Source organism: Centruroides sculpturatus, unplaced genomic scaffold (genome assembly GCF_000671375.1).
Source record: "Centruroides sculpturatus isolate CEXI.00-Female unplaced genomic scaffold, Cexi_2.0 scaffold273, whole genome shotgun sequence".
Lineage (NCBI taxonomy): Eukaryota > Metazoa > Arthropoda > Arachnida > Scorpiones > Buthidae > Centruroides > Centruroides sculpturatus.
Window position 1 is genome coordinate 680,050 of NW_019384700.1, and position 72,089 is coordinate 752,138.

General features: G+C 30.9%; 3 protein-coding genes across 4 annotated transcripts; 1 reads left to right on the top strand and 2 right to left on the bottom strand.

Annotated features, from left to right (window-relative positions):
* Positions 1–1,640: 1,640 nt before the first annotated feature.
* LOC111627533 (zinc finger protein ZIC 4-like) lies at positions 1,641–10,490 on the bottom strand. 2 transcript variants are annotated; one of them, XM_023371131.1, is made up of 3 exons: positions 10,355–10,490; positions 6,077–7,397; positions 1,641–2,531 (listed from the first exon to the last, which is right to left on the bottom strand). In XM_023371131.1, the coding sequence occupies exons 2-3, from the start codon at positions 7,131–7,133 to the stop codon at positions 2,026–2,028; spliced, it is 1,563 nt and encodes a 520-aa protein (XP_023226899.1). In that variant the 5' UTR covers positions 7,134–7,397; positions 10,355–10,490; the 3' UTR covers positions 1,641–2,025. The 2 variants fall into 2 exon arrangements, with proteins under 2 accessions (XP_023226899.1, XP_023226898.1); XM_023371130.1 differs by lacking the exon at positions 10,355–10,490 and adding an exon at positions 7,518–7,652.
* A 14,944-nt stretch (positions 10,491–25,434) lies between these two features.
* Positions 25,435–37,669, top strand: LOC111627522 (NADH dehydrogenase [ubiquinone] 1 alpha subcomplex subunit 2-like). Its single transcript, XM_023371112.1, has 4 exons — positions 25,435–25,569; positions 31,747–31,874; positions 32,011–32,117; positions 37,486–37,669. Exons 2-4 carry the CDS (start codon positions 31,780–31,782, stop codon positions 37,569–37,571), a joined length of 288 nt encoding a protein of 95 aa, XP_023226880.1. The 5' UTR covers positions 25,435–25,569; positions 31,747–31,779; the 3' UTR covers positions 37,572–37,669.
* A 1,016-nt stretch (positions 37,670–38,685) lies between these two features.
* On the bottom strand, positions 38,686–47,732 carry LOC111627534 (aprataxin-like). Its single transcript, XM_023371132.1, has 6 exons — positions 47,512–47,732; positions 42,944–43,062; positions 41,184–41,237; positions 40,512–40,615; positions 40,298–40,382; positions 38,686–38,826 (listed from the first exon to the last, which is right to left on the bottom strand). The coding sequence occupies exons 1-6, from the start codon at positions 47,635–47,637 to the stop codon at positions 38,745–38,747; spliced, it is 570 nt and encodes a 189-aa protein (XP_023226900.1). The 5' UTR covers positions 47,638–47,732; the 3' UTR covers positions 38,686–38,744.
* Between the last annotated feature and the right edge of the window lie 24,357 nt (positions 47,733–72,089).

Sequence of the window (72,089 nt, forward strand, 5' to 3'; positions counted from 1 at the left end):
AAACGAGCTATAACTCACGTATGGAAGTCATACATGGATGGTCGATCATGCGGCAATATTTAATTACTATGACCTACTGACAGGCTAAAATATATTGCGAATTGTCTCAAGAAAAACAAACTCAATAACAAAGCACTATATATATATATATACACACACTCATTTAAAGAAACTATTAATTATGAGAATTAAAATGTATGGTAGAATAGCCCGAGAAACTAATTTTAAAAAGGGACAAAAGTAACTAAAAATTAATGGAATAAACTTTGGAAAAATATATATTGTATTTCTAATAATTTGAAATTATTATCGAGTGAAAGTTTATAGGAAAAAAAACACATTGCTTTATTAACTGCGATAGAAAAAACAGGATTCAGTCGGGGTCATACAACGTAAACTAATTAATATGGCGGAATTAAATGGCAAGAACGCATAGGAAGGTGTAATTTTATGGAAGAAATCATTCAAGCAAAGCCATGACGTCACAGGAAGAAAGAACTATTGTGGATGCAGAGGAAGTGAGTGGCATTAATCATTGTCGGTCTGGGTTTAGTACAAGGCTGTGGACAAACATTCATCGTTTAACAGTCCTGTAAAGAATCGACTAGCATGAATATTACAGATTTTTCTCTTAAACAATACAGATTGTATCTATTATTCCATATTCCAAATAAGGATTTCTAGAGAATTATTTTTCGTATTAGCACACAGATGATGATTTTAAAAATCCAGTTGACAATACAACTAATCATCCCAAACCAGTTTTACTCTGGAGGAGAAGCATCAGCTAGACAGATCAATTGAAAAGATAATTAGTTGAATAATTGATGTCATTTGTTCAGTAATTGAATCTTAATCTTCTGAAGTATATCTTATCTCTTATGCCATTTTTGTATCTATCATTAGAAAGATGTGTGAGGTCTAGATAAATTCGAATACCTGATGTATGAAGTTTGTTACTATTGATTAGAATATATTCAGCATAAACGCCATTACTATATGAAAACTATGTTAAAAAAAAATAATAAGATTACTGGAAAGGTTGTAATACCGAATGGTAAAAAGAGATAGGATTAGAATGCATGGTTATTCGAGTCCTCCCTTGTTCTGTTTCGTACTGTTATGGTATCAATTTCGGAAAATGTTGTAACTTTCGAAACTGCAAAGTGACTAATGGACTGTCATTGCATAATGAGAAAAGGAAAGGAGTTGCGATAAGAAACTTGACGCCTTCGATTCGCGAAAAAAGGACGATTCATTCTGTAATTCGAACAGATCAAAGTGAAGAACTGAAACAAGGGATGGGCGGGGGTGGAAGATTTGCAATCCAGACGGACAACACCGATTGTAGAGTGCGACTGTCATGAATACTTAACATCAGTCTGTGTTTAATTACCGTTACAATTAATTGCTTCTACATTTGGTTTTTACTCTCTTCCGTTACTCTCCTCTCCTTTCTATCCTCAGACAATTTCAATAGCAAGTGAGAACTATTTACAAAAACACGCATAATCGTTTAAGATCAATATCAATTTAATTCTATCTAATGTTAAATTTGCTTAGAAAAATCGTAGATGGAAGTTTTGATAACATTGTAAAAAGGTAATGTAGTGGAATAAATAAAATAAAAACACAAAATATTCTGTTTAATGTCAACAACAACACACAATATTGTACGTATTTTATTTAATGAAGGTCGTTCAGACCCAGTCGGGATTTACCTACAATTAATTTAAAAACTTTTACAGGTTCTGGAAAGCCCCAGATATGTTACAATAATATCGACGCAATGGGTTCGCATCATTTATTGTTTGTACAGAGTGACCCGCACGGGTGCGGGAATGTCCCTCCCGTCTTTCGGGATCAATACAGGACGGACTATAGCAGCTCCGGGATGCAGTCTGCCGCGCTTCGGGTAACGCCCCTCTGGTCCCTTATCAACACACTACTCTCTCTCTCTCCGACCAGAACGCTTCTCGGGGCATTTACCCAGTCTCCACGTTGCTCGATTATGTACACACTTTCCTAATAAGCGGTGGTAACAGAATGTAGCGGATGGGGTATAAGTCCTCCTACGGGCGAGTGTTCGTTGCTGGGTGGAGTGGGCATCCCTGCCGACGACTGACATACGTACCACTCGCTCAGGTTTGTGGGGTGGTGTCCGGCTCCCGCCAAAGCAGGATGGTGGCCGGTTAAAGTTAGTGCTACAGAGGCCGGCCCGACCGCCGGGTTGACCTGTTGAACTCTTCCAATGTTCGAACCCGTACCGCCGTCACTCTCGTAACCCGAACCCGTGCTACTGGCGCTACTTCCTACGGGTCCGGGAGTCGAGCCCGGCGGCGGAGGAGATTTTCCGTGAACCTTCATATGCTTCCGTAGAGAACTGGGATGAGTGTAACTTTTGTCACAACCACGAATTTTACAGTTATAAGGTTTGTCACTTGTGTGGACGTGTGAATGTTTCTTCCTGTCTGAGCTATTAGCAAACCTCCTGTCGCAACCTTCGAACTCGCATTTAAAGGGCTTCTCTCCTGAAACAGAAAGAGTTATTCTTAATTTTTATTCTATTTATTCTCAATATTATTTTTATAATTTTCTTGTTAATTTGTTTGCAATAGAAAAACAATTCATATTTTCAATCAGTTTTCCTACAGGTTCTTAGGCTATTCACGAAAATTATATACTAACCCGAATGCAAGATATTTTAAAAAATTTCGGATATATTTTCTTGAATGGTCTTTAACCTTTATTTTAACTCGCTAAATGGCACGAGAGCTATGCAGTGGCTTTACTTCTCCTGGAGGAAAAGCGGGTATCCATGCATTTGGGGAGATTTTATTGCTCGGCTAAACGGAGAGCGTAGCGATGATGGTACCTGAGGAGTGGAGGAGCAGGGCATTTAATATTAGCGAGAATGCGTGCGGATTCCCACAGTCAGAAACAAAATAGTTGGTTGTGCACAGAAGCTCCCATTATTCTACATTACACGGTCTGTTGTAGAAAGCAGATGTTGGATGGACTTACGCCCATCCCTCGTAGTTTACCTAAGCTTCTCGGGGCGGGGCGTTCGAGAGTAGAGGGCTTGGTTCTTCCCCTTGTAGGATTGGGGTTGTGCAGCTGTCAAAACCCTGGATTTTCCTCCTCCTCCCCCGCTTCGTGGGAAGTGCACTTCTTTTCTTTCATGTCTCTTTCAGGAGTATAAGTTCAATCTAATTATATTCTCATCTATTGAATGTAAGGCAAATCCATTTCCTGTATTCTATGAATTATTGATAGATAAGATTAGTCTTGTGACCCAACCACAAAAGCACAAAAGATAAACCTCTTATAACCGAATTAAAACGCGATGAGTTATCATCGAATCCGATTTAAACCCTTTTTATTTGCACCTGTTTAGTTTAAGAAACAAAACTTCTAATGTTAAGAATAATTTAGTATCTAGAAAAAGAAAAAAGAAGAAATTTGAAGCTAAGAATTTTAAAAAATCTCGTTCAGATCTGTAAATATTCAAAAATAGAAATAAATCAATTATAATGTCTCGTGGGCGTAGAAATGCAAACAAAATCTTTTTAGCACGAAAAGTCATTGTTCTTTTGCTTCTCGACAGAAGAATTAAGAATCATTAAGCAGTATTGGGAGGTTTCCAACTAAAGAGGAGAATGAAAAATTCTAAACCAACGTTTGTGTTGCTCTATCTCGCAATCATTTGTCTTCATTAGTACTTTGAAAGAATTTTAAGCAGTTTACGTTTCAGACCTAAGATTTTATTATTATTTGTAACTTAATGGCTTAAGACAAATTCAACACATCCGAAGAAAAGATTCATTTCAAATATCGAAAGACAGCATTAGTATTTCTTTGATTTAAAATAATGTATTTGTAATAACTTCTGTGTTGCAATTTATGATTTCAATTATTTTTCTTCCTTTAAACAATTACATGAAATGTTAATCAAAAGAAAATAAATGGAATGGTAAATTATTTAAATTTATACAATATATATATATATTTATATATTTGCTTTATAATATTTTCTTACTTTAGAAATTACTTTAGAACTTATTAATGTAATTTCAAAAACAAAAATTTATACTTAAAATTTAATAAATAGCTTGGTAAACTGAAGAAATTAGCCTGGAGATGAAATGTCATTCTACGTATCAATGCACGATGCTATTATATACACAGAGTGATAAATCACCTTCAGGCTAATTTCTACTAAAACTATCAAACTAAAAGAGTCTCATCTATAAAGTTTTAAGTAAAACAGTTTGTTTTTTAATATTATGTTTAATGGAGTGAAGTACTTGCAGCTCTTAAATGATTTTTCCTAATCCTTCGTCAGCAAGTACCAAAATTCAATATAGAATTCTTCTGAGAGATAATAGCCTACTTAGTAAGGAACTCAAATGATTTGACGAATAAGATTTACTTTGAGAGATAAAACTGAGAAAAGATAAGCTAAGTGATAACTCTTTTAATAAATTCCGGAAGCGCGTGAATCCTTTAAATGTTTCTTTTGAAAAAAAGGATGCCGATATGAGAACAATTAAGGGATAAGCAATCCCGCGGAGCCAATGTGTCCCCCAGTGACATCGACTACAATTTGACATCGAAGTAAACACCTTCACTACAAGAAAATATCTCTTATGACAAGAAAAGAAACTTCAGAAAATAACAAAAAAAAGAAAGACATTACGAATTTAACGAAAGAAATTCTTGAATTAAAAATTGTCAGTTGTAAACAGTTTGAGAAAAGCGTGTTCGATATTCTATTTAATAGTTATCACTTTTCATATTTCTTTTATCTCTTTTTTTTAACAGGAGAAAAATNCTTATGGTGCTATTTAATAATTAAAAAAAGGTATAAGATTTTAAGAGGACTTTTCTTAAATTGATTATAAACATTTATCATTTTGTATAGTTGTATTTTGCAATTAAATATGATTTCAAATGGATCAAGTTGTGTACTTGAAATCAATTTAACTGTTCAATTTTTTGAGATTATTATTGATCTTATCAGTTTAGTAGACAAGCGATACATTGATACACTTTGTAAACATTATATTATCGTCATTAAAACCAGCAATTATCCATTTTCGATGTTTACAAACTGTATCCAGGTATCACTGATCTATACAGTGAGATTATATCAGACTGATAAGATCAGCAACTCATAGGAAATTGCAGTAGAACCTCCCATTAATGCCGTTTTCAATTACAGTGTAAGCATAACTTTTTTAAAAATAAATACAGATTTCAAACTGTTCTTTAAATAAAATTAGTAGTTTTTTAAATTTAATTAATACAAGTATATATGTACTGTACAGTATAGTATATCATGTTCTTAAATGTTACATACTTGATTTTTAAAGTCTGCCATTTTAATGGATAGTAATAAGAGGAATTCTAAGTTATCAGAAAGTGTGATAGTATCATTGAAAAACTTTAATCTGTACTAAATTAGTTTATTATACTTGTTCAGAGAATAAAACAAATTTTGTATTACTGAAGTTCATCTCTAACAAGACACCATCGAACCAGATAGGTCAGTTTCTTGACCCTTGGAAGAAGGGGCGAAAAGTCACCACACCTGACCCATGTATCAAGTGACAAACTGCTCTCGATCCCTCGGGACTCGTCTAATAACAACCATCATTGGGTGGCCCTATCTACCTGACAGCTCCCTAGAGGCCGTAATCTGCTTTTAATGGGTTCCTAGGCCACAAACAGGGTTTGTTCTACAAGTCCGATTGCGTTGTTAAACCACACAATCAGATAAATCATTCCCCACACCACCTGCACTGCTTTACAACATTCTACCGTTTTACTAAATATGACATTGGAATTAATTTCTAAGACCCAAATTTTCGTTTTCTCTTGCTGTAATACGTGTCTTGGGATTATTATGCTACGATAAAGTTGGATTACACATATTAAATAGTTTTTGAACTCCTGTTATATATTAGTTTAGTATGCAATAAAAATTTTAGTTGGAATGATTAGCATGATAATCTTTATTAGCTACTTGTGTGTATTAAAAGCAAAATTAGTACATAACTTGTATACATCTTACCTGTGTGAGTCCTTTTGTGAATTTTAAGATTTTCGCTTCTCGCAAATACTTTTCCGCAGCCTGGGAAAGGGCACGGAAACGGCTTTTCTCCGGTGTGAACTCTGATATGATTTACCAGTTTGTATTTCGCTTTGAAAGGCCTACCATTCCTAATACAATCCTGCCAAAAACAAGCATGATTAGTACACTCGGGTCCACCGACGTGTTCGACGGTAATGTGAGTCACAATTTCGTGCATGGAATTAAACGTTTTACTACACGGTTTCTTAGGACTTGGTTGATCTTGGTCCACCCACAAACATGTCATTTCCTGCTTAATAGGTTGCCTCATGTAACGAAAGAAGGCTCCCGAACCATGATGATGTGGGACATGTCCTACGTTGACAGCTCCGTAAGTGCCCGTCAAGTGATGGTCGGAACGCGGAGCTCCCATTTGATTAAATGTATCAGGCCGGCCATACATATCGGTTCCGAGCGACAGTCGAACTTGACCATTGACATGTCCCGTGTGGTGGGGATGTTCGAGACCCGAAAAAATGTCTGCCGTGTGATGAGACGACGACACAAACATTCCATGATGAGCTGGACTATTTGTTGTCAAAGAATCGTGCGTTGCCAAGGTACTCGATAGCGAAGGCATATGATCCCGACGGATGAGAAAATCTCTAGTGGCGTAACCACCCACATGACTATGATGGCTCACGTGAGAATGAGGTACCCCGTACCCGTTGGGTGGTTGTCCCCCGAATTGGTGGTTAGTCTGAGAATGGGCCGCCGCAGCTGCCACGGCGGCAGCTTCACCAGCCATAGCGTGCGAAGGACTTAACTTGATGGCACCCATGTGGGCACTGGTGTCCATGAAGGGGTTCAACATGTCTGACGACTGATGGTGTTCTTGACCCCCGCGGTGGTGGACTGCCGGCGTGTTGAAGGGGAACCCCTGGCTGGGCCCTAGAGCCGGGTGACCATGGCCTCCTGGTAGCTCGACCAGACGTAGGGCTTGACTACGTTTACCGAACCCATGTTCCATAATCGCACTACTTAAAGTCTGCGTCATGCCAGCGGAGCAAGGCGTACGGACGTCCTCACCGAATGCTCCCCATTCGTCTAGCTGAGAGTCGACTGGCCGGGCTCACCTGGTGTGCTATGCCGTCACTGGCTGAGTCAACTTCTCTCTTATTGGATGAATATGAAGAACGGACAGACGAACTGCTTTCTGCTCCAATCAGATGCTAGTATCGTAGTAGATGGCACGTGCGTGTAGGCGGGGTTCCTCAGCGGGGGTTCGCTGTCAATCATCGGAGGAGTGATGCATCCCAGGCTTGAAAAGTAAAAAGTAAATACTATAGGCTTTATACTATACCTGTAAATCTTGGATCGAAATACAACATGAACATTTCCAATTTGTGTACTAACTCACAATCTACGGAATATAGCTTACCTTTAAAATAATTATGCTAAATGATATTTAGTTTCCCTCATCTTCAACCAACGTCTTATATTCATACAAATACATACAATGACAGTTAGTGGCAAGTAATATATACTGCTTTTATTCAAACTGATTTTTCTATTCTTTCACAATACTAATAGTTAATGGAATTTAAAATTACTCGCATCTTTTTTTAATTCTGGAATTTTATTTTTCAGATATTCAATTAAAAATATCTGTTAATTGAATAAAGTAAGCCATGTACGGATAGAAAATCTAAACAGACTTTTTTTAAAAAATTATTAAAATAAATATTTCAAAATTTTAATACATAACACTTAAAATGTTTACTATAAAATAATCTAATTTCTAACTAAAATAACCAATAAAATATTAAAAATCACGTAAAATTTTAATCTACATTAAATACAGTTTGTACAGAAGAAATTTCAAATTCATGTTAACATTAATAATTTAAATAATACTAAATTTATTACGGATAAAATTAACAAGCGTAAAATAATACTAAATTAACGCCGTATCTCTAATTAATGCATCTCTTGTAATAAATCTAGCAAAGTTTTATAGATATGTAAATATATTTACTTTAATAATGGGCTTTTTTAAATTATATACAATACCCAATATTTAAATTGGGACTGGTCAATGCAATTAAAATATATAATAATATTCTATTATATAAAATTTATATTCAGATATATAGGTAAAAATTTATATATAAAAATCCATGCAAACGTTCACTAAATTTAAATACATTAAAACTTAAAATGAACTAAAAGAATAATTAGTTTATCTGGAAAAGGATTCTTATACCAAATAGGCTACTTAGTTTAGTAACAATGGGATTTAGATAATCCTCTATTCCCTGAATAAGGTGCGAAGAAATGCTATTAGTACTGTATAGAAAATCTATTTTTAGAATATAATTTCTAAATAGATTATTATACTTAATGCATCTGCAATATACAATATGCAAAGCAAAGAATTCTTAAGAATAAAACTTTTAAAACATTATAAAAGTACTCAATTATTGTAAGGTGTTCAAAGTTCATTAAGTGACTGACAAAGTAAAAGCAAGCAGTTCTTTTACATAGCTTATCTAATAAGTTATTATTTTTTTGATATTTAAGCTAGTATTTTATTCTCATTTTAATAATAAGTAAGTACGATTATACTCGTTATTTTTAAATGAAAAACTGTTATAGAAAACATAAATACATTGAATTCGTAGTTAAATTTAATGCCGTAACGAAGTTGGTATATGAAATAGTTTTGCTACTGTGATTACTTACTGGTCAGTTAGTATAAATATGATTTATTTCTATTTTATTCTCTATTAGAAATATGTTTTTCTTTCTATGGACATGTAAACTAAATAATACAATTTACGGCTAACTGGACACTTGTTTTAAGAAGTTCCTTCCTGTAACAATTTAGCCAGGGCCTTAATGACTAACACAAGGTTTTAACAGCTGGTTTTAAGAAGAAAGCTAAATAAATTCAGATGGTTCGTATTTACTCTTCTGTAAAACGGATTGAGACAATAAAATGGTCAGAAACATGATATATTCCAGATCAATAATTATTTAGATGCTTCAAACATCATCATTACTATTAGATATAATAAAATTCTTAATGTAAGTTACCATATTTAGAAATAGGAAACTTTCCTAAAACAGAAACCATTGAGCTAAATTTATGTATTTAGATGTAAAATTCATTTAAAATTCATTTCAAATTTTTATTGCAGTATAAAAATAGTAAATAGGCTTATATCACTTCCTTCTTTAACATAGAAAACAGATTAATTAATAAATATAATTCTACGTAATAAAATCTAACAGCAAAAATATCTGAATAAAATTCGCGTTAAAAATTTTTTTTTAAAATGTTATAAAAAGATTATGTATAAATAATTTTAATATATATTATATTAGCTTATATAAAACTTAATGATTTGTATACTTAAATGCCAAATTATATTTTAAAAATATGATGTTTAATATATAAATTCGCCACTTATATGAATGAAAAATTGGGATAAAATTGTTTAAATTTTTCAATATCAAATGGCAATATTTCTAAACGAAAAGAAAAAGAACAAAAATCGAAGATTTCTTTCGAAACATCATTAACACATTAGAGTATTGTGTTGCGTCACGCGTGACAACAATATAGGATCTCGATATGGCTCTTGTCCCTCGCGAGATCCGCCAATCGGATTAAAAGCATCATGGCGCCGTCCAGCTACATGGGGGTTTGTTGCGTGTATTGTGTAGTCTTTCATTACTTATTTCTTCAGCAGGGGATTGATAGACATATTGTACGTCCAATTCCATGAAAAATAAAAAAGATTTTATAAAAAGATAACTATTAAATTGGCTAACTCATTACAGAAAAAAATAAAAATAATTTTCTATTATAATGAGAATTTTCAAAATTCAATAATAATAATAATAGAAAAATCTTCTAGTATTATAAATGATTACATTTGTTTATTCGAAGTTCGTATAATTTAATTTTATAAAATATTACCTTTATCATTCATTAATCAAATATTAATTTATTAGATTAATGAATGATAAAGATAAATTTAATGTCATTGAAATTCAGCATTTTTAATACTAAATAATTAGTTTTATTATATAATTAATGAGTATAAATCAAGTAATATATTTTCCTAATCTAGTTAAAGGTCATGAAATCATTGCCTTATAATTAGATCAGTTCTACATAGGCTACTTATCTTTCTAATTCAGGTAATTTTTCTCTAGTAGATGTATTATATTTCCGTTTACATCTGTAAGTTACATACATAAACTTACTGTAATATAAAATGCAAATAAACAAATCATTTTGTATTGTATTGTATTTTGTAAAAAAAAGAGGCTGATGAATTTACAATTAAATAAAAATACGTAATAGAGACTAAAAATGTCTTCACTTGTCGCCAAGTCCAGTATCTTCCGCTGCAGAGACGACCTTTCTTTAGAGGCTATGCCTCTGCAAAAACATGCAAAACAGTCTAAAAGTCCACAGGTGACAATCCCATCACAATTAAAAATATAATATTTCTTTTGTAAAAAAGAGCTGACGAATTTAGAAGTCCTTTTTTTAAAAGTCCACACATTGTCACCTATGGACTTTTAGACTGTTTTGCATTTTTTTGCAGAGGCATAGCCTCTAAAGAAAGGTCGTCTATGCAGCGGAAGATACCGGACGTGGCGACAAGTTAAGACATTTTTAGTCTCTATTACGTATTTTTATTAAATCAATTTGATTTATTTATTCCATAAGTTTTTAGGATGATTATAACCATGAGCGAATCTAGGTTTTTCGGGGCCTAGGCCTTATTGAAGTCCAAAGGACTCCATTTTTTTTTTTTTTTTTTTTAGATTAAGAAATCAATTGATCACAATAATACTATAAATTATTATTATTATTATTANTATATATAAAAATATATAGATAATAAACATAGATTATACGTAAGCTCTTATACAATTCACGAATGTTGCAAGTTTAAGTTAGACGTAAAGAGATATTATTGGATAGCGATGAGACAGAGCAGTAATTAGCTCTTACTACACTACTTTTGCCACTTCACTCTGTAGGTTAAATAGGATATCGATGAACGAATGACCACGTCAATGAAGTGATCAGTAGAAGTAGTCTAAGTGAATTACACTACGGATAACTCATCAATTCGAATAATAACAGTGCAATTATCATGGCAGGAGATGCTAATTGATTGTTATTTAGCTTCATGTCACGCACAAAAGAAAGCTATCATCATTTTTGTTATGGCGTCGGATGTCATTTTCATATTTTTTCGGATATCTTATCAGGAGACGATATAAATTTTACAACCAAATGAATAATTCTTCGTATAATTAACCCCAATCTTTTTAATTAGTTTTATATGGATTAAAATAGTGTAGTAGATTAGGGAAATTATTTTAGCCTTACGTAATTCAGATAGAATAAGTGTAGATGTAAGTAAAGATTTGCTACGGACTTTTAATTATTTTCTGTCTAGATACAGAGTTACAAGACTAGGAGATGAAGTATGTGACCTTTGACTCAGGCCATACTGTAACGAACTACTACAAGTGAGAGTCGGCATATTTCAGTGTTTGGGGTCGATAGAAATATTGGGACACAGAATACGAGGACTGTCCCTACATTGACAGTTGGACAATGGGGCAAATTTAAACCCTGCGGCTCGCTAGAACAGACAACCTACGGTTTTCTCATTTTTCTTGCTTGCCCCCGAGCTTTTTTAGGGTCTGTAACACTTGTCCCAACCTTCCGTGACAGCCTCTGGAATGTAGTGCTGACAGGAAAATTTGGTTTAGTTTTGTTATCGATATCGACACCAACACCAATGCTATTACTGTAAAGGTAAAGCTTCGACGTGTAAAATCTAAATATTTATTTTCAAAAGGTAAAATTAAAAGAACGGTTCCCATGTTAACTCGAATATCGTTGCAAATTATAGAGTAAGAAAAGAAGTTTAAAATCTTAAAATGTAAATTAAAACAATCATTAGACTAGAAACAAAAATCAGCTATTGTTTAGGGGATTTTTGTTATTTCTAATTTAAAAAAAACTCACACATTAAGTTTTGTTGACATTTATACTGTAGAAAAATTCTTTCAAGTTTGTGAACTTATTTAAATTTATCTTCTGAATAGCTTAATTTGTATGTAGATATCTAGGTTTTTTTTTTATCAAAGAAATTTTTCAATCAGTCGCATAATAGATAGATAGTGTGTTGCAATCGAGATGGCGAAGGATCATTTGTTGGCTCGGACATACAGTTATCAATTAAATGAGATCATTAACTGTACGTGCAAACGACATCCTAGGGCGAGCAAGACTACGGACACGAAAAAATAAAAAGATGGATTTTTTAACGTTTTGATTGTATCCTAACCCGTAGATTGGTAGCAGCGGGACTACAGTCATCATTACAAGTGAAGTTCCTCTGAAAAAGAATAAGAAAAACTGTCAGCTGCAACCAACTTCATTGTGTCTCTTTGACTGAAATTCTTTCTTTGATCTCGTTGGACGCTATGGTTGACGTCAGACACCTCACTGTGTGAGAACATTTCCTAATCTATGTGCCGGATGTCTACCTAATCACTGTAAAGGTTATATAGATTTATAGGCTTTTATTTTCCTCGTATATTACTTTTATTGGTAAAAGTCGTGTGGAGAGGGATGGGTATGATCGGACTTGTAAACTTAAAAGGGTGTGGATTTGTATTCTACATATTGCTCTCGTTTCAAGGTTGCATTTACTATTATTATTATTTTAAAGATTCTAAAATCTTTTATATTATTACATGCATAGTATCCTATTATAAAAATTTGGTATAATCGAGCAGCATATAAATATAGGGTTTTAAATAACGTTAGTTAGCACCTGCCTTTAATTTTCAAATCAATTTAATAGCAGATAGAAAAAAAATTATAATTATGAAGCTTTTTGTTTTGACGTTAAAATTCAAACCTACGTAACAAAGTTAGATTTATATCTATATTTGAGTACGTGATAAAATTATTTAAGTTTAATATTAATCATTTCCATTTTATAAATTACATGATATTAAAGTATTATGTATAAATTATTCCTTTACACAGTGTTTAATTTTTTTTAATTTAAAAAAAAACAAACCCTATAATACAAGTAATTATTAGAAATACACTACTAGATGATTTCTATATTTAATGCAATCAAATACCATACTTTTAAATTAGGAAAAAACCCCTTAAAATCTGGCTTTAAAACTTTTATGATTAGTAAATCAAAAATGAAACTAATTATATATAATTAGTTTCATTCTCTATTACAATATACAGTATTTATAATGAGAAAGTGATGAAATTTCTAAATAAAATAAAAATTCATTTTTTTTAATTATTTAAATATTTGAGACTTAATTTGAATATTTTTATTACTTAGATTTTGTTGACATTATTATTATTATTATTATTATTTATTTATTAGTTATAATATAAACAGCTTAAATTTTACTCTAAACACCACCTGCACTGCTTTACAACNAGAATTACTATTTTCCTGCGAATTCTATTTCTATACAAGCATAACGACGACCGGTACTTAAAAGGTGAGAACAGGAAGATATTTTATTGTATTCTACACCTATTTATCTTTACAATTTTAATTATTTACGTATCTTTATATACTTTAGTCCTTTAATAATTTAGTCCTAAATAACAAGGACTATCATCTTCAAAAATTTATATAAAACTCAACTATATTATAATATAGGCGATGATTATGACATGAATGGAAGTTTGGCACACGAGCGGTGCGATTGGGCCAATTTTTACGAATGCCATAATCGCTAATTATCATACGGTATTTTGTGGTTAGACTAAACCTATAACACTATATTTATAGAACTCAAAATCATGTATAAACACAGTGTTTGTGGCACGGCTTTATGGCACAGCTACCACAAATACTGTGTTTAATCTAACTTTTAATTAAATTATAAGATTATTATCGTTTCAGTATTATCTACAATTAAGAGTTACAATTATTAATTAAGTAAATACTTAGAAAAATACGTGTTAATTTTCCTACAATCAGTAGGCCTACGTTGTAAATCAGCGAAACAATAAAGTACAGTGTTTTAGTAAATCGTACACCTTCATTTACTCGGAAGTTATTGCAAAAACATTTCATTTAAATTTTAAAAGTACTCAAATTATTATAAAATATATGTCGTTCCGACAATATTTTATTCCAGATAGTACATCTCGTTTATGGCGTTGTACATTAATATCTACTTACACGCCTATAATTCCGAGATAAGCATTCTCGTATTACTTATCTCTTCGTTTGCATGCAACACTACTTTCCTCCTTTACAAGTTATTCTATTTAACATGTTATCATTCCTTTACTTAACGCTGAAAAATTCTCTTTGGAAATGAGGTATTTTGCTAATTTACTTCGCTCTTAAATTTCACATAACAATAGCATTTTTAATTATACTAATCCATACCCTATAGAAATGTTTAAATATCGAAAAATATTGAAATTTTTAATTATTATTGTAAAAGGAAACTTCATTATTCATCAAAATTGCACAGGTTTTGGTCAAGAAATAAGGAGTAGAAAAGCTTTTAGAAATGAAATTTACTACTTTAATTTTGTGATTTAGAAAATAAAACTGATGTATTTGATGTTAATTCTCTAAAAGTGAATTTATTTTGTTAAAATACTGTATAATTTCACGTTATTCTTAATAGGAAAGTGTAAAATGATATCAATTTGTACACAATTTCTACAAGACGAATGCACTTTAATTTTGAATTTGTAGAAATTATTTTTAATTGTAATTTCTTTCACGTAATGTTAAATAGCGTATCGACTATAAATTCTCGTTAGTACGTCCCCGGAGATAGCGTATTATTTTATATAAAAAAAAAAGTTTTTAATGATCATTAGTACGCTTAAGAATTTACAAGAAGATTATTCACCCCGTATCCCGCTATTAGTATTATTCCTGGGGTGAATAATCTCGAGTTAGTTTCTCTGGACGAATTGCCTTTGGGTGAGTTTAGCTTCTTTAAAATTATGAACTTCATTTAAAGAATGACATTCGACAAGTATAATGAGTGAAATATAAACAACCAAAATAGGATCCTAAGAAAAATGATTAAGACCGGAAAAAATAATTAAAATTGACGTCATAAATAGAAGAAGAATAATAGTTTACTTAAAATTTCATGGGTTATACGATACAAAATGTGTCAATAAAGGAAAATAAATAGCGAACCGAACATTAAAACACATAGTTAATAGAATTAACTTTATTAAGAATTCAATTAAAATCATTTTAAATAAATATATTCCTTATAAATTGCTATTGAAGATTGTTAGAGGAGAAAAATATACATAATTATTAACAGAATAATTCATATTTATGAAATTGTGTGGATTTAATTACTAAAAGTGAATGAATTTATATATTAATGAATATAATTTCTACATAAATTATGAATTTAATAAATTAGAGAATGTCAATAAATACAAATCTACGGGTGTCATATATTTAATTTACACGATTATTATCAAATAATTTATTTAGAACTTATAGATACGAAGTGTACATTACGTTTCGAATACAAACAAAATTATATTTTCTTTATTAAATATTTGCTTTCTATACATTTTAAATATAATAATAATATCTAAAAAAAGCAGCGAAGTGCAGTGAAGCATACAATAAAACAGGAAAATGTATGTTAACATAGGAAACTTATTATTTTATGTTAATAAAACATATAAAATCTTTAAAAAGTGTTTTTAATTAATATATTTCAAACAGGTTAATACGCTTTCTAACATAGTAACTGCCAATTTCTAAATTTCTATTAATGTTATCGAATTTAAGATCATCATACTAATTGGATTATTCTAGTTTAGACCCTGATCTTTCGGATCTACACATCATTGATCATTTACGACACAAATATCACTATTAATCATACACAGATCAAAAGTTAAGATCTTGGATAATGAAGACAGTAAACCATCGTCTAGAAACATCATCCAAAGATTGCTTTCAAAGTAAGTTTACACAGGGAATAAAAGATTTAAAATGTTTTTTTATACTTTACCAATTTATACTAAAAATAATAATGGATCAAAGACGATAATCTAGTGTTTAGACAGAAGAAGAATAAAATTGTTATCTTCTATTTATATTGTATCTAAAGAATAGCAAACATGAAGAATCTTGTGAATTTTCCAGATGATCCTAATTGACCCAACTTCCATTTCTGGTTTTCTATCTCAACATCAGTTTATCTGTGGTGCACGTGTCTTAGCACCATCCTCACTGAGTTAACGGACACCAGTTAGTCTTCCCCCCGAGATGGCGAGGTGGTCTCGATTCCTCTTTGTCTTAAACAGATTCCTGAGCCTGTTTTGGGGGATGGGGAGAGAAATAGATAGACGTGCTAGATAATAGAAGCAACATACCCTGTCAAGCAACCATTCTGCAAAGACAATCTATATCCTAGTGGCAGGAGGACGTGTGTGTCGTGTGGCCGGCCATCCATCTACATTCTCCGTACCCAGTTCTTGACAGGACGATTGGTCAGAATGACAGAGTGATTCTACTCCGATCGTAATAACTTTATCGCACGGGAAATTTCCGGAATATTTTCTAGCTTGAGAAATTGCCGAATAACTACTTGCTGTCCTCTAACCGCGTGCAATAGTTTTTTTTTTTTCCTTTTTATTGCGCAACAGAAAAAAAAAGGTTTCAATCATTTTGTAATTGCTTTTGCTAGAAATCTAGGCTGCTTTGAGGCCCTCAACAAGATAAAATGGAGTTCACCTTTAGTCTAAATGACTTTAATATATTAAAAAATTAATAAACGATCTATAAATTTTCATTATTATACTTGAAAAATAAAAAGAAGTTTGCTACTAAAGTGAAAAATTGGAATAAAGTTGATATTGTAATAAATCAAATAGTGATTTATTTATTTAAAATTTATAAGGACTAAACATTAATATTAATATAGGCCTATATAATACTACTGCATATAATACATTACTAGAAAATCTTTTATTATTTAGAAATGTAAAGGTTCTTAAATAGAAATGAAAAAAAAAAACAATTTTTTATAGAAAACGTGGGCATTTTAGTATAAAAATTATCAATTTCTATACTAAAATACAGATTATATAAGCAAAAAAAGTACAGTACATAGACATGTATTTTGGAATTTTCTTTATAAAGGAAAGTAAAGGTCGAAACTGTAAAAATAAATTAATAATAAAATATATATTAATTTTATTCTTTGATTAACATTATTAAAAAAAAAAAAGTAAGTCCTTTAGACTAACCTGTTCAGTCATTGATTCATTTCTAGTCTTATTAAATTATCTTTATGTTAAAAATGAAAGTTAACTATTACAAATTTACAGATGTAATCATGCTACTTAATTAAACAAATTGGTTTATTTCTTAAAGAATAGAATATATTTTAAATCTATATTTAAAGATTTATTAATGCTTATGAATATAGATTTGATTTTAAGTAAGTTACAAGAGACTTTTGGTTATACGAGTCTGTTCCAATGACATACTTAATTACGAAAACCTTACTTAGGCCATGAAAAAGATATAAATTCTCGTGATTATATAAGATTATACAGTACTAGTAATCGATTTTTAACATATCGAAACTAAAAATAGTTTTATTTCTTTTATAAAATACATTTTCTATTATATAGAACATATCTAGAATGGCAAAATATTAGGATAAAATCTTAAGAAAAGGAAAACCAATTGTTACGTGAGAATCCGTTAATCTATCGGATTCGATTCTAGAACCTCTCAGACAACACCAACAAACAAGGATATTTCTATGGGAAGAAAAGAAACCGAAACATGTGAAGACCCTTTCATATTCAATACTTAATATTTAACCTTTCATACATACACACCTTCCTGAGAACTCTCCAACAAAGAGATATTTCTATAAGCATATAGAGGTAACACCTGAGGTTCGGACTCGAAGAAACATCCAGCAGTGAATGCCGGAACTCCGACAGTTCATTATTAGCCAGGCCTACTGCGGAGGAGAAGCAGATGGAGCAACATGCCATCCATAAGAACCACTGGAGCATGAGGTGGCGTGGGAACTCGAGCAAATTTAATTTACCTGACATCTTCTATATAAAGATAGATATCAAACTCATCGATCTTTTAATTTCAATATACATATAGATCCGTTTAAATTTCTATATAAGCTTTAACTAGTTACTATTGTTTATTGACAGTAGAACAATACTTTATTTCGTTCTACTGTCCAAACTCTTTTGAGGATTTATTTTTTTTTAATAGAAAATTAAATTTATTTTATTTGATTTCAGCATGTCGACAGAAATCAAGACTCTAATTCAGATAAAAGTTCTTTCTATCCGCTTCTCAGTTGTGTAATGTTAGAGACCACACACAGACTATACTCTTTTATTTTATTTATTTATTTATTTTTTTAGGCAAGGGGTGGGACCCTCAATTGGGGTGGGGCCGAGACAGTGGGCGGAGAGATGTGGGCGCTGCGAGTCGCCAAGTCCGCCCAACCATCAGGTCATGTGGGTGTGTTCTGATCCCTCGTGGTGAAACCATTGTTTTTTTTTTCCCCTCTCTCTTCACTGACTTCTAGCTTCAATTTTGCATTTAATTCAACTGCTATAAAACCTAATAATAACAGTAATAATTGACTACATAATTAAAATTTAAATAATATAACGAACGAAATCTGTTTAACTTTTTAATAGGATGAAATAAGCAAGAATTGATTGCATTGATAATGGAGAGAAAATTCCGAAAGAATTTTATCTCATAATTTAATTATTAAATAGATTCTCATTAAATTTCTCTTATAGGTTGAGTGATAGGAACAAAAATCTCTATTAACCTTATCTAATACTAGAGGATTTTATTTGAATTAATTGAATGCATAAAATGTAAATCTAAGCTAATAAAATTGTAACATTTATGTAAAAAAACAAGATTAGAATCTTAAAAAAAATATATTGCTAATAAGTAATTCTCTACGTCATTATTAATAATATACACAGAGTATTTAATATATTTAAAGTGTATAATTTTTAACGATATTTAATTAGTTTAATTGTTGAATAATTTTTAGTGTTATGAGAATCATTTAAGAGACTTAAAACTTTAAATAAGAGCGAGACAAAAGTCAGCAACAGATGGCACCACGTCGAATTACATTTAGATATGGTTTCAAATACTTAATATTTCGAAATTATTTAAATTTTTCTTTCATCTTTTTAAATGGAATTCGGGATAAAAAATAATAAAAAAAAATTACTTTTAAATTAAAAAAAAAAGTTTAGATTATTGCACGAACTAGGCTCAAATTTAACAGTGTTAAATAGTTAAGATTATACTTAAAATTCACCCATTTAAAGTAAATCTATTGTAAAAATTTAATATATTTCATAGTAAAAAAGGGGGGGCTTTGCTTCAATTATTCTTATATCACTTTCATCAGTTCAAGCTTAATTTAGTCATTAATCTATTAACGAGTCACATCGTAAATCAACGTCTAATATCTGGCTTTTTTTTTACTCTATGGGAGAATATATATATTCAATATTTGGACATCTCCGAGTTAGCTGTAATGTTATGAAAGGTTTGACCATCTCCGTTATATGATAAATCTATTTTACTTTCTCCCTCTCCACTTATTGGGGATATTAATTGGTAATTGGTTCATTCATCACTTGGTATAGATTTGAGTTGACATTTGAGTTTAATGATCCGAACTAATTTTTTTATTTTTTTTTATTTTGAATCTGTCTATAGATACTGTACATGCGAGCAATCGACGGTCCATACAACCCAACCGACTATACGATACTGCAGCTGGATGATACGACGACAGACCCGCAACGATTTTCAATGGAGTTGATGTATGATGTTCGGGCAAGACGTCAATAGCAAATGTCAAGCCAGTTTGCTGCACCTAACATGCAACGTGCTAAGCGAAGCGAATGATGGCGGAAAATCAAGCCGATTGTTAGCCAAATTTAGCGCAGTCAGTATCTACTGAATAGACTAAAAGGCGGGTAGATATAAGTACGGAAATTATAGACGAGAAAATAAAGTAACCGCATTTTGCTTCATGAATAACACTGATTAGCTATAGGCTTTGGTTTTTTGTTGCTGCTTCAACAGATATTTTGTTGATGTTCGTTAGTGAAGGCATTTAAAAGACGTTCCTTTCTCTTTTTCTTCGTAAAAAAAATAACAATTCGTATAACGTATAGTTAGTGTTATTGTTTGCTAATCGCCTGATGTTTGATAAAGATTAGAATATTGTTATCAGAAAGAAAAAAAAAAACGCTTTTTACTGCTTTAAAACTGTAGTTATAGTCTTATTAAACATACCAAAAATAAATAAATATAGCGAATGTAATATATTTTTATCCTGTTTAATTGTTTTGTTTATTCTTTTATATTTTTAATATTATAATTATCTCTGAAAACGATCGAAAATAGCTTTGTATATTGCGATAAAAAGTCCGTAATTGTTTTCTTTCGTTCTCTCATTGGACAGTTTTAAAGTCAGATTTTAAATTATTAAATATTAAATTATAATAATCTAATTTCATTTTTAAATTATAGATATAATTGTGTATATATGTAATAAATTGCGTGCCTTGTGACTAAAAGTTGGTAGTCCTTGACTCAAGCCCTATTATCCCTTTTATAAATCCGCTACTGAGTGTTTGGCATATCATGACTTGGCCAGCCAGTTCACACATTGGCCAAACAAATCGGCCAATGTCCGATGCACGTGCTAAACATTTGTCACTTCGAGATTTATCTGGCCAATTCGGAATTTAGTTGACGATGACTGAACAAAACGTGTCATGTTACAGACATATTAGGGCCAATTTGTTGCCATTCTGTTATTCACTCGTGACAGTATAAGCAGGAGTGTGTCATTTCAAGCTGTTCGTGTTCTAATACTATATTTATTATTTCAAACATCTTTTAATATAGAAAAAGATGTTTGAAAGTCGAGGCGAGAAGTCATACGGTATGAGGATATAAAGTTGTGAACGTGTAAAAATATTTAGAAAATACAGTATTTTGTATTTATTATACTTATGTATTTTCCAAAATAATACATTAACATTTGTTCCTTCTAAAGAATAAATATAAGGATCATAATCAATACATCCTGCTGAAATTTTGTTTGTCTTATTGTATATTTTTTACCAACTCTAATAATGTCAATCAATCAATCAATCAAACAAAGTTTTATTTGCATATAAGGCTATAGCCTGTTACAGGGAGTATTAGCTTTACAATTTCTTTTCTCTTCATTTCTATTATTTAATAATCATATTTTTAAAGGTTTTACTAACATTATTATACAGTAGTATCTATATATTTCGCTAATACTGGCTTTATCCAACTTTCTATACATTTCTTTTTCTCCCTTACAATTATTTTGTTCTTTATTAGTTTTTAGTTCATGTTCTTGTTCTTTGTTCTCCACACTTACATATAATAAATGTGATTTCGATAGTTTTTTCTTACATATTGGACAGTTGAATTGTTCATATTCTAAGTACTTATCGTTAATCATTCCTTTTTGGTTAAGTCTAAATTGTATAAAAATTTTTTTAACGTTAAATGCAATATTAGTTTTCATATAATTATTAATTGATGGGAAGTTTAAGATCTCAGAATAACAATTATTTTTTCTTTTTTGAATGTCTTCTGTATCTTGTATTATTGAGTGTTCTGTTACTCTATATATTAGTTGACTGATTCGTTGATCATTATTTTGGAGATATTCGAGCACTAATTCTATCGAGAACCCGTATATATATTAAAGATTTTCAATATTTGCATTATCCAATTGCACTTAATATCTTTAATTCTTAATTTTTTATATAATAAATGTACAAGTTTTGTCGTCAAATCTTTTGCATTGATCATTTTTTGTAGAAATTTTATATAGCGTTTAATCAGTATTATATTGTCTAACAATGTCTAACAATAGTTAAGAATAATAATGTCTAACAATGTGTTAAGAACTTTCACACTACTCTAAATTATAATAAATAATTTAGAACAGGCTTCTATTTATAATCTTTTAATAGTTAAAGCTTAAACAAACATTTATTTGTAAAGCACAAGGGTTGGAAATACGTTTTTATTTTGGTCGCCATTTCGGGCTTTGGCCTAAACATATATATAGCTTACTGGGCCAGAAATAAGTGAGTTGGAACGTAATCAATTACAAATACCCTGTCTTTTTATAAAAGACGAGAAACGTATAAACAAAATCAATAAAAGAAATTAAAAAATTATCACCTACTAAAAACAAAACCCTGTAATTTAGGGGCTACCCGTAAACTACATCCGCTATTTTTCTTGAAGTTTTTACTCCCTCTTCCCCATTGTCCCAGTTTGTCCAAGTTACCTTAACCCCCTCTCCTCTTCGAACGTCTAACAAAACTCAACCCTCCTCAAAATTTTTATCACTTTACGAATAATAAAATGTATAAACTATATATATAGAATTTAATGAAATAAAACGGACGTCCATTGAAGTTCCTTGTCTGATTTTATCCGTCTCATAACCTCCCCCTCCCTTCCAGTATGGAGGTCATTTATGGATTCTCTTATATTATTTTCGTATTATATTTTTACGTAAAACTCTAAATTTTATAACCTTTTCTGTGTCCGGTACGGATCTTAGTGACTTTCTTTATATATATAATATATAATACATTGTTATTATAATATAGGCTACTAACATTGTCATAATGCAATAATGCAATATATGTATTATGCACTTTCCAAGTTACGATGGATCCAGACTATAACTGCACACAATTAACATTAGTAAACAATTTAAATAAGTAATAAAACAACTAATTGTTTTATTACTTATTTAAGTTGTTTATTTGCAAGTAAAAGTAAAGTAAGTAAGTAGTGCTGCATTAACTAATTAGGAGTGCAGCACTAATTAGGCTAACTAAATTATTAGTTAAGTAGTTTCTCTTTCTATACCTTTTTGGTATTCTTAGAATTGAATCTTACCAATAATGGATTATTTGTAAGAAAAACTAAGGTATGAGTATATAGTTATATCTAAGAAATAGTTAATCGGGGTCTTCTACCCTTAATCTTTTATGTCTTTTATCGGCTTTCATCTTTATCTAACTCCGTTCTCAGATTAAGGAAGGACAGACAGTCAGACAGACGACAGTGAGAATTTATAGGCAAGTTGTAATACTAAAAAATCTTTGAAATTCGTGACCGAAATCGCTTCAAAACCAGAAAAAAATGAGTTAAATTTTGAAATTTTTTAGTAAATGACAGAATTATTGTTTAACGGATTAAAAAAAAACCATACAATTTAATGCTTTGTTAAAGGTCGAGAGGTGGGGAGATAATGGGGTCGTGTATATCTCCAGTTAGGGTCAGATTTAATGACGATTTTACACGTTATCACTTACAATTTTTCATAAAAACCATCAAAATTGAGCTTTTTGTCATTTTATAATCGTACAGTGAAACCTGTTAAGATGTTGCCTAATAATTATCGTCTGCACATCGGATTTAACAAAATATCACGTACCTTAGATTATAATATAATATAATAAGTATATAGGAATATATTATCATCCTATATACAAAAAGAACAAATTAAAATGGTTAAACTGTCGTTTTCTTCATTATTGGAACAAGAACAGTGTGCCCATTTATCACAACTGCTACATTTAGCCCAACTCTCTGTAGATGCAGAGTATAACCCTCCACATTCTGTGTCATTTGTCTTTTGTTTCTTGTTAGGCCTACCCTTGCTGATGCCTGTAACTTTTGATTTTACGGAATTTTTTTCGGTAAAGAAAGACCGCTTTCCTGAGGTGCCGAAACTGTTATTGATTGTTTTTGTTGTTTCATCGGCTGCTGTTTGTACGGTGAATCTGTTAGGATTGATACTTTCTCTCTCCTTCTTCTATTTTCAATTATTTTTCTTGGTTCCAACATGTGGAATTGGCATTATTTCTATGTGAGAAACACGAGTAAAAACTGAATGAGTAGGCCTACTTGTAGTGATAATCGGAGACAGTTTTTGCACCCACATTAGGCATATCTCCACCTTCATGGTTTTAGTTGTCCCAAAACGAACATCCCCTATTAGATTATAGCCGATCTTACCCGTTTTCACTAGGTGTAAGAATTAGGTCCCCCCTCTTCCGAGACTAATTAGAGAATTTTTATATGGGTCTAAAAGTATATTCGATTTTTCACAAAAGCGCAGAAAACCGCATCTAAAATAGTACAGTAGAAACGGAGTTCTTCACGATAATTTTTAACTTTCTCCCTCTTTCAACTCCTAACCGTTTGAACTCTGAGCTTACTATTATTATTAAATCATCTCGATTATATTATAAGATTGTGAATGCTAATAACGAATAAAATATTCATTAAGTCCGACCACACTGGAGATATGACACAGGACCCCTTCTATGTCTCTACCCTGTCGACCTTTTAATTAAGAACCAACATTTAATAGCATTAATGCCCATTGTTTAACATGCAAAACCTATTAAAAATTTTCGTAAGAATTAACTTTAAGTTCAGGTTACTAAGAGTAAGCTGGAGTATGCATTAAATTAAAGAGCGGTAGAAACGTTTGTAGAGGAAATATTCGAACCTTTGGAAAGGGAATTTTTCATAGTGCTACGGCAGTTACGGAATGAAGATGTTTATAGTCAGATATGAATCGGCGATTAACATTCCATTCCCACATCCATCTATGGGAAAGCACAGAAGGAAAAGAATATGAGAAAAAGTCCTATTGTTATTATACCGATGTCTTTATGCTTCCTTTTCATTACATGTGCAGTGCTGAGATTCCATTGAGATGATGAATGTACCAGTGGTCGCGATTTGCACGTGCCAAATCGTCGGTTGTTGAGAACAGCGGCTGTGCTACAGAATTTGACCGCGGGGCAGAATAAAGATGCCATGTTTTGGTAACCCGGGGTTCCGGATTTACTCTCGCCAACGGAATCCATATTGCGTTGACTTACTGTGCAGTCGATATGAATACGACTATGATAATTCTATTCTGATTCCGATCTATTTTTTCGTACTTGTATTGTCGCCATCCCCCTCTATCCTTTTGTAGTGCCAGAACTAACAACAGCGCCGAACTTTATTGTACGCAGTCAGAAGTAACGGTAGGAAGCCACGTGCTCACGTGAGATGTTTTCACGGCCCGATGCACCTAATGGTCCTCTTGCGTAATCACCGACTTTCCCACGTCCCATTTTATAATACGCAGATAGAAATCCGCTTAATGGCTTCTCTAAAAAAATATATTTATCGCCATTGCTTCTTTAAGAATTACTATTTTCCTGCGAATTCTATTTCTATACAAGCATAACGACGACCGGTACTTAAAAGGTGAGAACAGGAAGATATTTTATTGTATTCTACACCTATTTATCTTTACAATTTTAATTATTTACGTATCTTTATATACTTTAGTCCTTTAATAATTTAGTCCTAAATAACAAGGACTATCATCTTCAAAAATTTATATAAAACTCAACTATATTATAATATAGGCGATGATTATGACATGAATGGAAGTTTGGCACACGAGCGGTGCGATTGGGCCAATTTTTACGAATGCCATAATCGCTAATTATCATACGGTATTTTGTGGTTAGACTAAACCTATAACACTATATTTATAGAACTCAAAATCATGTATAAACACAGTGTTTGTGGCACGGCTTTATGGCACAGCTACCACAAATACTGTGTTTAATCTAACTTTTAATTAAATTATAAGATTATTATCGTTTCAGTATTATCTACAATTAAGAGTTACAATTATTAATTAAGTAAATACTTAGAAAAATACGTGTTAATTTTCCTACAATCAGTAGGCCTACGTTGTAAATCAGCGAAACAATAAAGTACAGTGTTTTAGTAAATCGTACACCTTCATTTACTCGGAAGTTATTGCAAAAACATTTCATTTAAATTTTAAAAGTACTCAAATTATTATAAAATATATGTCGTTCCGACAATATTTTATTCCAGATAGTACATCTCGTTTATGGCGTTGTACATTAATATCTACTTACACGCCTATAATTCCGAGATAAGCATTCTCGTATTACTTATCTCTTCGTTTGCATGCAACACTACTTTCCTCCTTTACAAGTTATTCTATTTAACATGTTAACATTCCTTTACTTAACGCTGAAAAATTCTCTTTGGAAATGAGGTATTTTGCTAATTTACTTCGCTCTTAAATTTCACATAACAATAGCATTTTTAATTATACTAATCCATACCCTATAGAAATGTTTAAATATCGAAAAATATTGAAATTTTTAATTATTATTGTAAAAGGAAACTTCATTATTCATCAAAATTGCACAGGTTTTGGTCAAGAAATAAGGAGTAGAAAAGCTTTTAGAAATGAAATTTACTACTTTAATTTTGTGATTTAGAAAATAAAACTGATGTATTTGATGTTAATTCTCTAAAAGTGAATTTATTTTGTTAAAATACTGTATAATTTCACGTTATTCTTAATAGGAAAGTGTAAAATGATATCAATTTGTACACAATTTCTACAAGACGAATGCACTTTAATTTTGAATTTGTAGAAATTATTTTTAATTGTAATTTCTTTCACGTAATGTTAAATAGCGTATCGACTATAAATTCTCGTTAATACGTCCCCGGAGATAGCGTATTATTTTATATAAAAAAAAATAATAATATTTTAGACCGTTTTGGTCCATTCCTAAATTAAGAAGATTTAAGCTTTGATATTTTGAAATTTACTTTCGTTTGATATACGGTCACGACTATACTACGTCCAATTATTTAATTTATACTTAAAACATGGTGTTTACTTATTTATTTATTGTTTTTACCAAGGTAAAAAAAAAAACGATAGAAAATATACATCACGTTTGTTAGTTGCCGGAGTAGAAGTGTAATCAATAGGCCCGAGGGGATTCCAAATCTATAGTGATTTAATAGGGAGTCGATGCACGGGTCGATTGTAAATCAAAGGGATCGACACCCGAACTTGATAAACGGGAGACGATTTCGGTGCTGCCCTCTGGTGACAGAACGTGGAGGACGGAGGGAGAGATTTGTTACCAGAATGGCCCGTACGAGTCACACATATCACGTCCCGATCCGGTGCAATGCAGATTTATGGACAACTAGTTCTCGAACGTTTCCGTGAATAATGCCGTTCTTAGCTCCCATCCATATGTATGGTGTAGAGTCCGGCGTTGTTTACGGAGCTCCCGTGAATTATTGGGGTCCCGCTGAGAGGGGGTTGGTCGTTAAACCCGGGCCAACAATTAGAGTCGAGTTGCCAGTAGTTTGTGTCGCCGTAGATTTAGTCCACTCCAGACTATTGTTGATGGTCAAACAGTCAAACACTCTTCGTGCTCCGGCTGGATGGATAAAGAATGGAATCGTAAACTTCTTTTCTCGATGCAGAACCCATAAAATTTTTTATGGTGGATAGTCTCTCGGTTTTTATCATTAGTCGGTAAGGTTGTTTGGAAAGTGGGTCCGGATTTAAGTTCTTAAATTAGTCTCCATTCGAATAGAAACCATGTCAATTTTGCTTACTTTCGAAGATTAACATTTAAGTCCTATAGAAAAAAATCTACATTGTAGAAACTTTAATTAGGATAAATTGTGCCGTGAATAGGTGAAAAAAGGTAAAAAATAAAGTAACAAGATACGAGGTATAAATGCACTTCGAAAGTATATGAAGCTGTATAAGTTTAAGTAATAAAAAAAAATAGGCCTATAGTATAATAATAGTAAGCCTATATAGTAATAATATAAAATAGCCTATACTTGTATTTAAATAGTAAAAATAGAGCCTGTATAGTATATTACTAGCTTAGAGTCGTAGGAACCTATCCTACATTATCTATGATTAAAGACTGGTTCCAATGATTTACAAGAAAGTAATTAATTATTACCGAAATAATACAATATTCTATTAATTTAAACTATATTTATACTGAATTTAATACCATTAAATTAACACGATAGTTACACTGTATACAATTAAAAATTAGGAATTTAAAGGGCTTTATAAGAAGCAGTAGATTTATAAGTTTTTTTTTTTAACGTATGCCAAAGTTTAGAAATAATAAAGGCCAAACATTCATACGTCAAACTAGCATAAAAGAGGTGGCATAGTCCAGAAAAAGTAAGAATTTGTAAGCACTCGATTACTAAAGCGCTAAGAGTTCTCGCGACGCGTATCGAGTGTTGTACGAAGCGTCGAGAGCTATCGAAATAATAAACCAGTCAGCGGCACAGCGAGAGTAGAACCGCTGTCACCCGATCACATTTACCGGCGTCAAGTCGAATACATTAAACGAGTCGACAAACGATCTATAAATTTTCTCTTCTACAGAAGCGAAAGCTTGGGTTAAAGTCGGGACAGCTGCCGAGTACGACACGCTACAAGTGGATTTGGACACGTGTGAGCTACGTCAGTTCGAGGAGTGTCGAGCAGTCTATAATCACGGATTAAAGTGCGACTCAATAGGTCACGACACAATAGATGCTTCGGTTATCGAGAAATCCGATTTGTTCCCGTTGAAAAGTGCTCGGAAACTATCCGGACCCGTCATCGTTCCGATTGTTGGCCCGACAGAATAATCTCTTTAAGTACGCTTCATCGCCGCTGCTTTTCACTTAATCCTCCCCTCGCTGCGGTTTTGCAATTACGTTTTCTAAGGTGTAAAAGTATTCGGCCTATCGTAATTACTAACCATTAGGACCCATTTTTGTTAACAGGAAACCCATTTAGCAACTAATTACCCACCGATCTTCGAGATTCTTAGATAAGTTTACATATTTATAAGTAAGTAAAAATGGTTTAGAATAGGAACCATTAAGAGTTTTTACTATGGAAACGGCCTCCATCCACGACGATTAACGTAGCGCTAGTAATCCCGCTATTATTTTTACTTTCGCGTGTTACCTCCGAGAGTTTGCTAAGATATTTAGGCTGGAAAAAAAATCATCTGGAGGTGAATTAATTAATAGATAAGCTTGGAAATCCCTTCAATGAAACAAATGTAGTACTGATGGATACGATCGAGGGTGGTAAGTTTGTATGTAGATCTTGGTTCTTCCCCCTCGATGGAGGCAGAGTAGTGCGCATAGAAGATCAATCACCCCCATACTGACCATTACTTGCCTGCGGATGGAGCGGTCGCACCGGGTTGTCCGCATATTGCATTAGCTGGGTTGTGCCTCCCGCCAGGCACGGCGGGAGTGCCTCCCAGCCTACCTGCTTGTACGTAGACTTCTGTTGTTCTAAACTTATCACATCCTGCAGTTCACTTTGCTGGTGCTTCTCGTAACAAGCTTGGAAAATAAATTATATCTGGACTTTACCGGTTCTTGATAATCTTATAATTCCTTCCAAGATTATTTTATAAGGAAATTTCATTAAAATCTTATAATAATTATTACTCTCTATCAATATTATAAAATAAAAGAGATTCAAAATTTTCCATCCTCTAGTCAGCTATATAATAACAAAATCAATTCATATATAATATTAATAAATTATATATTAATTAATTTATATTTTAAAAAATTTTATAACGAAACATGTGCAGTTTTATAACCAAACCAGTTTTAAAGGCGTAAACTCTTCAGTTAAGCAAAAGGTTATTGCAGTGAAGCATCCACTTTGCAGCTTATAAACATAATTTGTTCCTCAACAATAAATTAAATCGATTTTATATGTCTAAATATCTCAACTTTTTATTTAAAAAAAGGAGCTAATTTTATACAGAAAATACTAAATTTAGTATCAATTTCGAAATATTTGATTGGCTAGAAAAGGATTTGTTATTATTATTAAAAACCGGTTACGTTCGGCGGTAACCAAATCTAAAAATACAACGAGTTCGACCAACTTTATTTAATGCGCCGCATAAATATAAACGAAGTTACGAGTCGAATGATTATATAGTATTTTAAAAAATAATATTTTAAAATTAAACGTTGACAGGTGTTTAGATAAACGATCCGAGTTTAAGTGCACTTTACCCTTTCTCGGGATAAAGTGGCGGGTCGAACGTCTAGCAAGACATTCGAGTCACGCTTCTCTTTTCTTTTTATCTCCCAGACCAACGTTGAGTTAGTGACAGATTTACGTCATTTCGCAGCGGAGTCGTGTGCACATCTAAGCGCTTAGCGACAAGTGATTTCTGTAATTGGAATCCATTTACTCGACTTTCCTCACCCCGAACGTGTCGTTTCTCTAACTCCACCCTCGCGTGATAACCGTTAGTGGAGGCCGTAACGCTACCTCTCGTTCTGCCAGTATCGCCATTACTTTTAATGAATGCTCTGTTTAAGCTTTCTATAATACAAGATACGCGCCAATTCATTAACATTCGAATGTTTTATTGTATGTATTAACAGTTAACGTACCCCCCGTTACCGATTTATTATTGTCTGTTCGCTTGTACTTTGCGTTAAAAATCATGCCACTTAAGCAAAAATCTTTATTAATAAAATAATTAAGATGTTTACGTAATGGTTAAAGTCCTTAAAAGAAAATTTTACCGTTATACACCCTATTATATCACTTTTATTTAACTATTAACTTAATTTTAATTGAGGTTAAAGCGAATTTAATTATTATATAATGCCAAATTGATGCGTTATAAAAATATCTTAGTAAGGGAAAAAATTCCCCAAATATTTGTAAATTTTTCCTCCAAGAGGGAAATATCGTTAATTAATCAATCCGAAAGGGATTTTTTATGCAATAGCTCCATCTATTATATAATGTTTAATTTTAATGATTTTTTTGTATGTAAAACCGTTTATTTCGTTAATTTGTATTTTGTTTGAAAAATAATATTTTAAAAATAGTAATAAAAATTAATTTAAAATGTTTAAAAGAAAAAATAATATTTCATTAAGTAGTTTAGGGAAATATCAGTAAATATACTGAAATTTTACGTTTACGTACGGGGTTAAATAATTTACACGATTAATCTCTACTAGTTGTGGATATTAATTTTAAACTTATTTTGAGCATATTTATTCCTAATTTTTAACAGATAATATTTCCCATTAAGTCGTGATTTTATTTTTAAATAATGAGAAATAAAAATTCAACGTTTTTTTTAAGCAGGTCGATCAGATCGCATCCGTCGAAATATTGTGTCTCCATCTAGTAGAAGTTGATTTAACTATTTTAGAAAAAAAACATTATATTCGTTTCAAGCAAATTTTTTACTTATTTAAGGCATTAATAATTTAATTCTTCAATTATATTTATACAAGAATAAAATTTTGAATATTAGACATTAATCCGTTAAATCTATTGCTAGATAATAATTTCGTTGGATCTACTGATATTTCCCTAGATTACATATATTGTACGAAAAATCACCACAAATAATTATTCTTTCAAACATAAAAATTAACCTTTTTATATATTTTATAATTATTCATTTATTTTTATGTGTAAATTATGTGTGTAATAAATAAATAAATAAAATAAAATATATTCTTTCCCTCGCGAATATTCAATAGGGGGCACTTCGATCAGGATTTTCTACTTCCGCCATGGCGTCTAGTAGAGGTATGATAAAATTCGGTTCCCGTCTGAAAGAATTAAGGATCCATTTGTGTCAGAAATCGAACGAAAGTCAAGGTGTAAGGTAAGTGTCGTATTTAAGAAATACTTATCGTAACATAATTGCCTTTAATTAGTAATAAACAATGGTTTAAGGTAATCTAACTCTAGTTTTGTTGTTGTTGCTTACATTTAAAATTGAATAAATGATTGATTTGCAGAAATTTCATCGAGAAATATTACGTTCCCTTAAAACAGAGTAACCCGCAGTTTCCTATTCTGATTAGAGAATGTAGCGGTGTCCAACCTAAAGTTTATGCTAGATATGGTGAGTATTATGCTTTAACAATTCATATAATGTCTTGAAATAAGGTTCTCATTACATACTTAAATCAAAATTTAAAACATTGCACACAATATGATCTTAAATGTGCATTAAGATTGTCGTTAATGGAACGAGGCAACGCAACACATAAGCAATCTGCTAAGGGGTGCCTACTGGAAGAACTTTCTATGCAAAAGTGTCCCTATTTAGAGGTTACAAATGCAAAGAAAACTCAGAAAATTGCAGCTTGACTGTCAATGAGGTACTGGTGGTCTGGGATTTTATCCGTTTGGCCGTACTAGTGCTGCAAAATATAGTGTTGAGCAGTGTTGTAACGCTTCTTATGCGTATCGCTAAAACGGCAACAAACTCTATATTGATAAAAAAACGTAGGGGTGCCACTATTAGAAAAAGGTTGAGAACACTAATGTAATCAATTATTTAGTGTTTTGCACACAAAGTTGAAATTAAAAATCAGTTATTTAAATTTATGACATATTTCACATTCTTACAATGTTCGAAATGGACTTCGTGTTTCTAAGATTTCTTGCTTTATTTTCTATTCTAAATCTGATAATTATCATTGATATTGTTTCATTACATTGCTTTCTTAGTGAATGAGCCAAAAGTGTTATAATGTTTGCATTATTTATTTTTTTAATAGGCTAATTAATCTTTATTATTTGAAATTCAAATTTGAATGTTTAAAATCAGCTAATTATTATTATTATTATTTAGAAAATCATGTAGTTAGCAAGAAAAAGATTAATCAAAATTACATATAGGATTTCTTACATCATTATCTATCACATGTTTTTTATGGTTCAATTATCTGATGCAGACAATAAATATTAGATAATACACGCACACAATCTTAAAGAGATTCTTCGATACTTGAATAAAGACGATAAATATTTTTATTTGCGTACATTCACATTTAATTTACATTTACAAAAAGAATTTGTGCAATGATATTAATTTTTTAGTTAGTTTGTATTAAAAATTACTGTGTTAGCCCACAGTAAGTTTTGTATCTAACAATTTCAATGAGGGGAAAAAAATCATATGATTATAGCAAAATCATCATCATATATCAAAATTAAAACCAATTTATTCTGTATTTATTTGAATATTTAATAAAAGTAAATGATTTGCTTTCATTTAAAAAAATTGATATTTTGATAATAGTTCATATATATTTATTGTCAGTCTGATAAAACTGATATAAAAATAGTACATAAACTGAAAAGAACATTATCCTTTTACTTCGTAAGAAGATATTGTGAAATTCGATTTAAGTAACTTTTGGATTTTGACCATTTTCAATTGTTTGTTAACATTACATTACTGAAGTTTTTGATTAATATAATCTTAATATTTATGTTGTCATCAAATTATCTATTTTTACAAATTTTAAAAGTAATTATTATACATGTTGTTGATTTCCTGTGAGCTTACCATATTTTACATCAAACCCCATTTCAACAGAATATTTAGGAAAAAGTATTTTTAGTATACAGTATTTAATTCTTTTGGCACTTGCCCCCAAACCTTTTTTATTGTATTCTAGTGTATCTGTAAAATATTTAACACAAATACATGCAAAAACTGCTTAGCTATATCAAAAAAATAATAATAATAACTCATGAGTTATGCTAAAAATTCTTATACTATACCTGTTAGAGGTTATCTGTAGCTACTGAAGGCTGTTTATGAAATTCATTAGCCTAGGGAGATTACAACCTCACATATAAGATGCAGGATAATTTTTGAGTCTTGTTTTGTGAAAAAACTTTCATCTCACATGCCATAAAATATGGTATATGTCAGGGTCGCCAATCTTTCTGACCTCGTGGACCACTAAACTCGCGATTTTAATCCCGTGGACCACTGAATTTCAAAATATCTTTTATTGTCTTAATGTTGTGTATGTAATATATAAATACTGTATTTACTTGCATATAAGACGGCCTCACGTATAGGATGAGGTGTGACTTTAAAGATCAAAATAAAGAAAATTAGATTTATTAATACAATTCTATTGATGAATTTTTTAATGGAAGCTGTATTATGTGTTAAATAGGTAAATGTCTGTTCAAACCGAACAAATTTTCGGTAGACTTTCTCACAGCTCTACAGGTTATAAAACTCCTTTATTGTTTACATATGCATTTCAGGCAAGTTTGATTTCTTAGCCCCTCTTCAGTGCTACAAAACAAAATTCATATTGAATTTACACAAAAACAACTCGAGTAGAAAATGTTTACAAGACATAAAAAGACATTTTATAATACCATAAGATACTCCACATGTTTCATCATCCTTTTCACAGTACTTGTACTATAAATTTGTAATGTTTTCTAATTTATAATGTCTTTGACAATTTCCATTTTTTCTCTTTTAATATAATTTCTATTTATTCTATTTATCCTATTTAATACAATTCTAGTTTTGTTTGGTTCGATGTCATGACTTGGTGAATTTATTGACACTTGGCAAATAATATCATCATCAACTTTTAATCCATTTCTATTAAAATAGAATGTTTATACAGTCGCAGGTGAGGCTGTGTGTAGCACTCTGGGAGTGAGATGTTGCACGTTGCGAGGCATGCAGGGGAGGCTGCCAAGTTGGAAGGGAAGGGGAGTGGGAAGACATAATGCAGAAGGTGCCTGACAGATGTCCACAAGATTCAATCTATCTATGTAACAGACTGAAGAGGGGCGAAAGCCAGAAACATGTATCTATATGGATTAAAAGTTGATGATGATATTATTTGCCAAGAGTCAATAAATTCACCAAGTCGTGACATTGAACCAAACGAAACAAGAAGACGACACAGTTTTGACAAATAATACAATTCTAATTTTATTTCGTTCAATCACAAGTAAAATATCAAGTGCACATAAATGCACACATTGTCCCGCAAAAATTACTGGCATTTTAAACTTTAAGGAAAAATCATGTAAAATTGACAACATAATTTGTTCATGTAAAGCTGGACAATCGGGAACCTTTTTTGCCAGTTCTTAACAGTCGAATCCACTCTTCGTCAATTACACTTATGAGTTTTTCCGAATTTTGTTTTCACGTGGAAACGAATTAAAATGTATATCATGCTCCTGTGTGATTTTGGAATCTTGTGAGGGGCTAGCCAGGGATATGGAGTAGTTAAGACTCTTGTACCACTTATTCGGCAGCTACTCGTTTGAATAGCCCTCGGATTGTCTAAAAGAATGGCTTTCTTACAAAGAAATCGATTATGGAGAGACTTACATCTTAAAGTAAAACAAAAGCGGAATTAGATGATCGCGTAATCACCCTTTTCCTTATCAGGATTCCCGACACCAGTAATCAGTTTTATTAAATGTGGATTAACACGCGTTATCACTAACTTGTGCGTATGAGGAACACAAGTATCTTGGATAGGCAGAAGTGTGAATATCTAACATTAACCAGGCCATATTTATAAAATAAACTAAAACATTTAATAAACCAAAATATTAAGAGTATACAAATGAATGGATAACAAATTGTACTTAAACCTAAGTCACTAATACTAAATTAAACCTAGTGTGTGAGAGAGTTTACAATCGGGCAACACGTTACTATATTACCTTCCCAGTTCTTTCAATATTTCAATGTATGAGGATCTTCTTACTTATGGACATTCTTCTTCTTTTATTTTCTATGGCAATTTCTTGTATGGATAACTCTTCTTATGACGATCTCGTCTTATAATGAACTCTCTACATTGTATGGAGAACACTTCGAATGGCGGACTCGTATGACAGACTCTTTGAATGATGTTCTCGCCTATATCGTATGGCTAATTCTTTCAATGACTTTCCTGGAGTCATATGGCAATACCTCTTTTGACAAACTGCCCTGAATGATGGGAAAATGTCTCTTTATATTGGCCTTCTCTGATGGCCAAGTAGCGTGTGCAAAGGCCGCATTTTTGACTCATCTCATGAGTTGGCCGTAGGAACGTAAATCAACTTCCTTTCTAAAAATGAAAGTTTCTAACCTCTGTTTTTCTGACTAATTTTGTCAAACTTTAAAATTATTTTCTTGCTAATTTTTCTTTAAAATTGCCTTTCCCCTTCCAGATCTCACAATTTCAATCTGGAATTCAATTCAAAAGCTTTGCTTTTCCTATTGCTATTCATCTTTACTCCTGACAATGTACAATAATGATTCAAATGACCCAGATAAAATATTCATGTTTTTAAATACAAGAGGGTAAGCATCTGGTAAAAAATGCAAATACGTGGTTCACAAAAATTATTTGTAAAAACGCAAAGAATCTTTCGCTTGTGAGTATAGGATGACCTAGGAATTTGAAACTGTGATAAATGAATAAAAACTTTGTCTTATATGCAAACTAGTAGCCCGGGACGCCCCCTAGTGGGCGTTATTTACAAATTTCCATGAGGCACGGTTCCTTTGACTTTTTTGTTCGTATCAATATGCTGTACAGTTCCGTTAAAGTCCCAATGGTAAGATTTACCCTCCGAATGAAGAGGTGGCAAACCCCCAAACCGTACACCCTGTATTAACCCTGTATAAAGTCAAAGGAGCCATACCCCTACTCGCGACCCTTCGAGAGATATAAGCCCCTGAAATAATAAATTCCTATTACAAATATACTGAATTATTTATATTGTTATATTGACCAAATAATAATTTATTGGCAAAATGAATAATAAAAATTTATATCTGTTAATTTAAATAAGAATTAAAATTGTTAATTTGAATGTTTGAAATATGACATACGATAGGGGCGCCTCTAGTGTCCGTTTTCAAACGGTTACGGGACAGACGGACAGTTGAATGGGTTATATATATAGATAAATATGGTATATCATTTCTTAAGAGAGTAATGTCTATTAACTGTATTTTATTTAATTTTAGCTTTGTCTGCATATACTTTTGGTAACAAATTTTATAGACTTAATACCAAAAGTTAACTGAGTTTTATTAAACATTATAAGTTTGTTAATTGATGCTTTCAAATATAATATTAATTAACTGAAAAACATATTGTAATTTATATGGAATTAAACAGAGAAAGTAAGTTTATAAAATTTTTTTTAAATGTAAAGATTTTGAGATGAATAAAGATTATATCTTAATGAAGAGTATTTTAAGTTAATATCTCATTACATGTAATCAAAAGTTGAATATATATCAGTTTTTTATAATTTTTTTTTTTGCATTCATGTCATTCTTTAAAAGAAATCTCATTCACTACATTATTTTAATTAAGAATCATAAGTTTATAGTCACCTTAAATTCTGTCAATGATGTTCAATGAGTTGCTTTGTTATCATGTAAAAATTAATTAAAAAGAATTTTTTCGTTACAGATTTTGGAAAGGAAGACAGTGTGCCTCTATCAAATATGAAAGATGAAGAAGTCTTAAAAACAATACAAAATTTAGCCTCAAAATAATTGAATACATATGTGAATTTAGTGTACAGTATTTTGCATTAGGTAAATTAAAAGTGTTAGACAATATTGTTATATTGAAAATAAATACTAAAAATTAATGACTAATTGTATTTAATATATTCAATCAGAAATTGTAAACAAGGCAAAAATAATTTTTTTTTAAAATTAATTACATTCTTATTTTGTAGGAGTTATAACAGAATAACAAAATCTATGATCATCATTAATTTTCTGTTATACAGTAATTATTTGTATCTGTATAATATATTTCCATAGATTCCTCAAGAAATGATGATTAAAAATTTACAGTATTTAAATGAGTTTTGCAACTGATCTAAATTGAATAATATGCTATTACTTTCTAGACTAACAGATGAGTTAAAATAAAATAGGTTACTGGTTTTTCTCGTAATATATGAATTTTTATTTGGCTAGTAATTAATGACATCTTAAACAGTCAAATATTCAATCAAATTATCTAATTATTATAAGCTAAATTAGAAAAAAGAAAATTTACAAAAATTTTGATTTAATACATTGTAAATTTAAATCATTGGTTAGAAGTTTAAATTTTCTATACTACTTGTAATAATGATGGTGATTACTAAATATAATAATGTCTTTTTAAAAAGATCATCTTATTAAATATGGTAACTCAGTATAAAAATTTAATCTAAATGTTAAAAGTTTCAATTCAGTTCAATTTGAATAATTTAACAAAGTAGCATAAATATATATATCAAAATGCAAGTTGCATATAAAATCAAATCCAAATTCATTTTTTTAAAATTTGATTTATATCAATAAATATTTTCTTTAGAAAGTATCAGTTCAAACTAGAACTATCCATAATTTTTTTCTCTAAATTATCAACTTGAGTAGAGAAAAAAATGTAATCTTAAATCTCAGATATTTGTAAATACAATGCATGTTCAATATAAAACCAGAAAAGTGCCATTAAAAGTCAGGAGGATAGCAATACCATAGTAATTTTGACACATGACTTTCAAATCAGAAGACAACACACCAATAAAATGGCAGCAATTTAATAGTTTAATATATGTTTATAATAAGACACAAAATTGTACCAGAAGAAATTCTATATATTTCAAAATTAAGAAGAAAAAACCACCTTTTATTGTTAAAGAGAATATAAATTACATTTGTAACAATCTAAGAATCTGATGTTGCATGAAAATGAACATGTTCTTTTAACTTAGGAAATAAGGAGAAAGCTTCTTTACATATGTGGCACCTAAATACAAAAAAATACATAAATTACTCTTATTTATATAATATTTTTATGATTCAAAATTTGTTTTTGTATGCTTTTTTGTATAATTATATTTTTTCTCCTTTCTGTTAATAAATTGAAAAAAATTATCCTGTAAAAATCTATCTTATAAAAGGCAGCAAACATTTTAGATTTTAGAAACATTTTACTCTGGAATTTTCATGTTTTTAAAGCTGTATCAATACACTGACTCCATTTTGAAGCTGTTTCAAGCAAGAAAATATCTGATCATCTCAAAATTATGGAATAAGAGATTCAGTAAACTTGATGAAAATATGAAAAGTAACAAACACAGTGGTGGTAGCATGTTCAGACTGGATTTAAATTCACAAGCAAATCAGATTTGTGAATTGATGTTTTCCTTTCAGATGTTTTTTCAGACTGGGAAGAAATGTAATCCAAGAGAGGTAAGTCAGTGGAACTGGGTGGATGTTGGATCTATTCAAACTTGATTCACTCTAGTCATTGTTTTCTGGTCAGTTTATGCTGGAGCATTGTCTTGCAAGAAAATGATGTCTTTGGAGCACTTTTCACACTGGTTTTCTTCAATTTCTCTTTCAGCTGCACCAGTAATGATGATATGTATTGATAGGCCTGGCCTTTGGTGTGGTAATTGGTAAAAATAATACCTGGACTTCCCAGAAAATCAATGCCCGAATCTTTTCAGCAGATCATTACATAGAAAATATTTTTGGTCATGGGGGATGCTCATGCCTCCACTCCATGGATTGTTATTTTGTTTCTGGACTGTACTTTCATCCATATTACTAATTAGTCCTCAAAATCCTCAGCATCCTACTCAAAAAAAGCCAAAATGGTTTCTGATGTTTCCATTTACTCATGTTTCTGATCAGTGGGTAAGGGATTTTGGAGCCAATTTCACAGACTACTTCTGTGACAACATTCATCATGAATTTAATGATAGTTCAGAATTCTGTTTAGTCAAGTCAGATATTAGAGAGGTTGAGGCGCACGTTTTAAACGTGTAAACGTGTACGTGTGACGTTCGGCGCCGCTTTCCCGTAAGCCTAAAAGTTTGACGATGGTGTTTGGAATGTTGAGCGTGATTCCACCGACTATCCAAACACCATTGTCAAACTTTTAGGCTTACGGGAAAGCGGCGCCGAACGTCACACGTACACGTTTAAAACGTGCGCCTCAACCTCTCTATTGCTTTTTGTGATTTTGTCTTCTCAACTTTTCCCATGCATAGATTTTATTCTGTTGTTCACATCATCTTTTCCTCAAAATATTAAGTACATCAGGCCAACAAATTATCAGTTTTCAATTGGATAAATACTTACTTTAAAAATTATTATTATATCTATTTATAGAATTGTTATTTAAGCATAAAATAATAGCATTTAAACAAAAATGTAGGGTTCTTACATAACATTAAAAACTGAACTAGCTAAATATTTAATATACTTACTTCAATGATGATTTCAATAATTCTTTAGCCTGCAATGTACTCATTAAATTCAATTTTCCATTTTTTTCAAGTTGCCCAATTATATCTGAAATGTAATAGTTCATATTTTTTTATATTAAATATATTTATTTTCAATTATTATGAATGATGGAATCATCATCATAAAACTTATCATCTATGTTTAATTATATGAAATAACCAAAAATAAACATACTTTCAGAGTTTAGGAAAAATTTTGTAGTAAATGAATTCCAGTGTTTCTTGTGTTTCATGAATGGAGAATCAAAATCTTTGCTTATAATATGAAGATGTAACTGGCTAAATAATTTAAAAACAAACCAATTTAGTTAAAACATTGTAATTAATTCTTTCAAACTGCAAAATAGTAGCTTGTTATATTATATTATTACTTATTGAGGCACTATGGTTGTTGGCCTTTTACAAGTATCAATTAATAACAGAAATAATAATAAAAAAAAAGAACACAAACAAAAAATTATCATCACATCAAAGACAAACCATTATGTTTAGTTGCAATTATTCCTTTTTTTTTTTTTAATTTTTTGTCCCTTCTCCTTTATATTTAGTCTTTGAATTATAGTATCTGTGATATTAAATTCAATTGTGTTTTTTTTCCAATTTACAAATATCACTCACTAGTTTTGAAAAATCATTTATAGCTTAATACTTTTTTCATTCTTTAATTTTCTTGTAATATATATAGTAATATTCAATTCACAGAATTTATATTTTGTAATAAAATTCATTCGGATTCTATTCAGAAGTGAATTTTATTTTATTTTAACATTTATTATTTAGAAAATTATAAAATATTATTATAAACAAACATATTTGTAAATATAATATAATAAAGATATATACTCACTACATACTTGGAGCTGCATGATATCCAAATTTGAATTTTCTACCAGGTGCAATTCTGTAAATATTTTAATAATTTGGAAATTAAGAAAAATTAAATCCATATATATTATTTCATTTAAAAGATAAATACAGTATACTAATTCATTTTCATCTAAATACATAACAAATAATTAATTTAAAAGTTTTATAATTATACTATTAATTCTATGTATGTATGTCTCTTTAATCCGAAAATTAAGTTTGGTAGACTATCATTACAGCTTTCAGGTTAGACACTTCTTTTATTGTTTCCACATATGCATTTTGGACTTATATAAATGTTAAGTCCCTCTTCAGTGCAATACTATTTTCTCAATCCATTTATCTCCAATATTCTAAATATCACTTTTAGTAGCTGTTATGATCTATATATGTATGTATTGGAAACAAATGGATCAAGAAAACAGTATTGCACTGAAATGCAATACCACAATTCCAATACAATGCAATACCACAATTTAAATTTAAAGTTAATCAACTGCTAAGATATAATTCAAAATTTTTAACCAAGTTCTACTGTATTTGATTTCAAAAGTCCAATTTTTCCTCATAAGATACACATAAATTTTTCCCATATAAAATATTCCTGTTTAAGATGGCTGAAATCATTATCCATGACCAAAAAAGTTTTAGACATCGTCTCTTATGAAATTTTATAAGAGATGGTGCCTAATGCCTATCTCTAGTACCAAATTATGTAATATTTTATCATTAATAGTAGAGGTAAAGTAGCCCAAAAATGTGGTAATTGTTTGGTTCATTTTAAGATTTTATTACTTTATTTAAAGTGAGATTTATAAAATTACAAACATACTATACCAGTGTTTCTTAACAGGGAGCCGCGGTCCCCTGGGGGTCCATAAGAAGTTTGTCAGGGGGCTGCCAAATTACGCAAAATTTCCTTCAGAATATAATAAAAACAAAATTGATATATAACCAAATATCGTATTGAAAAGTGAAATAAGAAAGATAAAGTTTTTTCGTATTTAGTTTTTTTTTTATTTATTTTTTCCTGCATACAGCTTTCTTAGTACAGAAGAAATAAATGCAAATATGCTACTTACACTGCAGTATTTACTTCTTTTATTCCAAAGTAATTCTAAGAAACTATTAATGCTTGGAATTTTGGATACAAATTTGTGTAGAATATCCTCCTGTTTTCAGCAGCAATGCTAAATTTGCTGCCTTTCGCTAGTACATATTTTCGAATATTTTTTGTTTTTTCTATGAATTTTAATGTTTCTTATTTTATTTTTTGTTAAAAATTAATGAGTTTTTATGTTTATTTGTGTTGTTTGAATGTTATTTAAATAGATAATGAAATAATAAAGTTATGTTTTACATTTATTATATAAAAAATAAAGTAGTAATAAAAAATCAATTTATTATAGATAATTTAACAAATATAAATTATTATTAAAAAACGGGTCACAAAATATTACAAAATATTTGGTGGGCCGCGAGTATAAAAAGGTTAAGAACCACTGTACTATACAGTCGCTCCACGAGTTTTTAAATTATTTACAGTTATTTAATATACTGTATATAAAACTAATATTGTTTTTATAGGGAATAATATACATAAATTGCAACACACAAGGATAGGGATTTGAAATGCTGGAGTTCAGCCACAGAAGATGATATCGGATAGATTGATGTTATATTACACTTTAAGACCAATCACAATATTTAATTATTATTAGTTAAAAATATGATAATTACCTTTCTGCAAATTCTCTTCCTTTTCTATCCATATGCTTTAAAAGGTCTAAGTGATCTTTGGTTACTTCATTTAAATTTTTTATATCTTCTTTTGGTAGGACTAAAAAATGATAATTGGCCTAAAAGAATAAATAATAATCTTATATTGTCTAAATAAAATTATAAAATTTTTCCCAATCAAATAATTACTATAATTCATTTTTGAACATAGAAATATGAAAATAAAGAATACATATTAAATTCATATCAAATTCAAATTAGAAAGCTGGAAACTATAAATACATAATCAATGTGTAAATATATACTTTATACATGTTGAACAGCACTATTATAAAGAAAGAGGTAGCATGATATAATTTAATTGGGAGATGTTTCAAATATGCTTCTATGATTTTATTTTAAAAACAAATATTTTAACATATACTTTAATGTTACATAAATGATTACTTATGAAAGTTTATTTCTACATGGTAAAATGATAAAATGTATTCTTATTAAATATATGATAATTAAATTAATTGAGAGATATAACCTGAAATCTGTGTGTGTGGATTGCTGATGGCTTATCATAGATAAGCAAGCTTCCATAAAAGTGCAATTTGCATTTTTCACTGGATGCTTGACCTCTGGTGTTTAAAAACAAAACTATTCTATCTGGGTCGTTTGATTCATTCTTGTGTATTATCAGCAATAAAGATAAACAGCGATAGAAAAAACAAAGCTTTCTGTTCCATTCCAAATTGCAATTTCAAAGCCTTACGGGAGCCTGATATAAGTTTTCGTCTATTCCCACACGAAAAATAGATGATTATTCAGAAGTTGGTCGGTTATATTTATGAGCTTCTCCGAATTCTGAAAGAATGGATTAGACTGTTAAGAAGTGGCAGTTTCCCGATTAGTTGTCCAGCTTTACATGAACAAGTTATGTTGTCAATTTTAAAACATATTTTCATGAAGTTTAAAATGCCAGTAATTTTGTGTGGGACACAGGGTCGAATTTAAGCATTTCGAAGCCCTAAGCTGAACTCTGTAAGGCCCCTTACCAACCCCTCACAATTTTAGAAGTCAATCATAAAAGGAAAATAATTAAATCAGACTATGACTCTGATTTAATATGGATATTGGAAGAAAAAGATGTGAGGTTTCACTAGTCTTCTGTTTTATAATTGAATTTAATTAAATCTTTATACCCATTCCATTAAACATTTTTTTAAAATTGGTTTTATCAATTATTTTTAAAAAGATCTTACGTAAATTCTTAGAAAAAAAATTAATGAAATACTACAAAAATAAAAAGTAAAGTATATTTTGTTGTTTTGTAAAAAAATGTTTATTACAAAATTTGACTTCAATTTTCTTTTTTGTACAAATGTTTGAGACCCTATGCAACAACTTACATAGCTTTTTACTTGTAAATCTGGCCTTGATGGGACAATGTCAACACATGTTTTTTAACACAAAGGGCACAAATATGTATAGAATGATCTTGCTCATTTGTTTTGATACCACATAATGACGTGTCCCGCTAGCAATAATTATTCTCCTATAAAATTTCTCGATAAACAGTTACAAGCAGCATATATCATTATATCGAACAGTAATATATAAGCGACCCAGATAAAGTAGCCATTTTATAAAAATGCAGCACCCTCTATAGTTCATGAAAAACGCGAATAGCCCAAGATCACTAGTAACACATTATTATGCAAGAAGCTACCATATTGGTATGGCAACTCTTTGCATGTCATACACCAGCAATATACATGGCAATGCTCAATAAAAAAGAAAAGGGTTCAATATTATGCCATGTTTAGTGAGAACTGGAGTTTGAACTAGTGGGAAGCTTGTTTAAATTGGCAACAGTGCTGTTAATACCCAAGGGCCCTAATGTCAGATTACTAGGCACTCAAACTAGCAAACAACTGGAATTGCCAAGATTATATTGCATAATTTGTTTTTTCATTAGTGTGTCATTGTTAATAATAACATAAATCCACTACTGTTTTTTTTTTTGTTGATTGTGATTGATAATTAACTAAATGTCTTCTATAATTTTTTTTGCTATCAAAGAAAGCCAAAGAAAAAATATAAATAAGATTTTTTCAAAGCTTTTTTTAAGTAGAAAAATAATGTTTGAGATGTACATGTGAACACATAAGAAAAATTGATGGCGCTCCTTGGGTCACAAGCAGGGCTGTGGAGTCGGAGTTGGAAAAAAATGCGTTGACTCCAACTCCCTCATTAAATTTACTTTAGTTTTTTTTTATTTAAATGAAAGAAAATTTATTATATATTTATTAATTTTTTAAAAAATCTTTTTGTATTTTGTTATAATTCATTTATTTTAAATACAAAATGCATTAATTTAATTTATTAAATATGTAGTATTCTTTGTAGTATTTGTGTTTAGTAGTTAAATTATTTTGACCCAATTGAATTTGAATATTTTTGAATCATTCCTTTATTATCCCTGCTCTAAATAATTACTCTGTTTTTCTGAATGAGCCAGACTAATTGATCAGAGTACATATTTTTCTTTTCTGAACAAGGAGCTGAAGTAGCTAGCTATATCACACACTTTTTAGTTGGACTAACTCTTCTGGAGGGGTGAAATTGAAGTGCAAATGCTGTCGAATATATGTAGATGTAGAATTTTATCGCCCCTTTCTTCTCTTATTAAATATTTGTTAAAAATTAATTTTTTTATACGAATAAATATTAATGTAAGTTAAATATTAAAAATACTAACCATAAAAGTACTTGGGTAAATGCCCCAGGCTCCTTTCACAGTTCAGAGTAGGGTGCTACCCATAAAATGACTTGGTATTTAATTTTTCTGGAGATGAGAGTTGGAGTCGGAGTCGGAGTCAGCCTACTAAAATTATCACGAGTCGGAGTCAAGTGTTTTTTTACTGACTCTGCAGCCCTGGTGATAAGCTACACTTGGGAATTGTCGTTCTACACTATTGCATTAATATAACAAGTGCAAAATGATAAAAACTTCAAATAAAGTGCAATAAAATAAAGTAAATCGTTAATTAAGATTATCATTTCTGTACATTTTGCACTCAGGCCATTGAGAAGGGGAGCTGCAAATTTTCCCTCAAGGTCCAGAGAAAATTTAGGGGCCCACAGTGATTCCTACCCCTGTAAAATTAAAATTATTTTTACTAACACAATAAATTCTTTAAAATTGCATTTTATTAATAAAGAAACTTTCTAAGAGGGCAGTTTTTTCCAAGCTCCAATGGTCCATAAAACAAAGACAAGTGTAAATAACAAAATGAATTATTACCAAAAGTTAGGTATAAACATGGCTACTTTTTAACATAATCACTGTGAAGATTGAGGAATTTCTCATATCTGTGGTCAAGCTTTTCAATCCCCCTTGTCATAGAATGTTGCCACCAATGACTTGAGATGGGCCCTAATGTTGTTTTGAAAATTGTTATTAGTCTCAAACCTCAGCTCTGCTAGCCACGTTTTCAGTTCAGGAAAGAAGTGGAAGTCTTCACACATTAAAAAGTTTTAAGCTGGGTGGAAGTCTTCACCACCTTTAAACACCCAACGTATAGCCCCAATTTAGCACAGAGCAACTTCCACCTCTTTCCTGAACAGGAAAAGTGGCTAGGAGGACAGAGGTTTGAGACTAATGACAATCTTCAAAACAACATTAGGGCCCATCTCAAGTCATTGGCAGCAACATTCTATGACAAGGGGATGGGAAAGCTCAACCACAGATATGACAAATTCCTCAATCTTCACGGTGATTATGTTAAAAAGTAACCATGTTTGTACCTAACTTTTGGTAATAAATTCATTTTGTTATTTACACTTGTCTTTTTTCTTTTATGGACCATCAGAGCTTGAAAAAAAACAGCCTATATACATTAGATTTGTTCAAAAAACAAAAGGCTAATGAGGCCCATTCAGAACAATTACACCTCCGAACGAAATCAACTACCAGGACCTCATCAGAGCCAGAAACCACATCCAAAAGAACAAAAAAGTCAAAGGAGCCACACCTCTACATGCGACCCTTGGTGAGATCCGGCCCACTTCCAAGTCACACGCAATCGAAAGTCGCATCACTCTACTAAAACTAACACTTAACTATTTAGTCCGCTCGACCGTTGGTAGGGTACTCAATGTTGTATAGTTTTAGGAAGATGCTGGTTGCAGAGGCGCGAGCAACAGCAAGCACCGAAGCAACGTGCAGAACGTCAGTCAAGACTCGCCATCGCTCAGCTGGACCGACACAGAACAGAGAATAGGCAATATACTGGTTCACGGTAAGAACCGACCTTTACTGAGACGAACATCTGGCAAAGGGTCGCACTTACGGGTACGTTTCCATTGGTTGTTTTGTTCATACAGAGGTCCAGAATTCTGGAAGGGTGGTAAATCCCTCATTCTGAGTTCACATCTTACCCTTTTTTTTGGCCATGATATCAACTTTCTTCAGTTTGGGAGCTCTGATATAAACTAAATTATTGAATTAAAATTCTTAACATTTAAAACTGTATTTTATTACATTTAATTACAAGAACTTCAACAAATCTGCTTACTTTGGGATAATTGTCTTTAATTATGACAATTCTATCATCAGATTCGATAATTTTGTCGGGATCTTTCATTTCGTGTTTCAGTGCTAAAAACCACGGATAAGGCTGCTTCTTTGTATTTTTACTCATTTTTATCGGTTTAAATCTAAAATTATATTCTCAATAAAAGCACTTTTATAAATTTTCAAGCAACAGAAAACAGACGACAATACACTTTGCTAACTAACGCCACCTGGAAAAAATTATAACTTTATTATCCGCGAAAAAATATAAAATATTTTTATTTTATAATTTCGGTAAAATATTATTATTATTATTATTACTATTACGATTCGCAAAGTTTTTTTTCCGCGTAATAAATCAAGTATATGGTACTGTACATTATTCAAAATCGAAGGTGGATAACGTAAGAAATCCGACATGGTTTATTACGTCTTCGGGTAATAAATGACAAAAACTAAAGAAAATGTCTGTCGGAAGATATAGGTTATACCGTGTGTATTTGAATGGAAATCGATAGGGAGACGAGATGCCCGATTGATTTTTCACTAAAAAAAATCTTTCGTGATTATCATTTGTTTATTAAAAATGGAATATAAGTATCGAAGCTAGTACACGGGGTTCTATAATTAAGGTTCACGTATTCTAATTAGTTTGCAGAAAAAACTTCTTACGGAATTGCAGGAAAATTTCGGTACGTCTTAAGGAGGCCATGGAAAGGAAATTCACGAAAACCCCCACCAGTGGGCGAGTGGTCTCCGTTGCCGCTCATCGTAGTGGTGACCAGACCCTAAAGACTGGGAGGTTCGTCGTGGGTTCGCGCCACGGTCGGACAGGCTGGCTGCTTGGAGTTTTCCGGGTTTTCTCCTTGCCTATAACGACTGAATAGGAGGCCAGTTCCCCATAAAAGTCCTCCCGGAAGGCATTTATTTCCCGCGCGTACGTATGGCTGTTCGATACAGCCGGCTAATCGGTCGCCTAGCGATCATACACATACACAAGTCTACTCGGAGAAAGAGCCTACATTGAGCTAAAATCTCCATATAAACACCATCGAAGAAGAAGAGTGATAGATAGAAATTCACGAAAAAATTAATTAGTTCCAAAATTGCCCTACTAGTGATTTTAGAACTAATTCATTTTGCCGTGGAACTAACTAATATGGCGTATAAGCATCTATTTTGCAAATTTTATGTAAAATGTCATCCCTCGTGAACTCGACATATTCAGACAGACCGCTCCTCAAATATTTCTGGGGTTTTCGACCTGATGATGAAATTTCTGTATTTGTGAAGTTGGATCTGCACCCATATGCTTGAGAAATCTTCTGAATTCTTTGCATTTGCCTGTTCAAAAAATAAAATAATTCTTAAATTTGAAGTGCACTAATAATTCTAAGCTCGTTTATATAAAAATTCAGCCAATTAATTAATTTTTCATTAGGTCTACAGTTTTTTCAAATTGCAGCCCAATAAAATAATATACTTACAGGTAGGCAAATGCGGTTCGGGTATACGGTGATTTCTTTACGTCTCCATTTTTGACAAAGAAAAAATTTTCTTTCTGTCATATCCAATTCCAGTAAAGACACTATTTGGTGAGGAACAGCGGGAATATCTATAATTACCGAATCTGAGTGCATTTTTAAACTGAATTACTGTATAACGTTGAAAAACTCGCTGAAATATATTTAAACGATATTTCTCGACAGTAGTAAAGTAGCTTTTATTTACAACGTTAACAATTATAAGTTATTACTGTTATAGAATAAATACAACGATAAAGATTTATTAATTAAAAATTAGCTTACGTATATGGAAATCGTATGAAGTTAATATATTTTTTTAATTTTGTGAAATTGATTTTTTTCGGATTTTTATTTACGGCTTAATAAAAATGTCTAAGAGAATCCGGTTTTTCATAGGGTAAATAGGGATTGATTAAAATATTTTTCATAAAGTAAAAAGTTGTAAGGATTCCGATTCGAACCCGAGTCCTTACAGCTGAAAGACGGGCCCAGATGGCCGAGCGGTTAAGGTGGCAGTCTTCTGCTCTAAGGACCTGGAATAGAATACCAAAAAGTCGAAAACCCCAGAAATTTTTGAGGAGAGGTCTGTCCGAATATGTCGAGTTCCGTCTATCATCACTCGGCCGCCCCATTGTGGGATTGGCCGAACCCAAAATGGACTTGAAAAAAAGGCTTATCAGATGGAGAGTTGAAAAAAAAAGCTAAATGGCAAAGGGCTGTTGCCATTTATCCATTTAACCGCAAACGCCATCGTTTTCAATGAATAAAATTCTGTTTTTGCTGCTGAATGTTGGTCGCTGTCGCTGAAAATTTGCAAATGGTCCCCCAGAAATTTTTCATGGTTATTGGATTCTGTCTCTCATCATGCAGCCATCTGTATTGTGGATCTGGGGGTCTAGCCAAACTCATAATGGATATGGGAAAAGGTGTTTAGGCTAGAAAGAGTAAACAAAACGGTGATGTGCAAAACTAATTCTTCGGGGAAAGTTTAAATTTCGATACTCGTTATTCGTTTTGGTAATGTGTAATGAGTACCAATGAATACCGAATTAGATGCTTATTGTACTGTAGAGTGCAAAATGGTTTTCCTCATCGTGACGTGACTCACGTCACGTAAGTGATGTCATTTGACCTGTCAATCATTTCTACCTGTGCTCCCATTGGTTTAAAATGGACTGCGCCGTTTTATGATTTATTGGGGGTGTGATAGGAATGATTCAAGAGGGATTATGTTGAGCACTAAGCTTAAAAGTCGTAATCACAGCTTGTTTTAATATAATCACGTTTTTTTTTCTTTTTTATGCTTTTTGTAATAAAAATCTGTCATTATTGCCATTAGAAAATACGATTATATCGTTTATTTATATAATTTTTCTTTTTTCTAACGTTTCTTATGATTATATTACTGTAATTTGTTCCAAAAATGCAAAAAAAAATCTAGTTTCACTTCCGTTTAAATTATTCCAAAAGCGGGTTTCACTGGCTGGCACCGTTGCCAGGTAGTGAAACCCGCTTCTCTCCAATTCCTTTGTAATTGGAGAGAAGTGGGGATGGAAGTCAAGGTCACAATAGTAAAGTTTATTATCTTTACAGAAGGGATTCACACTCATTTTTAACGTAAACAAACCGATAAGTGCATTATTATAGTGTCAATTATCTCAACTTTCAACGATTGACATCTTTGTAACTGTAGAAGGGGTAGAGTTGGGTGTCAAGGTCAAAGTAGTAACTGTTTATTCCTTTCACTTAAAAGATTCATTTCATCCACCCCATCGCTAATACCAACAACGTTCTATTATCCCGATTTCCGACAACTGCTTTGATTCTGTCGTCCGCTCTTTCTTTTTCTCGGTAAGTATTACGTCTTCGGGCCTCTCATTCGTCCAACATTGGGCGCCACTTCCGTTCTTAATACGAAGTTCTCTTCTCTTGTATTATTTTGATATCAAACCTATCACATTAACACGAATGACAGGTCGCTTCACTGCCAGGCTACCGAAACTTCACGTTATTATATAAACATATTTGAGTTGATGTTCCTTTTATTACATTACTTATAATTCAGAGTTTTTTCTTTTTATTTTACGGAGTTTTTCTTTGAACATTATTACAGTTGTTACTACTACTGCTTTTTTAAATATATTTGCATTGTTGGCACATTAATTGTTTTAATAATGTTGTATTTTCTGATTCGCTCTGATAAACTAAACTATATTCATCAATCGTTTTTATAAGATCTATCTAAACTTGTAGCTGCTTTAAGGTCTGGAATTAAAATCATTGCCTTATTTTTGAAATTGATAATAATTCTACAGAAAATTATATCGTTTAGATATTTAGGGAATAAATCACATGCTACTTTTTTAAAAATTTTCTATCGACTTTAATTTTTCACCTGTTAAAAATTTGTAGTCAGACGAAATCCCATATGTTTTCATATCTCCATCTAAGTTGTGCTATTAAAATATCCATCACTTATTTCATTTCTACTGTAAATAAATACTTATCATTATAAATTAAACAAACAAAACGTAATGTGGGTAGCCCCTGAGATAGGACGAAGTCGTACTTCTTTTTGTCGGCAACAGTTTGGTGAAAACTGTCCACTTGTCAGTGGATGGCATGTCTAATTTTACTATCCCGAAGGGTCGGGATTCTTTTTATCAGGTCGAGTAGAGGGAGGTGAGAGGGGTCGACGGTACTCGAGTAAAAAACACCATTTAAACCAGGGGCGTCCAATCCGCGGCCCGCGGGCCGCATTCGGCCCAATAAACGTGTAAACAAAACCGAAAAATGTTTTAATTTTTTTATTATTCATTTATTTCAAGGTCATAAACTCAAAAAAGAAGTTTCACAAAGCCGTAAACCTTTATTCGTATTTTATTTTTGAGTGGAAAGGAAATATTTTCAAATACTTGGAGATATGTGAATGAGAAAGAATTACTAAATAAAGCTGCAGTTGTGACTCAAAGGATTAGAGACCAAAATTTGGGGAAAGGAGGAAAGACGAGAAAAGCCAAAAGATAAAAAGTAGTGAGAAATATGCAAATATTGCATGTTACTGTGAATAACCGATATCTGGCGAATGTCAAAATTCTCCGGTGAATGTCAGCATTCACACAGTCGTTTCGTGCATGTACGAAATATTTGCTAAATATCATTATTTCTCACTTACACCGGCAAATGTCGACATTCAGCATGCACTGATGGTGAATGTTAAATAAAAATATTTTTATTACGTCAAGACAAAAATGCAACATTTTAATATGTCAAAATAGGAGAAAGCTTAAGTAACAGCATATTTAAATAAACTGTTGAACCTAAAACGAATAGAACATTCTTAATCATTAAAGAAAACAATGCAATAATAAACTTACACATAAATTATGTGATTATCGTTATACAATCTTATTTATTGCAACAATTTAAACTGTTATGGCACTTTGAATTGCACAAGAGTCCCTTGCTTTTACAACTGCATTTATTCGTGCAACACTTTTTTGCAATGATAGCGTATATAGCCTTACCCTCCACTTTTCGAATTAGTTGCAGCTGCTTCTCTCAGCGATATTTCCTGAGAAGAAATCTCATCTATAGAAAGTAACTTTTCTTTACAAATTACGAACTGATCTGTTAATGATGTCTTTTATTCGGATATCGCCGACGCCTTACCCCTCTCATCCTCCGCCACTCGACCTGACAAACCGATCCCCACCTCACGGGATCGAAAGACCTTGTCCTACCTCCGGCCACCCACAAAGGATTTGGCGACAAACTGTCACCTCTCTGTCGACATCGGCTTCTCGGGTGTCGTTTCGACCTCCACCAAAGCTTATCTGTGCTTGTCGACATACACCGGCGATTGTTCGAATGTATAATAATATAACCAAATATTCGGACTTTCACCGACGTATTTTGTATATTTTGTATTATTCGGACATTCACCGGGGAATATCGACATTCTCTAATTTCGGTCTTTCACAGTAACATTGATTCTTAATTTTCCAACCTTTCTCACTTCTTTATCCTTTGTCCTTTCTCTTTTTTTCCTCGCATTTGGGTCTATAATCCTTTGAGTCACAACTCCAGCTTTATTTATTATTCCTTCCAGCGTTGCAAGATTTGGCTACATTGACCAAATGTGGCTACTTTTTTTAGTTTGATGTAAAAAATATCATTTGGCACTTTGCCTACTTTTTGGGCTACATATTATTCATAAATATATTAGTTGAATAAAAATGCACTTTAAAATAGTTTTGTCGCTTTTTATTAATTAGAGACCCAAATAAAACAAATATTTGTGTTTTTCAAATAAATTTTCGTTTGTCTCTTTATATTTATAATAAATGAATTTATCTATTTCTAAGTAAAAATTGAAAGTGTCTGTAAAAGTAATTTTCTAAAATATCCTTTTTCGTGATAAAGTTTTAATACTTATTATTATAATCTAGACATGTTAGTCCTTAATATTTAAGGACTAACATGTGGGCCACAAGTATATATTATATAAACTTGTGGCCCAAAACTCCTTGACTTCTTCCAATGCGGCCCAGAGAAACGAAAAGATTGGACACCTCTGATTTAAACAATAGACATAAATTTATTAAAGAACGAATAATGGGATACAATGGTTAACTTCGAATTTCTATTAACCTAGTCTGCTAACCTTCGACTGCATGGGGGGAGGTCCGAGAGAGAGTTTACATAAAGTCGTTACCATACCTCTTCGATAATATGGACTGAGCGCTCTTGGAAATGGAAGCCTTCCGTTGACGGTGGTATCGGGACCGGTTTCTTGGCCAGGCTACTGAGGCGAAGGGGTCACTCAGGATTCGCTCGGTGATGGACTCTCGAGGATACGTGCTCGATAATAGACAGCGATGACGGACGCTTGACTCCCAGACGGCGATGACGGACCCCCTTCTTTCGTTACCCCTCTTTTATATCTCAAGCCACGTTATCTTTTTGCGATAAGTTCCCGGCGATTCATTCTCGAGTTCCGGAGAGAAAGAAAACGACTCCGGGGAAAGAAATGTGTTCATCCTTTTGTTATAAGATTTCGAAAGAGGAGAAAAATGGAGAGTTTCTTTGTTTAATTTTATTCGGTCCGACCCTCACACGTAACAAACTTGCAGTAATGCTTTCCAAGGAGGCTGTCTTCAAGACTTAACAGATAGTTTTGTTAGATCTTTACACATTAATTTTATTTTTTAATTTGTTGTGTGATATAGTCACGTGTTAGGCTTAATTCGATCACCTAATATCAAAAATTGACAGAGCTCGAAATATTATAGTAAACATCAAAATTCTTTGCTGGTAGTTTAGACAAAAATGTTCTCTCTGTATGAAATGAAGCAATCAAAAAATAATAAGCGGACTATCAAAAATTCGACAATTTACGACATGTTCTCGATGTAAATTGTTCTCTTCATAATATAAAAACTTCACATAATAATACTTAAAAATTGCATCTATGTCAATTCCTGAATGTTATAAAAATGCAATTAGCAACAATATTACAATTTTCACAATTTGTATTATCATAATTTTTTTTAATATTTTTTGTGGCGTTGATCTTCCGCCACAAAAACCGTCGTGACGCAATCAAACAGTATACCATATTAAAGTTCTTGCTAATAATATCTTGTATGCATAACGTCGCAGAGAATGCGAGGCAGCGTTGCTAGATTTTTCTGCTTAATCCAGCAGAAATCTAACATCTTTTGAACAGAACCCACTAAAGTTCTATATATGCCAGAATTGTCAATATTTCTGGCATATATAGAACTTTAGTAATATAATAAGTCAAAGTGTTGGGATTTAAGGATCAGAAATTGCAAAACCTGTGGAAGTCCTCCACACTGTACTGCTGACAGAAATTCATTAAATGTCATCCATGCATTAAATGATCCACCGCCAACTCTAAACTATAATTTGTACCTTTCATATGTGTTGTGAGATGTATAGTATTAACGACATTAAAGTATTATAAACTGCTTTATGATACGAATAAATTTCTTTCAACAACCAAATTACTCGTCCTATTATCCTACGCTTCGTGAACATATATTGTCAATCTCGGTTATTGATGAAAACTGAAAACAAGGAGAATAATGCAAACGTAAGGCGTGGGTGATTTTGCAAGATTTCATGTTACCCATCCTGTTTATTGTCTAGATTTTCCTTCTTTATGTACTACTTATGAAAATGTTAAGTTTTTAATTTTTCAACCCACTAAAAATTCCACTAAATGCTTTACTACCCGCTAACTTGTCCCACTAAAAATTGTTGCCCGTCAGAGTTTCCTTTAAACTTCAAGATTCTCACTCGATCTGGTGGATTTTCCACTAAACCGACAAGCCCGACGTAAGGTAAAACAATAGAAGTTCAAGTGTCGACTATCGCCATCTAATAACAATATTTTGAAGTAGCTTATAAACAAATATAGTGTTTTGCTATCAGCTATGTACTTCTAATATCAAACAAAATCGGTGTTTAGCCATTTTCTCTCTTTTCGTTCTCGCAATAACTTACTCACGAAGCGAAGTAGTGTATAATAATAATAATCTGTCTCAAAGCATTTCTTTTAACTTCTGGTAATTAGTCTTATTGTTTATCTTTGACAAATGTCACATGATATAATCCAAAATTCTGAATGGTTAAACGGAAGTCAATTACGTCAGAAAAGTTCTCTCTTTCAGCTCATTGTGTACATTTTGCATAGCGTGGATATAACGTTATTTTGCTGCACGCAAACTCTAAACGCTATACAGAAGAACCTAAATCTAGCTCATAACCAATAATGCCAGAAAATATCGGCAAATCCAAAATATTTCCTTTCTTCTTCAGTCAGATCTGTTCATATAACCTGCAAAACGACGACTAGTCTCAGATTGGGTTGATAGTTTGCGTGCGAATAGTCTCGTATTTTTTAAAACCAATAATGGCCATATTTTTGGTTTATAAAAGAAATTCTATCTAAGCTTCCAAAAAATCGACAATTTCAATACAAAAACCGAAAACAGGCGAAGGCTAAATAACGCCACCTGGAAAAAAATGTTATAACTTTTTATTATCCGCGAAAAATATAAAATATTTCTATTTTACAATTTCGGTAAGATATTATTATTTATTACGACTCACAAAGTTTTTTTTTCAGCGTAATAAATCAAGTATATGGGTACATTATTCAAAATCGAAGGTAGATAACGTAAGAAATCCGACATGGTTTATTACGTCTTCGGGTAATAAACGACAAAAAAAAAAAAGAAAAAGTCTGTCCGAAGATATAGGTTATAACGTATATTTCAATGACAATCGATAAGGAGACGAAATGCCCGATTGATTTTTCACTAAAATAAGAAAATCTTTTGTGATTATCATTTGTTTATTAAAAATAGAAAATAAATATTTAATGGTACCAAAATTTCGTTCCGAACAAACAATGCGAAATTTATGATTAGATAGAATCTGGAAATAAAATTACAAAAATTATCATCGATAATATAATCGATATTTAAACGAAGAAAATAACTAGAATTAGATTTTGGTTTTTGTATGGTCGAATAGTAATAAAGTTTTTGATGGGTTCTTTTCTATCAACTTTTGATTTCAAGTAATGTCAATAATTATCGTTATGTGGAGTATTACGCTACTTATGTAAGAAAGTCGTCAACTTTTACGAAGAGAATCGATAAAAATAATCCATGATAGTCAATATATATTTCTTTTCTTGTCAAGGTTGTCAAGGTTATCGCGTTTTCTATTCTAAATAATCAAAACTCCGTTATAAAGTTTTATAAGAAGTATATTTTTGAAAGACGTATGCCATTATTTTTATTTTATTAACCTTTTTTTTTTTAAAATATAAAATACTGTATTTTTAAAAAAGAAATAACGAAGAGCATTGGGGTAAAGGTTAGACGAAAGGTATCGGGTATTCGTTAAGTTTGTACTGTACTGAATTTAAATACTAACTGTAAGGTTCTTACATTTAGTACTTAAATACAGTACAGTACAAATTTAAGTTCCTTCACTCGATGCTGGCAAACTGGCAAATAATATAATTGTCAAAATCGAATAGAGGAATGTATTATTTTCTACCAGAAATTCAAGATTCGGATCATCCTAGGAGCGCATTTCCTTAAGTCTTTTTGTTACTAGACACTATTTTTTTTTTAAATTTTAAAAGCAGGAATCAATCAGGATACGAATCAAATATATTTTATAACTTAGTCTCCATGTTATTATTGGAAAAAACCTTGTTGAGAACAAGTTATAAGTGAGATATATAAATTATATTTTCTGGCATTTCTCCTTTTTTCTTGGCATTATTCTTTATCAAATTCATTTTTAAAGATATATCATAACAGAGAAAGTAAAAAGAGAGGGGGAAAAATAAAAAGAATTATATAAAATATGATTTTCTGAAAACGAAAAGAGAAAAAGTACAGAAAAATTAGGTAACAGAGATTATAAAATAAGGATTTTGACAGCATTCGGAACGTATAAAAAGTATTTCAAAGCATTTTAAAACTGTCGTATATCTATTTTATTTATACAGAAAGTTTAAAAAATTACATCTATTCCCAAATTTCTAGGACTAGTACTATATACTACGTATACTTTACTGCAGATTCTATGCAAAATTTGGGATGATTAGAAATATACCATTCAAATGTGACAACAAACTTCAAGAAGAATCAAATTCAAGAATAAATTCTACTATCGAACAGAAGAAGTTATTTTGTTGTTTTATTTTGCTGGAAAATTCTAAAATTATTATACTTATATGCAGTATTATAAATGTTTACGCGAAGGTCAACGAATTAATTAATTTCAATATTGTTTTCATGAAAAAATGCTTTAGTGTTAATGCAATATCAACAGGAACAGTACATTTTTATATAAATAAACATAAAAAGTTGGAAAACAAAATACGTACAAATCAAATAGAAATCTGTTTTAACTCAGATTTCTCTTTCTATGAGATTAAGATTTGGGTCGCTTCTTGTCCTCAATATCAAACTGTTCTTTCTATTTGAAAGTCCTTGTGTTTGTTTTTCTTTTCAGTGTTATGTTATTAAAGGGGAAATAAAGTGTTACATATTCAATACCTTTAACGAAGATAGTGGCTACTATGAACAAATCACAATTGAAATAGTTTATATTTAATTAACGTGTAAAGCATTTATAACTGATAAAGACTGTCGTATATTGAGGCTAAAACACAGTTTAAAAGCGCTTATATATCCGAAGAGAATGGTAACTACAACTGAAACTGTGATTACAATAAAGTTTTATAGGTGTATTTTTAACTTAAATGTTTATATTATATTTAACAAAAGAGTGCCTTTTAAATTCATACTTTTCTATATGGCACGAATCTTAAATTAATCAGTATTAATCCACCAGGAATATAAGCACATATGCCAGATGTCACAAGGATATAGAAGTCTATTTTTTTCAGCTTAAATTGAATTTATCTTTTCTTTCTCTAGTCGAATTGTCTTAGAGTTCACAATAAGGAATGCTTATGCTTAACGACTAATAACAGCAAATGTCAAATTGCCAAACGGTGAGGCACTTATATATCGGCTGTATCGGAAATCGAATACTTGTTGGATCAACAAGACCCGTCAAATTTCAACCTTATAGGCTACTTTATTATTATATTATATAGCTAAAACGGAACTTCTTAATGTTATAACAATGGAGAGTATTAAACACTAAGTTATATTGTAAATTCTGTTTTTTTTTGCAAATACAGTAATAGACTTACTGCTATCCGAATATTTATGTTTTCTTATTAGGAAACAGTGAAAAGTAGCCTTCTAGGATGAAACGCATCTATAGAGAATGGACGAGTATTATAAGATTATAGAATCTTATAATAGAAAAACTTTAAGATCTATTTTAATATACGATTTTAGAAGTTTAGATCGATAAAAAGTCAGATAATGATGTAAGAAACGACATCATTCTGTATTATGATGTAAGAAGTCCTAAGAAAGAATAGGCTTATCAAGCCCTTTATGTATAAATTTATATAATGTAAAGCCTGATATTATACAAATTCTAAAGTAGCAGTGAATTTCGAATAGGCCTATATGTACTTGACCGAGATGGAGTATCGATAAACATATTTATGTTTGACTGAAATTTTTGAAAGCGGGAAGCTTTAGGCTGACCATATCTAAAGACTAGGTTGCCTGTAACTGAAATCGTTGCCGACCATTCTAGAATAGGGTTTTCTTTGTAAAAATTAATAAATATTAGACTATACAATGAAGATTCTTCTTTGTGCTTGTTCGCACCTCAGGATAATAAGTCTTATCATCCTGAGGTGTGACCTTTTATTAGAGGTTGCTTCGTACGCCTCATTATGCAAAACGTTTAAGAACTTCCTGTCGGTTATTATAGCACAATTAAAAAAAAAAAAATACAAAATACATTTGTATAGTCTAATATTTGTTCATTTTTATAATTATTTGTCCTGACAATTTTTATCAAAGAATTTTCTTTGTTTATATAATGAAAAATTGTCTGCTAAAGTCTCTAATAAACATAGTTTATAATTGCAAACTTAATTTTCCAATATTTACGCTTTTCAATAAACAGAATGTCCTGAAAGTCATTAACTGTGTATTTTGCAAGCAATTCAGAAATTTGTGAAAATGTGCCAAATTATTGTAATTTGTATATTAAACAAAAAAAAAAAAAAATCTATTTTATCCAAGTTTTGTAAAATGAATAAATCTTGAAATACGACAATAATTTAGTCTTTAACAATGGTTAACTGACTTTTTGGCCATCCTATACTTCCAGGTTGATTAGAGAAACATTGTTAAAGATTCTTTTACATTTAAATCTGGGGCTGTAATAATCAAAGTAATTTTATTATAATTCATTTTATTAAACACGAGTTTGCACTGTTCTTATAAACACAAAATAATTCTTAATCGTGCCAACAGATGGCGACTTAATAAATTTCATCCTTATAAACTTAAAATGTGACTCATGTAAAAATATTACATTTAATATTTTCCAGAAAAAATAGTTATTTAATGATGTAGAAGGAAAGCATTTATCGAGATCTATTCAGGATTCGTCCATTCTCCCCTTTAAATATCTGTGTGTGTTAACTAATCGACCCATTTATCCTACTTATATAATAACCATCCAAACTGAGATTTATTCATTGAAAAATGCATCTTTCCTCTCATAATCAATCATTTTACTGTTTATTTTTCTACGAAAACAACCGAAATATTGTAATTAAAAATGCATTTTTAAGAAATGAATATTTTATAAAATACATAAATGATTATATTCCTTTGAGTGCTTACATATTATTTGAACCTCGATTTACGTCATTTATTCGTGTTTACATCTTACACACATGCATTATTCTATTTATAAATAATTAGCACTCATTTATCATTGCTGGATTGGTGGCNTATATATATATATATATAGAAAAAAAAGGGAGCCATTATTTTTCTGGCATCCTTTTGATTCTTTCCATCATCAAATATCAGACATCATTAAAGTTTAAAAAAAAACTTTTTGGTTTCAAGTTCTTCTTCTCTGAAAATAACATCTTTCTGAACAATCTCAATTAGGCTTATTTATATAAAATAACTTTACCGTTCAATTATACTTATGACCTTCCTTTCATTAACCACAATGACCCCCATCTTGGGGGAAAAAAGAACTTACAGATAAGAAAAAATCATAAAAGAAAACTAAGTTCGATATCTGATTTTTGTTTTAATAAAATAGAAAAAAATAACTTTTATAAGTGTAGATATATATTTAGGCCTTATGTTCTGACGTCAAAACGTACAAGACCTCCAGAGTTTGTATTGACTTTTATTTTTTGATAAATTAATAAGTAATTAGAAAGTATTTTATAATAGAAAAATTTTTAGTTAATTTGTAGATTTATTAAGTACAGTTTCGGGAAATTTTTCCTATGTAAAAATTTTCTAATTAAGCTTTAAACTTTTATAAATATATCTTAACTTTCTAACAGTATTATTTTTTAATATTTTTTTAATTAAGTGTAATGAAAATTTACTTTCTACTAAAGTTTGTTAATTATATTCAGTTTCAGTTTTTAATTGTATTCAATTACAGAAAGAGCTTCCTTAATTTTGTTCGATTTCACTTAATTTCAATTAAATTCCAGCTGTTGTTAATTATATTCAATTTCAGTTTTTAATTGTATTCAATTACAGAAAGAGATTCCTTAATTTTGCTCGATTTCATTTAATTTCAATTAAATTCCAGCTGTAAACGTGCAATTGAGTTGATTTCGAAGATTATTTTGTCGTTTTCTAATTGACAATTTTATATAATTTTTTTTTATTTAAAAAAAATTACAGAGAATGTAATTTATCATGATTAAGTATCAGAATTTCGTACTAAAAGGAATTTTTATCATCAATAATAGAACTTGTTAACATTAAGAACGGTGCGAAAAGATCAAATAACCGAGACATGATTAGCAAGAAAACTATTGTTAAACCTTTAAAAAAAAAGAAAGAAAAAGGAAGAAGACATTCGAGAAGAACCTTAAAGGTATTTGATTCTTTGATGAGATCGAAATCTGTAACATCGAAGCCATTTTGTTTGCTTTATCTCGCATCACGAGTTCTATTTACATTCCACAATAAGGTTCTTACACAATAGTTTGTTCTTTTGCCGCCAGCGGCGCTGTTATCGATCGTAGATCGATGGATTCCCCGGTCCAGGTGTTCTTCCATCGAATTGATGCAGAATCCCCGTTACATTATTTATTTGGTGTCTATTGTGTGTGGCGTGGACAAGCCACGGGGAGTTTCCCAACTTTGCTTATTCCTGCTCCATCGACACTTCTCTCGCTCCAACTACCACCGACTAACAATGCCTCTAATCACTATCGATCCGTAACATTCCATTTATAGAACTTTACAATTATGTGTATANTAAAATACTTATTCGTTTAAATATGAAAATTAGCTAAATTACAGCTGAAAAACGACATAAATCTTATTTTATTTGTAAATGGAGAAGGACGATGACTCATTCAGAAAGATTTGTTAATAGACTTCGCGTCCGCGAGAGTCAATAAACATTAATTGTTTTATGACTCTATTAACAAATTCTTTCTGTATTGTAAATCGACTAATTGACTAAGTTTTTATTTCATTTTACTCATAAGAAGGTTGTCTTCAATACTTAACAGATAGTTCTGTTAGATCTTTACACATTAATTTAATTTAAATTTTTTATGTGATATAGTCGCATGTTAGGCTTAACTCGATCACCTAATATCAAAAATTGAGACGGCTCGAATCATTATAGTAAACATCAAAATTCTTTGCTGGTACTTTAGACAAAAATGTTTTCTATGTATGAAATGAAGCAATTAAAAATAATAAGCGGACCATCAAAAATTCGAATATTTACGACATGTTTTCGATTATGTAAAAAACTTCACATAATAATACTTAAAAATTGCATCTATGTCAATTCCTGAATGTTATAAAAATGCAATTAGCAACAATATTACAATTTTCACAATTTGTATTATCATAATTTTTTTTTATTTAAAAAAAATTACAGAGAATGTAATTTATCATGATTAAGTATCAGAATTTCGTACTAAAAGGAATTTTTATCATCAATAATAGAACTTGTTAACATTAAGAACGGTGCGAAAAGATCAAATAACCGAGACATGATTAGCAAGAAAACTATTGTTAAACCTTTAAAAAAAAAGAAAGAAAAAGGAAGAAGACATTCGAGAAGAACCTTAAAGGTATTTGATTCTTTGATGAGATCGAAATCTGTAACATCGAAGCCATTTTGTTTGCTTTATCTCGCATCACGAGTTCTATTTACATTCCACAATAAGGTTCTTACACAATAGTTTGTTCTTTTGCCGCCAGCGGCGCTGTTATCGATCGTAGATCGATGGATTCCCCGGTCCAGGTGTTCTTCCATCGAATTGATGCAGAATCCCCGTTACATTATTTATTTGGTGTCTATTGTGTGTGGCGTGGACAAGCCACGGGGAGTTTCCCAACTTTGCTTATTCCTGCTCCATCGACACTTCTCTCGCTCCAACTACCACCGACTAACAATGCCTCTAATCACTATCGATCCGTAACATTCCATTTATAGAACTTTACAATTATGTGTATATCTGCTTCTAATTAATTTCTGAAATAAATCTTTCCCACTCTCCTATATATATATACGTATATATTTTTTTAAAATATATTTTTATATAAATTTATTACTTTCCACTTTTATAGTTATTAAGCTTGGTTTTAAACCATGAAAAAGTAGTAAACATTTCGGTGTTACTGCACTTTTTACCGTTATTAAAATTACAATACTGCATTGTAATATTCCTAAAAGTGTAGGGCTTAAAAAATTTATTTTTAATTTAATTTTTTTTTTTGGAATTAATGAGGGGGAGAAAGGCAGATTTTGTTCCTATTGTTTCTTAAGTTGTAACGATAGTTCCTATTTATTTGTATGGTATTTTAACGATAAATATAGAGGAAAGTATGTCGAATGGAGTTATAGATTTGGCAAAGAGAAAAGTTCGATTGGAGAATAAAATAAACTTTTTGAATTTTCAGTCGATGAACTACAGTTGTTCAGTTATGAAACTTTCTCTAGATAGCTCTTTACTTGAATTCTGGCTCGGAAATTGTTTTTAGTTTTCAAAAACAAAATTTTCGTGTTTCTTCTCCTTTACAATTCAATCAATATTTTTTACATTTAAGAAAATAAAATATTTCTAAAATCGTAATATATAAATATCATACAGACATTTAAATGAGCGAATTTGACACGTGTCTGTCGTTCTGAGGGATCCGGGTTCGATTCCGGCTCATATCTCTAGAAAACTTTTACGAATTGAGCAGAATGTCGAGTTTCGGGCCTACAATAAGTCTCTTCTCTCTATTGCGGGCCTGGCCGAACTCGTAATAAGCGCAAATAAAGGCCTTTGAATTACTTTAAAATTATTGGAGAGAGAGAGAGAGAGTCCAAATTTCTCAATTAAATAATCAAAAATTATGGAACTAAATAAAGATTCCGATAAATTAAGTTTAAAACGATTGTTAAACTATTTAAATAGGGCGGTTAATCGAGGCAATTAAGGAATCACCTGCCGCTCCGGGGAGGAGTCCGAGATCGAATCCAGGAGAGAAACTCAAATTTGAATATGGTCAGTCTGTCTCGGATATGTAGGGCCTCTTATCATCCCTTTCGGCCCCATTCTAGGCCTGGCCAAGATACTGCGAGTGCCCTTGGAACGAAAAAAAGACCAAAAAGAAATGAAGAAATACGTATATATTTAAATAATTTTAAAAAGCCCAACTTCAAGAAAAGTTTTTCCACGCATCTTAAACATTCGAAACTAATCAAAATTGATATCTTGATACTGTGGAAGATGTGAACTTTAATGTCTGATAACTTGATGTTACGGAGAGGGAGAATATCAATTATACTTCAAAGAAGATATTTAAAATTTGACTCTTCTGGCCAGAATTTTTTACAAAACTAAAATTATTTTAATTATAGATCTCTATAGTTAATGAGTTATTAACAATTTAGGCAACGCATTAAGCATTTAAACCGAGAAATGGAAATATTACCGCTCTTCATGGAAATTTGAAAGCGTAAATAATTATATCATAATACATTTTCTGTACAGAAGAACATTTAAAGTAATTTAAATAAACTTTAATAGTAAACTGTCTGCCAAGGGACACTTTAGGAGGAGAATTTGGATGTTATTTATTACACACGCTAACTATAATAAATGATGTCCGAATCTCTAGATGCCAATTCTTATCGAATATCAAGCACTCTTTTAAACTGTCTGACGCGCTTAAATGTACCAAAAATTGCTTAAAATGCTCAGAATTTCCTAACTTTAAAATCAATTTTAATAAATTTATAAGAATAAATGCGACTTCTGCACTCCATTATAACTTATTTTCAACGATAAAATCATTAAAATTATGTTTTAATTACATGTAATTAACTATATTTAATGTTTCTATAGCCGAATCGATTAAATTTCTATTATTTTTTTTTGTTTTCAGTATACTTAATCAATTATAATTATTGCCAAAGGGACCCATTCATAAGACAAGTTCGAAGTAACTGAAAATTAATAAAGAATTAAAATTTGTTTCTGAATTATTAGCGAGATTTGAGATAGGTAAAATGGGGCCCGAGCCAGTCGTAAATATAAGGCCCCGCCCTTCTTCGAAAGCCATAAAAATATACGAATTAAATCAATAAAACTAATAAAAACAGATTGTCCCACTTATTAAAAGGAAGTTTTTACCACTTTCGTATTTATTGTCGTAATCAAATGAGGCCTTTTCGACTACGTCAGTGAAAAAATAATGATAATTTTAATTTAAATATAACACTGATATAAATTTCTGAATTATTAGCAATTATTAACACAATTTCTGTAATTAAATAATTATTCTATATTTTCTATTACATTTAATTCTTAACTACGTCACTATTCTCATTATCACTTTTTTTCCTTATATTTTTTTAGGTAGAAGGCTAATTTCGAGGCCTTTATATCTGGCGCCCGAATAAAAAAGGCCCTACTGACCGATGCCAGTACGGCATTTTTCATTCGACATAATTTTCCGATGTATATTTATAAATCAAAATGAAACCTCAACAGAAAGCATTTAAATAAAATAGTAAATATCCAAATTAATTAATTAAAATTTAGGCCCTATACTTAAAAAGTTTTATATATTGATACTAATTTAATATATTTTTTTTAAAGTGTCGACAATTGTGCGATTTATCTCCTTACTTAAAAGTCATTTAGACCTTTTAAATAAACGATTTAAGGCTTAATTCCGAATCTATAAATTTCTAGACTTTATATTGATTTTATAACAAGAATTTTTTTTTACGGTAGAATATTTTGAAATAATGTATTTGCAAGACTTTGATTTATACACCTATTTATTTTAATTTTATTACTATTGACAGTTCATAATCTATCATTGTTTCCAGCATCAATATAATATGGAGTACGACGTTTGACAATGTTTACTGGTTTGGTATGGTGATAAACGTTCTCTGAGCCTACAGAACATTAGAAAAATTCCATTTCTGCACTCTCTAAGATATCCTAAAGTAAGTACTATTTCTTTATCTGGTTAATTAAGGTTAATACTTACAAATGACTTAGCCTTTCTGCTTTGTCGTCTACGACTTTTGGCTTATTTGCAGAGAGAACTCATTATAAAAAGTACAGCAAAATCTCCATTTACAGTCGGAAAAAAGTGGTATTAACTAGTATATATGCTGTATTAGATTCGCTAACGTTCTTGTAAATTTATCACTTTTTAATCCTGGATTAATCCCGCGTAGAATCTTATATTGATGCAGTCAATTATTCGTCTTGAGCTTTGTGATGTTTACAAAAATCCTAGCGCAAATTACAGCAGAAAAAAAAAGAAAAATAATTATTAAATAAATTATAATTAATCTATCCGACGTATAAACGATCGAAATATAAAATTAAAATTCGAAATCTGCATTTAAAAAGCTAAGAATGGTGTAATATTTTTGAATAAAGCGCGCTATAAGAAAGCATTTAATGACATTTATTAATAAAAATCTTAAAGGAAAATTTAGAACGAGATGTAAAGTAATTATTAAATAAATTATAATTAATTTATCTAGCGTATAAACCATCAAATTATCAGACTTTTACGGATTAGAAATCGGTAGTTATAAGCTATAAAATGGAGTTAATTCTGTATAGAGCACGCTACAAGAAAGAATTCAATGATATTTATTTACAAAATTCATAGGGAAAAATATAGAAAAAAGAAGAAAATAAATTATAATTAATTTATCCGATATAAAAACCAACAAAATAACAAATACGGATTAGAAATAGGCATTTTCAACGTGTAGAGCGGAGTTAATAATTTTGAATAGGGCACGCCACAAGAAAGTATTTAATGACGTCTCCAGCTGTTAACCAAAACTTTTTTTCATCATTATATCTAGTTACTTATTTAAAAAAGAATATATTTAAACGACTCTTACGCAAGATAAATCGGTAAGCACAAAACACCCAACCGTATGTCTGAACGTTGTAAGATAACCTTCGAATTCCATAAAATATCATAATAAATTTCGATTCGTCCCTGAAAATATTACAAGAAAATTTAATAATAAATAGTTGTACAAATTAAACAATAACTAATAAATTTCACAGGGGAATTTTATATTTTTTAAAAAGAAAACAAAACTATCTTCTACCCTCCAGTCATCATTATCCATTCGTTTTGGCCATTCTACAAATTGTACGAGCTTCGGGCTAACAGGAAAAAAGTAATTATAATAAATATACAGATTTTTTTTCTTAAAATTTCGACGCTTTTTTAACTTTTAATAATTGCTATAACCTCAAGAAATATTTTAAAAATTCCCTAAAAAAAAGAAAAAAAAAATTATATCTAATACACTTTCCCTTTTTTTTTAATGCACTAGATATGTAAATATTAAAAGTAAAATTTTCAATTTTACAAAAATATGTTTCCTCTAGGGAGATGTTATTATTACTAATTTTTTTTTTCATTCTAAAAATAAATATTTTAACAAAATAAAAATTAAAAAATAAAAAAGGGAAAAATTAAAAGAGGGGAAAAAAAATACATTTCACTTACATTTGCATTTTTGGGCTAATTTTAAATGGATAAACAAAATTATAATAATGTAATATTTTTTAAAATGTATCTTAAAAGTAAAAAGTTCTTTTATTATTTTTAACTTTAAGAAAAAGTACTTAAAGAAATGGAATTTTTCTTCTTAAAAATCTACTAAAAGAATTCCCTTACATTTATATATACATATTTTTTTTTTCCCTAAAAAATTTTAATGAATTCTTTTGTTTCTTTTTCATAATTTGGTTGGAACTAGATGAGTCATTCTGTAAATAATATAAATTATTTAAACGAATCTTCGTATCAAGTTTAAAATATAATTTTATTATTATTATTATTATCTTTTTTTCATAACTGGAAGAAGGAAATAACAACTAACACAGTTCGTGACTCACCTTGATAAAATATGTAAAAGTTTTGATATGGATAGTGGATCAAAAGACTCTTACTTGCATTTTCATGAATTTCATATAGTTTGCTAAAATCATAAAATATAAATTGGAGTGTAGAAAACACGCGTTAAGAGTAAGGAGAGGACCAAAAAAAAAAAAAAGAATGTTTATAATGTGAAAGAATCTTTTATAGTTTAGCATTATTCTATAGGGCCTACTACTACTTATAATTAATCGATAATTTCTAATGTTAATTAGAAATATTAATTAAATTTTACTCTTGTATTAGACAGTGTACTTTACCGTAAAACAATGATAGTTTCGGCTACTTTTTTTGTGTGTTAAAACCGTTATTTTACGGTAATAAAACGTTAATTTTGTAGAAATTTAATATTTATTTCCTCAAAATATGGAAAAAAATGTTTTTATAACGTAGTATGGTTGATTAGCTTCGTTTGTAGCCTGTAGTAGTATACCTCTACTATTATAAGAATAATAATTAATCGATGATTGCCTCAATTATTTTTACATTTTTCAAGATCTTATAATTACAGAGATACTTTCCTCACTTTTTTCTGTATTAAAATAATCATTTTTACAACAAGAAACGTTAAAATTTAATGTTTTTCTCGGTCAAAACTAATGAAAAAAAAGAAAGAAAGATGCGAAGATTTTTATTTTTCAACCGCAAAATAAAAAATCGATTAAACGAGATATTGTGTGCAAAACTCGTATCGATGAAAGTAAATCTTTTTAACAAAAGAAAGCAAAATAGATTTTTTTTTTAAAAACGCATCTTTAATATTAAAAAAAATAATAATAAAAGAGAAGAAAATCAGAAATGCTAACACGCATAAGTAAGAAGAAGAGAAAGATATAAACGAAGTAAAATTATTATAAATCTAAACCCGTACACGTGATCCTCTGCATCTACACATAGAAAACGTTTGCCTGAGGCATGAAGGGGATGAGCTGGCTCAAAGCCATGTTTCGACAGAATTACTGCAGTTACAACCACCTTTCCGCATAAAATGTTGGAACCAAGCGAAGACATACCTTATTCTGTCATCCCGTTTACTTAGAAGAGATTCGAATGCAAATTAAAAAGAAAAAAAATCGTGTTTACAGAAGCGATTTCCCTCATCTCTAATTTCCTCCATACTCTTCCCTTTCCCCTTTACTTGTATATATATATATAATATAAAGAATTTATGTAAATCTATTATTATATATTCTGTTAATCGTTAACTTGGAAACGTGTGTTTGGTTCACATGATCGAATCAAGAGGGAGTTAATGCCTGTCGACGGAAAGACACGTAGATACTTCTATGATATCTTGCATATTAGAAAAGAACGTCAGAAATACGACAGCTGCTTGACTTACATTTCTGAGAAAACGATCGATGCGGAAGCGTAGATGCAGTTTTAATATTTCTACAAATTCAATCAGTAGCAGGCCACTTCTCGTGTCACATCCCAATTCGGTTTTGTCTTCGGACGCATCGTTCTGAATCGGTTTTTTGGGGTGTTACTCGGAGAGAAATCATTCCCGGTCCTCTCCACGTTTCCAACTTTGCTCGGAAGATATATATATATATATTTAATTAAAGTTTGCACCATTACGCTAATATATGTGACATTGGCTTGAGTGTAACAATTGATATATCTGTATAAACACTAAGTTTAAAAAGCGTGTGTAATGTAGACTTTGCAGGCTTCGAGTTCGTGTTTTTTTTTTTACAGTTTTGACGATCCGTTACGTGAATAATGTATTATCCGCGTGGAAAAAAGCGTTACTTTAACAAAATTTCGATTGTTACGAACGGTTTTCTTCGGTAAAAATCCGTCTACAACAGGTTCGAGTGGCACATTTAACTTGTGCAAATGAGGGAGAACTTCGGAGCCCCTCTGGAGCAGGAAGTGCTCCCGTATTGATCTTTCACCTGCACAACAATTTGGGTAAGGTAAGGAAGAGTACTCGAAAACAGTTGCCATGGTTACCGTTGGTTTGAGAATTGTGGCGCGAATCATCAAGCCCGATTCTGATTGGCCAGGTGAAGTGAAGAGAGAGGCTGCATCGGCGATTTTGCGGCAGATTACCTCGACGTACAGACGCAGGACGGTTGATGGCTCCACATGAGCATCTCCATAACAAATTAAAAGGATAGTCCCGTAAGTACACTCATATAATAATCCAATGCTCTTGCTTTTTTATTCTGTTTTCCTATCTATGCTTTGCCTTCTTCACTTAACTCTATGTACTTTCGCGTTACATAGCGAATGCAACTTTAACTTAACTTCCAAACGTTCTGAAATGTAAAAAGTAAATAAATAAATAAAATAAATCCGAATCGCCGTGTCTTAGTTTCTTTTATTTTTAATGCACTAATTAATATTTCATTACATATTTTTGAAATTTTTATCGTTTGTTCTGCACTCTTAACTTTCCAACTCCGACGTTGTTTAATTATAAATATTTATAATGCAATTTTATTAATAATTTTTTCCTATATGCATATTAATATTTGATAATATATATACTACATACGCTATTAAGCATTCAACTGATACATTTTGTAAGCAAGATAAGCGAAATTTAAGCAAGGCATGGTGACGCGATTAACGAAGAGTATTATGTTAAACACGCGCTTTAACAATTTTTTACCTTTCAAAATATATATAGAAAGCATTTTTTAACTAGGAAATCGCTTTATCTATATACAAATTTCATTCTTTTTTATATTCTAGAAGTGATTAAGCACGTTTATGCATTGATTGCTGTCGTGCAAAATTCACCATCCCCAAGCTACGACATAGAAAAATTATCAGATCGAAACTTAAACAAACTCGCAACTCATTCCTCTATCTCTTGCATACATTTTTAATTAATTATATAAAGATATCTTATAGATTTTTACGACAGAAAAATCCATTTTCAACGCAATAAAAATAAAATACAACGTCTCGTATGCTGATGGTATACAATATATATACAAAATAAAAGAAGATATACTGTACGGCGGACGGGATGTGCTAGTTTATAATGTGAAAGAATCTTTTATAGTTTAGCATTATTCTATAGGGCCTACTACTACTTATAATTAATCGATAATTTCTAGTGTTAATTAGAAATATTAATTAAATTTTACTCTTATATTAGACAGTGTACTTTACCGTAAAACAATGATAGTTTCGGCTACTTTTTTTGTGTGTTAAAACCGTTATTTTACGGTAATAAAACGTTAATTTTGTAGAAATTTAATATTTATTTCCTCAAAATATGGAAAAAAATGTTTTTATAACGTAGTATGGTTGATTAGCTTCGTTTGTAGCCTGTAGTAGTATACCTCTACTATTATAAGAATAATAATTAATCGATGATTGCCTCAATTATTTTTACATTTTTCAAGATCTTATAATTACAGAGATACTTTCCTCACTTTTTTCTGTATTAAAATAATCATTTTTACAACAAGAAACGTTAAAATTTAATGTTTTTCTCGGTCAAAACTAATGAAAAAAAAGAAAGAAAGATGCGAAGATTTTTATTTTTCAACCGCAAAATAAAAAATCGATTAAACGAGATATTGTGTGCAAAACTCGTATCGATGAAAGTAAATCTTTTTAACAAAAGAAAGCAAAATAGATTTTTTTTTTAAAAACGCATCTTTAATATTAAAAAAAATAATAATAAAAGAGAAGAAAATCAGAAATGCTAACACGCATAAGTAAGAAGAAGAGAAAGATATAAACGAAGTAAAATTATTATAAATCTAAACCCGTACACGTGATCCTCTGCATCTACACATAGAAAACGTTTGCCTGAGGCATGAAGGGGATGAGCTGGCTCAAAGCCATGTTTCGACAGAATTACTGCAGTTACAACCACCTTTCCGCATAAAATGTTGGAACCAAGCGAAGACATA

Coding starts and splice junctions, on each gene's coding strand:
- LOC111627533 (XM_023371131.1), bottom strand. CDS start 7,133: ATGACGCAGACTTTAAGTAGTGCGATTATGGAACATGGGTTCGGTAAA. Junction 2,532..6,076: donor TCACAAAAGGACTCACACAG/GTAAGATGTATA, acceptor TTTCTGTTTCAG/GAGAGAAGCCCTTTAAATGC.
- LOC111627522 (XM_023371112.1), top strand. CDS start 31,780: ATGGCGTCTAGTAGAGGTATGATAAAATTCGGTTCCCGTCTGAAAGAA. Junction 31,875..32,010: donor AACGAAAGTCAAGGTGTAAG/GTAAGTGTCGTA, acceptor ATTGATTTGCAG/AAATTTCATCGAGAAATATT. Junction 32,118..37,485: donor TAAAGTTTATGCTAGATATG/GTGAGTATTATG, acceptor TTTTCGTTACAG/ATTTTGGAAAGGAAGACAGT.
- LOC111627534 (XM_023371132.1), bottom strand. CDS start 47,637: ATGAGTAAAAATACAAAGAAGCAGCCTTATCCGTGGTTTTTAGCACTG. Junction 40,616..41,183: donor CATGCAGCTCCAAGTATGTA/GTGAGTATATAT, acceptor TAAATTATTTAG/CCAGTTACATCTTCATATTA. Junction 38,827..40,297: donor TTATTGAAATCATCATTGAA/GTAAGTATATTA, acceptor TTTTGTATTTAG/GTGCCACATATGTAAAGAAG.